Source organism: Marmota monax, unplaced genomic scaffold (genome assembly GCF_021218885.2).
Source record: "Marmota monax isolate L192 unplaced genomic scaffold, Marmota_monax_Labrador192_F-V1.1 WCK01_AAM20220418_F8-fsc00108, whole genome shotgun sequence".
Taxonomy (NCBI): Eukaryota; Metazoa; Chordata; class Mammalia; order Rodentia; family Sciuridae; genus Marmota; species Marmota monax.
The window spans coordinates 3,474,357-3,545,299 of NW_026694593.1; the positions used below are offsets into that span (position 1 = coordinate 3,474,357).

The following is a 70,943-nucleotide window of genomic DNA, read 5'->3' on the forward strand; positions in this document are numbered from 1 at the left end:
GAGAATGAGGGGACCCCTCTTAGGGCTTTATAACTCTGGGCCATATGACTCCCAATTAGTAAGACCCTGGAGAACAGGACGCTGACCAGTGCACATGCTGCAAAGAGGAGGGTCACTGGAGGAAAAAATGTCCCTGATGCGTTCAAGGAAAGCCACATGGTCAACAAGGTGCTCACCTATCCTGGCAGAAGAGAAAGTAAGAGGCTGTTCACAAGTTCCCAAAAGTGACCCACTCTTAACAATAGCTAGGAACAAGGTCAATCTGACCATCTTGATCTTAAATTCCTAACAAAACAAGTTACAACCAAAGCACAGCCACACCTGGGCATTTAAAAGAAAAGACAAGAGTTCTTTTATCATAACTTAGATGTACACTTGTGTCAGCCCCACCAAGAGTAAATAAAGCTGCAGGCTATAAGACAGGAGTACCTGCTAACTATCCAAAGAGACCACGAGAGTCAGAGCTTTTTTGATCAATTTAAGGGCTACAAATCTTCCTAACTTCCTACACAGGCAGACTTAATCTCTGTTTATTTGTATGATTATTTGTCCCTATTTCTTTGTGACTGAGATAAAGGGATCTCTACCAGACACAGAGTTTATGCAATAAAAAGATATTTTAAAAAATCAGAAGTCATTAGAGAACTACATCTTAAGGGGACATCTGTGACATTATAAAAACAAAGTGTTGTGTTTATATTCCTGATAACTCTGATAATATAACTGATAACCTTAAAGATTTACATTCCCAAAGAGAGGCCATGCCCTCGCTGGCCTTGTTATGGAGACATGATCTTAGCTCTTGCAGCTCTCGATGAAAAACTACTGGTTTCTATCATCATCATGATCTTCATCGACAGGTTCCAGATGCTACGACATTTATTTTGTATTAATCTCGTTCCAGTACTCACGTCTTTTCGTTTCTCTCATAGAAACTTCACTTCTCAGATGACTTTATAGCTCATTTTTCCAAACCAGACTATTACCGTGGGTCCCTCTACTGACCCAAACATCCCTAAGAGGTCAACCCAAACTGTTTGCCCCAACTCACTCCCTCTGGGCCTCGAGCCACCAGAGCAGTCATCATCTATTTTCCTTTACAACAATAAGGGTTCCCTTAATCCGAGGGGGAAATGAACCCAGGCAAAGGACAGATAGTGTAGAGAAAGAATGACTGGGTCAGGAAGACGGGGGCTAATTCAAAATGAAATAAAATGCGAATCCCTCCACAAACACTTCCTCCATCTTGAAACCTGTTGCCAAGGTTTCCTGCCTCGAGGAATTGTTCTTTCCAACAAAGAGTTGTTACTGAGTTCCCCCTGAGTGGCTCCTTTCCCAACTTTTGGTCATGTAGGCAGGACGGGAGGAGGGAGCATGAGATGAAAAGAAACCTGAAATCTATAAAGGGGTGAGACGCCCCCACTCCCTTGGGCACCAGCTCTGGACCCCCTCCTCTCCTGGGGAGTTTCTCACTCTTTGTTTTATCCTTAAAAAAAAAAAACTTGTTTTCTTGCCCAAAATAAAGACCATTGCTTACATACCAATGTAAATTTTAAAAATGGCCAGCTGAACTATCATAAGTTGGAGACTGTGTGTAAATCTGAAAGAACTTAAATCAAACAAGGTATGCTCCCTTACCACAATGGGATAAAATTAGAAATTAATAGGAGAAAAATTTTGGCAAATCCACAAATCGTGAAAATTAAATATATTCCTAAATAATGAATGAGTCAAGGAAGAGAACACAAAGGAAATTAGAAAATTCTTTGAAAGGAATAAAAATGAAAGCATATGTTAATATTTATGGGATATAATATGGTCCAGCTATATAACTTCTGGGTATTTTCTAAAAGAATTAAAGTCAGCATAGTGTAGTGAAACATGTACACCTGTGTGTATAGCAGCGTCATTCATAACAGCCAAGTTATGGAACCAGCCTCGGTGCCCATCAACAGATGAATGGATAAAGAAAATGTGGTATGCATACACAATGGAGTTTTATTCCTCCATGAAGAATGAGCTTATGTCATTTGGAGGGAAGTGAAGTGGAGAGCATCATGTTCAGCAAAATAAGCCAGACTCGGAAAGTTAAGGGTTGTACATTTTCTCCCATATGTGGAAGTTAGGAAAAAATATATAAAACGATTTAATAAAAATAGAAGGGAGATCCATAAAGTAGAGGAAGTGCTGCAGTCCGGCTGCAGCAAAATACGGGGGGGGGGGGGGGGGTGACGAGCAACTTGTGTACATTGATACAGCAGGAGGGGGAGCCATTTATTGTAGGACGGGAGGGGTATATATACATTCCACACAGCTTATCTTAATTAACATAAACTAGATACAGCAGTCAACCAATAAGGAATCTCCACACTTAATGGCTCGCTGGCGTTACTTCTCAAACCACTCCCTCTGGCAAAATGCCAGGCGCCATCCAGACTTGTTTACAGGCCCTAAAAAGGAAGGAAGTGGGGAGGGGGGGGAGAGGGGAGAGGAGGAGAGGGGCAAAAAAGGGGAGGTACTGGGGAATGAAATTGACCAATTATGTTATGTGTGTGTATGAATGTCTCAGTGAATCCCCCTATCATGTATGATTGTAATGCACCAGGTAAAAACTTATGGGTATAGATAAAGCAGGCCTGGGAGAAATCTTATTTATGATTGTAAATGTCTACATTTAAAAAGAACACATCAAATCAATAATGTCATAGAACTTTTAAGATGCAGAAGAACAAATTAAACTCAAAGCAAGGAGAATTTTATGGAAATAATAAAGACTAGAGTGGAAATGAATGAAGTAATGGATAAAATAAAAATGGGAAATCAAGGAAATGAAAAATAACTGAAAAGATCAACAAAAATTTCAGCCCTGTAGCTAGAGATCAAGAAAAAAGAGAGAAGACTCAGATTATCAAAACCAGCCCTGAGTCAGGATCTCTACTGACCTTACAGAAATAAAAAGGATACTGACAAAATTATTTGAATACCAACTATGAGCACCAAGAAATTAGATAGTATAGATGAAATGGATAAATTACCAGAGAGACACAAACTATTAATATTGACTTATAAAGAAACAGAAAGCCTGAATATCTATAGCAAGTAAAAAGATTACATTAATAATACAAAAACATTACCATGAAGAAAAGGCCAGTCTCAGTGACTTTACTGTGAAATTCTACCAAATGTTTTAAGAACAGTTAACATCAATATTCACAAATTTTCTTAACACGGTAAAAGAGGGCTAATTACCACTGATCTGTACGTGTGGATATAGTTAAAAAGATAAATTCCATGCTATATTTATCTTATTATAATTAAAAATAATTTGAAAAATAGAAGGCAAAGTTTTACTAACTCATTCCATGTGACCAATATTACCCTCATTCCAAGACCAGACAATGACATTGCAAGATAACTACACATCGGTGTCTCTTAAGAGTGTAGTTGAAAAATCTCCCAAACAAAATGCTAGTTAACCAAATTCATTTAACATAAAGAAGATTAAAAACACTCAACAACCTGGAATAGAAAAAACTTTCTCAAATTGATAAAGGCCATATATGAAACGCCCAAGCCAAATTTATCCTTGATAATGAGAGACTGGTTTGTTTCCCAATAGAATAAGTAATAAAACAAAGATGTGTATTTGTATCACTTTTTTTTGAATGTTAGACTAGAGGTGCTAGCTGGGACAATTCAGCAAGAAAAAAAAATAATAAGAGGCATCCAAATTGTAAAGAAAATATAATACTCTCATTGTTCACGGGTGGAATGATCTTGAATATAGAAAATCTCAAGGAACACACACAAACACACACATACACACTATTAGAACTAATAAATGCATTCACCAAGATCACAGAAAACAAGATGAATGTGTAAAATCAATTGTATTTCTATACACAAGTAATAAATAATTTGAAAATAAAAGTAATAGTGTAATATATAGTGATACTTTTATAATGATACCAAAATAATAACACACATATGAATAAAACTAACAGGAGAAGCTTAAGACTCGTACACTAAAAACTAAAATGTATATTGAAAGGAGTTAAAGAAGACATCAATAAATGAAAAGAGATCTTGCGTTCATGGATTGGAAGACTTAATATTGTTAAGATGGCAATAATCTCCAAATGGATCTATAGACTTAATGTAATTATCATCAACATCCCAGGTACCTTTTTTCTTTTATGGGCATTGACAAGCTGGTCCTAAATTTCAAGTGGAAATGCAAGGAACTCAGTAGCAAAACAGTCTTGAAAACACACCCCTGAGTAGAAGATTCATACCTTCCAATTTTGAAACCCTCTACCAACCTACAGTAGTCAAGGGAATGTGAATCTAGGAAAAAGAGAAGTCCAGAAACCAATCCCCAACGTCAGTGGCCAACTGATTTCCAACAAGAATGCCAGAACTACTAAGTGGGAAAAGTAGTCTTTTCAGCAGATGGTGCTAGAACAACTAGATCTTCACTGCAACAAAATGAAATTGGACCACTATGTCTACTGTATACAAAAGTTCATTCAAAATGGACCACAGACCTAAACATAGGTGTGAAAAATATAAAAACTCTTTAAACAATGTAGGTGTAAATCTTTATGACCTTGAGTTAGGAAATGATTTCTTAGTTATGACATTGAAAGCTCAAGAAACAAAAGTAGAAAAATAACAAACTATCAAAATTAAAAATGTCCGTGAACAATCAAGAATGTAAAGAAAATGGGATAAAGATGGGATATAATATACAAAGAACTAAAAAAAAGTAACACCAATACCCCCCAAATAACCCAATAAATAAATGGGCAAAGGAATTAAACAGAAACTTCACAGACGAAGAAATACAATTGGCCAACAAAAATATGAAAGAATGTTCAATATCTCTAGCAGTTAGAGAAATGAAAATTAAAGCTACACTGAAATTTCATCTCACTCCAGTCAGAATGGCAATTATCAACAATACAAACAACAATAAATGTTGATGGTGAGGATGTGAGGAAAAATGTTCACTCATACATTTCTGGTGGGACTGCAAATTGGTGCAACCACTCTGGAAAGCAGTATGGAGATTCCTCAGAAAACTTGGAATGGAATCACCACTTGACCCAGCTGCCCCACTCCTCAGTATATACCCAAAGGATTGAAAGTCAGCATACTACAGTGACACTGCCACATCAATGTTTATAGCAGCTCAATTCACAAAAGCTAAACTATGGAACCAGCCTAGGTGCCCTTCAACAGGTGAATGGATAAAGAAAATGTGGTATATATACACAATGGAAGATTACTCAGCCATAAAGAGAAATGAAATTATGGCATTTGCCTGCAAAATGGATGGAACTGGAGACTATCATGCTAAGTGAAATAAGCCAATCCCCCAAAAAACAAAGGCTGAATGTTCTTTCTGATATGGGGATGCTAACAAACAATAAGTGGGGTGGGTGGGGAAGAATAGAGTAGTTTGGATTAGACAAAGGGAAATGAAGGGGCGGGAATGGGAAAGACAGTAGAATGAATTGGACATTACTTTCCTATGTTTATATATGAATATATAACAAATGTAATCCCACATCATGTATAACCAGAAGAATGGGAAGTTGCACTCCATGTATGTATAATATGTTGTAATAATTCTACTGTCATATATAACTAAAAAGAATAAAAAACCCTTTTGTGCCTCAAAGGATACCATCAAGAGAGTGAAAGGTAACACAGAGAGATGGGAAAATATTTCTAGCTTCTACATTGGACTAATGACTGTTATCCAGAGTATATAAAAGACATCTAACTCCACAGTAAAAAGTGAAAACCCAATTACAATTACAAAAAGCAAAGAATTTCAATAGCTATTTCTCTGAAGAAGCCAGGCAAATGGACAATAAGCCCATGAAAAGATAGTTACCATCTTTAATCATCAAATAAATGGAAAGTAAAACCATAATAAGGTATTACTTCACATTCACCAGGTTAGCTATAATAAAAGACAATAACAGGTCTCGCTGGGTGTGGATCACACACCTGTGATCTCAGAGACCCAGGGTGCTGAGGCAGGAGGATCCCAAGTTCGAGGCTAGCCTCGGGAAATTAAGGCAAACTTGTTTCAAAATTAGAAAAAAAAAAGAAGGAAAGAAAAAGGGATGTAGCTCAGGGGTAAAATGCCTCTAAGTTCCAGTGCCTGCCCCCCAGCTGATAATTGGCCTCATCAAGATTGTGGGGAAATTGGCATCCTTAAACCCTGCAGTGTGGTTGAAAATGGTGCAGCCACTTTGAAAACCATTTTGGCAGTTCCTCAAAAGTGAAACATAGAATTACCATGTCATGCAGAAATTTTACACGTAGGAATATGCCCAAGGGAATTGACAGCATATATTTTTGAAAAAAACTTACACACAAAAGTTAATATCAGCATTATTTATATCACAATTCGTACCAGCCACACAAAAAAGAAAACAACCCAAATGCATATCAGCTGGTTAGTAGATAAAATGTGGCATAGGTGTGCACTGGAATATTATTTATCAATAGAGAGATGAAATCCTGATATGGCTACAACATGGATCAATCTTTATAATATTATTCTAAGTTAAAGAAGCCAGACACAAAAAGCCACGTATTGTATGATACCAGTTAGTTGAAATGTCTATAAAAATCAAATGTATAGGGGCAGAGGATAGAGAAGATATATAGTTTCATGGATATAGAGTTTCTTTTTGGATGAATGTATTCTGGAATTAGATATTAGTGATGATTGTCCAATATTGTGAATCAACTAGAAACTACTGAATGTTCAGTTTAAAAGGATGACTTTTATAATTGTGTGAATTATGGCTTTTTATTTTTAGTACTGGGGATTAAACCCAGGGGTCCTTAACCACTGGGCCACATCCCCAGTCCTGCTTTTTATTTTTATTTAGAGACAGGATCTTGCCAAGTTGCTTAGGACCCTGCTAAGTGGCTGAGGCTGGCTTTGAACTTGCAATCTTCTTGCCTCAGCCTCCGGAGCTGCTGGGATTACAGGCATGTACCCCCATCCACAGCAAAGCTATTTTTTAAAAAAGAAAGAAAAATCGACTCTTTGGAAGCAGAAATGAAAGGAAATGAGAAAAACCAGAAATCTGCAGTGTTAAGAAAGATGACTGCTCCTAGACCCCGATAGAAAGAGATAAAATCAGAATGATTTTGAGAAACAAAAAGCCATGGAAACTCAGGTTTAATGCCTTCCTATATGAATTTATTTTTTCCAAATAGTGTCAAAGAAGCTGTGATGGAGAAAGAAAGATGTGACGAAAAGAAAGCAAATAAACAAGAAATAACATAAGTAAGCCAAACAACATAAGAATTTTGTCTGGGAAAGAAATTTGGGTATATAATTACTGGCATGTAGAACCGACTGGAAGAAACCATCTCAGTTTATTGGTTTAGAAGAAGTTTATTAAGTTTTGGAGGAATGATATCCCCATAATAATCAGAGGCTGGATTCTCAAAAGAACAAACAAAACAGAACAATCCTCCAACACACACACACAAACAGAAACATGTTCTCAAGAGCCTTAAGACCACAGGTAAAGTGAGCACACAGGTGAACTGACCAAGGAGCGCCCAGTCGATAGTCCCAGGATGACAGGTAAAGGCAGAACAAGACCTTAACAAGGAACCACCACAGGAATGCTGGTGTTGGGGGACAAGGTGGCCTCCCTGTGCCTGCCCAGGTGGATTTCAGAACACAGAAGTCCGGTGACTGCCATTTGTCTCCTCTTACTTTCCTTTGCACGTGGTAGTTTCTGGTCAGATTGTCCATGCCCACACCACTGTTGGATGCTGGGTTGTTGAGAGCCACAACCAAGTCAAGATGGCGCCTGGCATTTTGCCAGAAGGAGTGGTTGAGAAGTAACGCCAGGGAGCCATTAAGATGATGATAATTAAGTTAAGCTGTGTATAATTATTAAGATAATGACTGATTCCTGTAACTGGATGATGCTAAATTGAAACAAGCTGTGTATTCAGTTGTGTATATAAACCTCTGCTGTCGGGCAATAAGGCGGCTCCTGCTACCTCGGGTGCCCGCTACTTTTGAGTTCTTGCGGAGTTCCCGTTGGTTCTTGTGGAGTTTTGGTTGAGTTCCGGTGGTGTTCCCATGGGGTTCTGGCAATAAAAGTAGTTCCTGTTTGAACCTAAAATAAATAAATCAATAAAGTCGTTCCTGTTTGAACCTACAAGTGGCTTGTGACCTCCCGGTTTGTTTTTGTGCCCAGCCAGACTGCGGCACTAGGCAACAGGAAGAATTGTTTCACCTGTTTGTTTTGTAGTTTGCTGAGCCTTCAGTTGTTCTAGGAAGGCATGATGAAGGGAATTCCACGTCACCCTGAGACCTTATGTTTTGGTCTAGCTGGAATCTGGCTCCCACCCCACCACCCCCTTGGGGAATTGTGTTCTGCTTCTGAGACAAGAGGAGTCAATAGACATTTCAGGACCAGAAGTGTGAACTATGGCAGAAGCTTATCGGGCTCACTGACATTTACGTTTTCCTCTTCTCTTTGGGAACACCAGTAACCTGTATTTCTGGACTTGATAAGGTAGATAGGGCCAGTGTGACCAGGTTCTACCCAAGCCATTGTGAACAGAAAGGACATATATCATTTTTGATTCCAAGTGGATAAATGCAGGGATGCATTCTCCATATTTAGTATATTTCCCTATTCTTGTGCCTGAATTCAGAGGAAAATAAGGCATTCAGAAGTTGCAAGAGCATATGAGGAAAGGAACCTGGGTCCCTTCATGATTGTTTGGAGCAAAGACCTTGCCAATCCACCCTGGACACCAGGAATAAACAACTTCTACTGAACTGAGCAACAGCAACAGGGACCGTTTGTTACTGCAGCTACCCTAGGCTAATACAAATAGCTTAATCAGAAGACATTGTTAAATGTTTTTATTAGTATGTATGGTTATACATAATAGTGGGGTTCGTTCTGACATAATCAGACGCACAAAGAGTATAATTTGCTCATTTCAGCCCCCAGTATTTCCTCTCTGTTCCTCTTCCTTTACTCTACTGGTCTTCCTTCAATTCATTGCTTTTTAAATTGGTGCTTTATAGATGAACTTTATAGATATGCTTTACAGATATAGAAAATGGTGGAGTTTGCTGTGATATATTCATACATGTGTGTAGTGTGACTTGGTCAATTTCATTTTGTAGAACAGACCCTCTACTATTTGCTTTTTTGGTTAGTTGGTTGTGGTACTAGAAGATGCTCACTTGGATGTGATGGTAAATCTCATTTATCACTTAAGCAAGAAGACATAGGGTAAAAAGACTTCTAAGTAAATGTTTTTCAAATAGTATAATTTTAAAGAATGTAATCAGGGAAAAAGAATCAAAGAATCTCCATGGCTTGAGTTTTACCAAATGCTGATAATATTTTCATTAGTTAATTTTCCAATCTAGGGAAAATATGTTTCTTTTTATAGCACCACGGGGCAATGTGCTTTGTCCCCAGTAACATAAGCTCCAATGTTCTATAACAGAGTAGGATGACTATAGTTTACATTAGAAATTATATATTTTAGGATAAACTGCAAGAGAGAGTTCAAAGTCCCCAAATATGAAAAAAAAACATAAGTTGAAATTCTAATCACCCTGACTTGATCATTATATATTGCACACATGCATTGAATCATCATACTGTATACCATAAATATGTACAATTATTATGCATCAATTAAAAATAAAAATTAAAAAAGTGTCAATCTTATGCCAGTATATACACACATATTGATGCCCTGTTAGTGTCTGTTTTGTTTCATTTCATGTCTCCTTATACTCTAGGAAGATGTGGGTGGGCTTAACAATCTCCATTTCCTGTGGTTTTCACTACAATATGTGTACAAAAGGTCTCTGCCTTGGGATTCCAGTGGACCAGCTTTTGCGTGTTGCTCTGTGAGGAGGCCAGGTCTGGTTGTGTGGGTGTTTGAATGAGGGGTGGCGGCGGGGAGTGAAGAATGTCCCTAGGAGATGGTAGTGTCCCTGGAAGGTACCATGGGTTCTCCTTATCCCCTTTCTGGCACAGAAGGGGCACTCAGAGAACAGAGAGGATGGACTGAGATAACAAGAGTGGAATTTTGGGTTCCCCAGAAGAAATAAACGAGGAGGAGCAGACTCATACGCAGCCACCAAGTTCCTTGAAATAAATAGGAGTTGTTTGAAGAAGTCAGATTTGGAGGTAGGGCACTCGGGGTGAGAGTGCCTGTCACCTGACGCACAGGCACCCCTGGCTCAGCTGGGACAAGTACTAACCGAACTCCAGTGTGACTCACTGAGCAGCAGGGGGAGAGCCCAAAGCAGCAGCCTTTGTGTGGCACGGGACGATGTTCCTCCCTCAGGCTCAGCGGTGAGGACCTCCCACGCGCCCAGCGCCCAGCGTCAGGAGTGATGCCTTCTGAACAAAGCCCCGCTCTCCCCTCCTGCTTCCACACACAACTCCCACTTCATGAGGAAAAGGAAAGAAGAGCAGTCAGACAATGACGCACACAGTCAGGAGAGGGATGAAGGGACTTTAATGGGGACAATGACAGAACTGGTTCACCTGTTTTCCCCTTAAGTCCCTCTTCAGACAAATTCTGAGCAGCTAAACCCAGCTCAGGTGCCAAGCTCCCCCATCCCTTGCCTAATTCAGAGGCTTAGATGCCCCAAAGTTTAGGAAGGAAAGCTTCCTAGCCCATGCTTTGGGTTGCGAATCAGAGAGGGACTGTGACTTAGGTGATACAGCACGGCGTATATACGATGGGCGGAACTTGAAAGCCAGAATGGGAAAGGGGTTCAGCATCTGGTGGTGGGCTCCTCAGAGGCGTGCCTGTGACCATGTTACTTCTGCTTTGTCTTCAGTTGAGCTGGCACTGGAGTGACCGTTGAGGGGCAGGGCTCTGGCACCTTGGGGTGGCATGGCTCAGGAGCCTTGGGGTGGCAGGGCTCAGGCACCTTGGGGTGGCAGGGCTCAGGCGCCTTGGGGTGGCAGGGCTCAGGCGCCTTGGGGTGGCAGGGCTCAGGCACCTTGGGGTGGCAGGGCTCCTTGGTTTTGGGAACACAGGGTTCCTGGGGTGGAGGCTGGCAAGGTTGCTTCACCTGCTGCTGGTGCAGCTGAGGGGGTGGGGCGCAGGGCTGCTTCTGCTGCTGGGAACTCATGCTTCAGTGAAGGCTGGGCCTGGAGACAGAACAGAAGATGAGAGCAGGAAATAACTCAGAAACCATCCCTTAAGAAGCACAGGTTCTTCTTTCTCTCTTTGCCCAACAAAGAATACTTGGATGGTTTCTGAGTCTTTGGAGGAGGGACTCAAAAGCACTGAGCTGGGCTTTCCTGCTGCACACCTTAAAGCTCATTAGCCGCACAGCCCAGCTCAGCAGAGGCTCCCGCCGGCAGAGTGAGACTCAGAAATGTGACGTTATCAGAGAGAGAGACAAAGCCAACCCACCTACTCATAATTAGAATGGCTCGCCACCTTTAGGGCCACTCTGACCTCTCCTGAACGCCACATGATCACACTTGTCTCTTGGCTCCCAGACACTTCTGCCTCAAGTGCTTTCAAATACTACACCACCACTGCACATCACCTCCGATGGACTTCTGGGGAATTTTCTAGAGCAAGCCCTCCAGAAATTTCTATTTCCTCCAACTGTTATAGCACTTTGCCCTCATCAACAGACACTGATAACTTCCTGCTTGGGCTTTAGTTCTTATTCTCCTGAATAAAATGTAGTTTATGAAGTGAATTCCCTGTTGCCTCAATTATTTTTTAGCAGCCTAAATGCCAAATATAATAAGTTTTTAAAAATATTTGTTGATATTTTAATTTTGGTTACTAACACCATATGATAACAAGACTGTGGAGGAATTAAATTTTCATACATTGCTGGTGAGAAGGTAAAATGATGCAATCACTTTGGGAAAGAGCTTGAATTATACATTTAAAATTGGTGAATTCATATTGTATGTAATTTATACACTGTTAAAGCTGAATTTTAAAAATCAACTGTTATAACAACATTTTTAAATGAGTAAAATGCAATTCTGATAATGAAAATATTTATTGAGAGAATAAAGATCCGAGGTATTAAAATGATGACTAAAGAAAGAATTATGCCAACCGAGGTGCTGTAGACCCGGTTCCAGTTTTTAATGTGCTACTCTACTCGGTCCTTGGACCTGTTAATCCCCTTCTTACTAACACATGGAGATCAGATGGGGCAGAACCAATGACACTAAAGTCCCTTCAAGTCCAAATCATGATCACTTTTAAAACAAAGCTCTGGCTGGAGTCTGTAATTCAGCTGGACAGACTGCATGACCATGATCAGCTTTCAGTAGAGGGCAGAGAGAAGACATCAGAAATGTCAACGCAGTTCAATCAAATCAAATGCCTAGAGAGAATGATCAAAAGTTCCAAGAGACTCACCTGGGGTGTGCAGAGAAGAACAGGCAGTATGGTCAGCGGGATCTGAGGCGGTGCCCTCCACCAACTGGCTTTTTATGCAGGGAACATGCCCTGCCTCAAGGAAATGGGATCTTTGGGGCTACCCTGTCTTCCTCTCTTACCTGTCAGGCATGATTCACCCAGTTGCTGCATCCACCTGTTGGCTCAGCTTTTGTGATGAAACTACCAATGTGACCTGTTTTTTTTTTTTTTTTTCCTGGGCATTTGCTGTCAGTCACCTGAACTTTAACCTTGACAGTAACCTTTGTACTCAGGTCTGGGGTTTATAGGGAGGGTGGGTGGCATCAGCTGAAAGAATGTGAAGAAAAGGGCTCTGGGGATGTTGGAGGAGGAAACAGTCCTGTCCTCTGGAAGATGCTAATTCTTAACAAGGGCGAGGCTAGTTGAGTGGCTTAATGTGGAAATAATCATATGTTGCTTGGAGGCCATCAGCACGGTGGCTTGGGCTGCCCCAAGTGGAAAGAGTGGTGACTGTTCATTCATCACTTAGATCACTCAAGCCTGGGAGGGAAAGGAAAAGTTAAAATGATCATTTTGGCTCTGTTGAGGTTTCTCTCCCCAAAGAGACTCAAAAGACAGTAGAAGAGCAGAGGGGCTCCCACCAGGGACGGGGAGAGCCGGCAGTGAAAAGACGGCAGGACAGACCGACTCTCAGCTCCAAAGCAGCCTGGTCTTTCCAATCCAGCCACCGGTTCTATCTCATGTGACAGCAGGCCCTGAAGACCCTGCCTCTCGTGGGGATCCCTTCTCCAGGTGCAATGCAGCAACAGGAGCTGGGATGCCCTGAGCCCTCAAACCAACGCTGATTTTGCTTGAGACAGGATAAAACTGAGGCCATTGATCTAGGTCCACCTGCAATACCCGCCCTGAAATCGGGCCCATCTTTGGAGAATCCAAAGCACCCTTCAGCCCTGGGTGTTGCATGGCCCCGCTCACCTAAATGTTTCTTGGACTTGCTGGATAACTGTCCTTGATACTTCTTGGACATCCTCAGATTCTCTGTGTCCTGTCTTTTATCCACACACTATGATGTGGTCCTTCCCATGTGGGCTTGGATGGGCTTTGTACAGGGACCTGCAGGACCATGCTGAGTGCCTCTCCCTTCCTGATCCAGGGCTTCTATGATACTGCAAGTGCAGGGCACCGTGAAACACAGCATGCTCTTGTGTGTCCAACCCAGAAGTGTGAGACAGTCACTGCACGTGGGCCCAGACTTGACAAATGATGGTAATGTGGGGGGGGGGGAGTGAGAGACATCTATGGATAAATACCTACCTTCATTCCAGGGCAAACAGTTTCAAGACCATTTCCTAATGATCCTTAAAAAGTCCCATGGACTCAGCCATCCATTGTTCTTGGTGATGAGCAAAAGAATGTCTCCTTGAACAGTCATTCCTTCCTGCTCATTTTCCCTTTGTAATGACTTCTCTTCCCTGCGGTTCACTGCCCATATGAACTCCCTGCTCAGGAAGTTAAATGTCAGGCACAAGTTATTAAAGAAGCCAGGTTAAGACAATTATGAAACAAGAAAATTACATATCAACAATATTATCTTGAGGACAAAAATCAATGCCCAGAGCATAGAAAGTCAAATGAATCACTGTAAATTTGGAAGTGATCAAAATTTCTTCTTCTGAGATGCTAAAAAAGGTTGGCATGGCTGATGGTTTGGTCTTCTCTCAGCTCACTCTTGGAATGTTGCATGGCAGTAAGTTCGAGAAGGAAGCCTTCTTTGTGAAATTTCATCTCAGGGAAATCAGGGTCTGAAGCCTGGAGAAGATAGGACATCCTCTCACTCTGGCAGGCTTTCAAGAGCATTTGATGGAGCGCCTCGAAATGGAAGGTCCGTTTGCCTCCATCTGTGGGGCTTTGGCCCTACCAGCTTCTAAGGCTCCTCTAGATGTGGAAAACACACTGCTGCTGCTGTTGATCAGACAGAAGCGTCTTCAGAGGAAAACACCTGGGCAGACGACGAGTCACTGTGGAGGGTGATGTGGGGGAGACAGCAACACAGTGGTGGTGGGAACCGTGAAGGGTGCTGAGCCCTGGGAGAGTGTGTGTCCAGCCAGTGGGAAGGACCTGCCACGGGATACACAGCAAGGTTCCAGGAGGTGGCAGGCAAGGCTACTGAGAGCAGAGCATCTCTCCTGGTACTCAGCAACGTCTGGGAGAAAGAGGTGGCTGTGTTAATAAGCTCTCTCCTTCAGGGAGAGACGGAAACGCTCATCTGATAAGCCAGGGCAACGCTTGTCCAACGCAGGAGGATGGTTTTCTCACACCTAAAACCACCATTGAGACTAGGGGGTTGTTTTCCCTCCCTTCCCATTTTCTTACCAGAATTTGTGTTTTCTTATGAAGACACTCCCTTCCTATACCCAAATAAAATGCATATTTTCTTATGTAGCAAAAAAACCTTAGAGCACGAAGGGAAAAATAAATTAAGGAAGGAAGTCCAGATTTGTGAAATTGTGATCACAAGAATTCTTTCTTTTCCTTTTCTACTGTGAAGTTGATTTTAACGAAGCAGCCTCTGCCAATGAGGGAAGAGCTTCTCCCCGACAATATCCACATTTAGTTCACTCTTCTTTGGAATCTATAAGGGGGATTTCTTTCTCAAACGGAGACTGTCTTGTTCTCATTCTTTTTCATTTTAATGCCATCTAACTTTTTATTCCATGAGGATTTCAAAATAATCTCCTGTAAAACACAGCAAAATCATAGCCTGTAATTTATTTCATTGTTTTTTACTGGTGCATTATGACTATACGTGGGTGTGGGATTCATTATGCCATATTCCTACATGCACACTGCAAAATTTGATCAGTTTCACTCTCAGTAACTTCCTTGTCCTGATTGGCTTGCTCTACTCATTATTATTTGACATTCTCTCTGTCATCGTTATTCTAATTAGTGCATTATAATCATATGTAAAATCATATATATCATATACATTATACCTATAAAATCAGATATGTGTATATTTGTTCATATTTTATACAATCTGATATATAGCTCTTCCAGCTTTGGGAAACACACTGGATTTGCATTATGCACAATTGATATGTGATGCATCGTGGTATGCTCTCACATAGACATAGTATACTTTGGTAGACTTCATTCCCAGCACTTTCCCATACACATATCATGTAATATCTATATCTCCTCCCTCCCACATGAGAAAAAACACAGAAACAGCAAACGTTCATCTGCTTTTACCTTCCAAACACTATTTGGTCACTCCAAAATAGACTGACTCTCAGAATTCAGGCTCAGCCCTGGGGGGACTGCGGCAGCCCCTGTGGTGAGAGGTGGACAGCTCAAGGTGGAGCAGGGTCAGTTACTTCTCAAGCTAAATGCAAGTCATCTAGGATGACAAGCCAAGGAGTGTCAGGTAATGACATGTCCCGGAACCTCCCTCCTGGAGTGTGCGCTCAGCAGGGAGGCCCTCCCTAGCCTTGTCTTTACCAGGGATTACAGGTGACAATGGAAAATTCTGAGCACCTTCTGGCTTGATAGAAAAGGAACTCTTTCTATTTGTCTAATTGACAACGGAAGGCCTGCAGTGTATCAGGGTATTCTAGACTCTTGAGGTGTGTCAGTGAACAACCACAAAGGTCTATGACCTTATGAAGCCCACATTCTAGAGGGGAGGATGGAAATAAGTAATCCGTAAACATGAAGATCATGTAGATTATGCATTAAACGTGATGGAAAAGGAATAGTATAGGCAATTAGGAGCACCACGAAGGTGAGGGTAGTGGTTGTAGGTCCTCTTTGAGATGAGGAAGACTGGAAGAAAGTGAAGGGTTAGCTACTAAGACATCGGAGGGAAGAGCATTCCAGGTAGGAGAATGTCTGATGCAAATGCTGGGGGCTGCCTGGAATGTTCTGGAAAGCATACGTGGGCAAGGGGCAAGGGCTGAAGGAGAGCAGGTTTGTCTTCTGCTTTTACCCTCTGCTGCCCGCCATCCTTAGGACATGCGGGCGTGTCCTTAGGACAAGTCCTTCCGCAGACCCTGTGGGCTCCACAGTGTGCAGAAGTAATTAGCTCAGAGGACAGGTCCCAAATGTTACTTGTATTCCTTGGACCTTCCTGTTTGCCAGAGTTTTACTTTACAAAGGAAGAGTTACTTATTTGAGAGTGAATTAGATTCACATATAAAAGAAGGGCCATGCATTCCTTCTTGGTCCAGCAAACTACAAAATAAAGAGGCCAGTCTTTTCTACCCTGCCACAACCTAATTTGCCACAGTGGGGCAGGGACTGGACAGCATCATTAGAAATGGAAGGAAGGAGGAGAGCTAGAATCTGGGCCGTAGGAATTCTGAAATCCTCTACACAGGCGAGCTGAATCTACCCTCCTGACAGGGATGACAGAGATTCTTTCATATAACACCGACTTGTTCTCTGACAGGTGGTCTCGGTGTCTGGGAGATATTCTTTCTCATTAACCTGTCCTGAAGTGGGTTGGATGCCCTCTTCGTGTGGTAACAAGACCCCGGAGTGATTCTGGTGAAAATCCTTTTAAAATAAATCTAATTAACATTGTACTATGAGTATGTGAAGTTACGGTGAAAATAAGGTCGCCAATACAAAAGTAACTGAATGTTGGGGAAAACGCACCCTCGACCACAAGCCGTGTGACACCTGTTGGATCTTGTTTATTGTTACACGAGCCCGTAAAGGTACTTAGAGATTTCCCACCTAAAATCCCGGCCCAGAGCCCACCACAGTCCTCTTCTTTGGCATTTCAGCCAAGGGGGTGACCCCATTCCCCTCGCCTCGTGTGCTGCGGATTAGAGACACATGTGTGAGGGCACTGGCTCTGTGTGGGTCTGGAACCGAGGACGCTCCCACTACTGGACACCAGCCTGCCTTCCGCTCCACTTTTTCCCTAGCACCTCTTTAGATGTTAGGCCAAGTTAGAACATTCAGCAAACATGTTTTTGTTATTTAAACAGCACTATTCGCCCAGGAAACTCGTAGTGATAAAAGAAGTCTCTGGAAAGGGGCAGAGAGTTGATGAGTATGGACTACTGGTGACTTCCTTTGACAAGTATGGACGGAGTCAAGAAGGAAGTGGACGATCTGCAACAGTAATGAAGAGGAACAGAATACAAGAATTGGTTAAAGATTGACCCATGAAGGCTAACCTTTACTACCTGCACCCACTAAGACTAACCTTTACTTCCTGCACCCACTAAGACTAACCTTTACTTCCTTCTTGGCAAGGAGTCAGTTCCTGAGCTGATATATCAGAGTGTAGGAGGCCCTACCTTTTATTCTGGTATGCACAGAGTTTCGAGTTAATACCCAGGTCTTTGATCCACTTTGAGTTGAGTTTTGTGCAGGGTGAGAGAAAGAGGTTAAATTTCATTCTGCTACATATGGATTTCCAGTTTTCCCAGCACCATTTGTTGAAGAAGGTATCTTTTCTCTAATGTATATTTTTGGCACCTTTGTCTAGTATGAGATCACTGTATTTATGTGGATCTGTCTCTGTGTCTTCTATTGTGTACCATTGGCCTGCATTCCTGTTTCAGTGCCAATACCAGGCTGTGTTTGTTACTACAGCTCTGTAATATGATTTTAGGTCTGGTATTATGATGCCTCTGACTATGCTTTTCATCAAAAATCAACATACTTTATATACAAACAGAGATATGAAAAATTGTGGTACATATGTGTAATAAGAATCGTAATGCATTCCACTGTCATGTATTTAAAAAAATAAAATCGATTAAAAAATAAGTGGGATGAAATCAAAATAAAAAGCTTCTTTACAGCAAAGAAAACAATCAAGAGTATGAAGAGAGAAAGCCTACAGAATGGGAGAAAAATCTTTCCCACCTGCACCTCAGTTAATGTTTTAACTTCCAGGATATTCAAAGTAATTAAAAAAACTTAATGCCAAATAAAAAACCCAACAAATAACCCAGTCAATAAATGGGCAAAGGAACTAAAGAGGCACATCTCCAAAGAAAAATACAAATCGTCAATAAATATATGAAACAATGTTCAACATCTCTAGCAATTAGAGAAAAGCAAGTTAGAGCTACATTGAGATTTCATTCCAGTCAGAATGGCAATTATCAAAAATACTAGCAACAATAAATGTTGGTAAGGATGTGAGGAAAAGAGTACACTCATGCATTGTTGGTGGGACTGCAAATTGGTACAACCACTCAGGAGAGCAGTATGGAGATTCCCCAGAAAACTAGGAATGGAACCCCCCATTCAACCCAGTTCTCCTACTCCTCTGTATATATACAAAGGATTTAAAATCAGCATACTATTGAGACATAGCCACATCAATTTTTACAGCATCACAATTAACAATAGCTAAGCTATGAAGCTGACCTAGAAACCTTTCAACAGATGAATGTATAAAGAAAATGTGGTATATATGCACAATGGAGTATTATTCAGCCATTAAGAAGGATGACTTCCTGATATTTGCCAGTAGATGAAAGGATCTGGAGACTATCACGATAAGTAAAATCAGCCAATCCCCCAAACCCCAAGGTCAAATGTTTCTTAGATATGTGGAAGCTGACCCACATAAGGGGACAGTAGGGAAAAAAGAGAAGTTCAGTGGTTTAGACAAAGGACAAAGGGGAATGAATGGAAGAGAGGGCGATAAGAAAAGGAAAGACAGTGGAGTGAATGTGACATAACTTTCCTAAGTGCATACATGACTACACCACGGGGACTCTCACCACCATGTACTTCCACAAGACTGGGATCTATTAGAATAAAATACATTCCGTACTTGTATAATCATATCAAAATGGAATCTACTGTCACGTATAATTAAAAAGAACCAATAAACAGAAAGTCTGACCTTTATGGAAAAGATGAGATTCAGGATGTCGTGTCTTCCTACCCATATTGTTGTGGAGAGCCCTGGGCAGAAGGTGTTTAAGCACAGGAGAGCTAGGGAATGGAAGGAGAGTAAAGCTGGCCTTGAGAATCAGGTCAAGGAAAGGAATCTGAAAACCGTTGCCAAGGGAATAATGATTAATAATTATCCAGTAATAATTACTACTGGAAACAAATCAGAAGCTTGCTAGATTATTGATGAAATTGCTTGTTTGTTTTATTTTCCCTAAGAAACCATGAGCCAAGTGTGAGTGTTTCAAAGTCTTGAAACGGCTGTGGGGGCAAGAAGAGCCGGCTCCGTTGTACTGTGCAACCCACTTCAGGCAGCTAATGAACAGTGAATGACCTCCCGACACCAAGACCACCTTCCAGAGAGAGGAGCCGAGGACATACGAAGTGGATGAGATGACTGTATTTATGTGGATCTGTCTCTGAGTCTTCTATTCCATTGGTCTGCATTCCTATGCAGTGCCATCCCCTGGTAGGAGGGTGGACCTCCACATGACACTCAGAGGCCGGTCAGAGTTCTTACGACTCTGGTTCTAGCTGTCGGTCTTTTATCTCTTTTCTCCTTTCTGTTGGGGTTATCCAATCCCTATCCCACTGCTGCCAACTGGCTCCTTATATTCCAGTTTTCTGGTCTAAGAAGAGCCACACTGAGAGGACATGATGGAGAGGACTCTATGTTACCCAAAGATCCTGGACTGGGATGTGGATCTGTGGCTTCCCTGGACTCTGAGTTGGGTTTCTGAGGGCACAGGTGAATATGTCTATGCAGAATTAGAATAAAACCAACATCCCAGATGGCTGGACTGTGGCTGAACTGTGAGTGATCACAACATCCCCGTCTCCATTTTGGGTACCTAGCCTTGTGTTGTGGTGTGGGACCCTGTGGTTGACATCTAGCTGATGCAACGTCACCCGAGTGCAGACAATCACCTCCACTTCTTTCAAGCGTTCTTTCTCTACTACTTCTTTTCCTATCTGCCATGTAGGGTACAATGGAAGGAGGGTGCTGAGGGTTATGAGTCACACAATGGAAGGATGCGAGTTCCGCCAGTCCACAAAGGACCACGGAATGGATGAGAAATAGGATTCTATTCCACGATGTCACAGACTTTGGGGGATTTTTGTTACAGAAGAGAACATACCCTGACCAATAAACCACACGAATAGTACATTTTGCTTGGCCATTGTTATAGTGGTAGGAACATTGATTACCAGAATGTGGTAAAAGATGTCAATTGAAGTAATAAAAGTGATTATAGGAATCATAATTCAAGTGTTTTCAAACTAAGTTTCCATTTTAAAGTAATGTATCCAGGTACAAATGGCATGATGAAAGTCTCATCAACCGATCTGTGAAAAAGTTCAGGTATTTTGTTGTTATAATGCATTAGGAAAAATTTAAAAAGCATCACCACTAACATAACCAAATAAATACAGAGTGCATTAGAAGAAAAAAATCAATGAAAAATATGTGAATGAATTAAAAAAGTAGTTCTAGGAAATAAAAATTCAATTTATGTCATAAATTATAGATTAATATACTATTGATAATTATACTTTATATCCCATAGTCCTAAACTTTTTATCATATTTCTTGTAATTTTTTTAAATAAGAAATTGATGTTGGGTCTTCCTAATCTTCTATCATCTTTATCATCATTTTAAAGAAAAGGGGACAGGTTCATATTTGGGAGCCTCTTGGTTAGGTTTGGTAAAGAAACCATCTCAGTTTTCTCCTAGTCTCCAGAAGATACAGGACACCTCTTTCCAAGGGTGTTGCAGATACAGCTAGGAAAGAGCAGGTGGCTTTTGCCCTCAGGACTACTGTGGCTTAAGATGTGTAGGGAGGTGAGCATGGATGGGGAGGATCAGGCTGAAGGCAGGAGGGGGCTGTGTTTGGGGAATAGAGTGCAGACATCCTCAAATCCCCTGCACCATTCAGTGAAGGCACAAACCTTTCCTCAGCATCTCTGCAGGGGTGGACTGACTCCTACCACCTGGCAGGCAGCAAGCTCAGCCCTGAGTCTTTGGAGAAGCCCTGAATGGGCAGAAGGTTCTTGCCCTTGTGGACGTGACAGTCTGGAGAACTCAGGTGTCCCTGCAGGAATCTCGATATGGCAAGTGTGGGAAGTGTAGGGCAGTTTGGCAAAAGCTGCAGCATATTGGGTCAGTCTCCCAGATTGGTTAACTTGTTCGTGGGAGGCCTGTGAGGTGGCAGGGATCAGGTAGGAGATCAGATGTAGGTAGAGCATAAAACACAAGAGAGGAGACAGAACTGGAAAAATTAAGTTGGGGGCTAACAAAAAATAGTTTGGGAAAGTGGTTGGCCTGGATCCATTGTGAGACTTATTTCAGTCAGAAATATGGAGGGCCATGACAGTACAGCAAACTGCCTTCATAACCAGTTTCTATCTGAGCCAGAAAGTAAATATTTGCCCCCAACAACTATTTTTTTTTGTACCACGGATTGCACTCAGGGGCACTCGACCACTGAGCCACATCCCCAGCCCTATTTTTTATTTTATTTAGAGACAGGGTCTCACTGAGTTGCTTAGCGCCTCACTGTTGCTGAGGCTGGCTTTGAACTCGTGATCCTCCTGCCTCAGCCTCCTGAGCCACTGTGATTGCATGTGTGCGCCACTGCACCCGGCCTCCCCCAACAACTATAAGGTCATGGCTGCAGTAGGAAGAAGAAACAAAGGTGTAGAAAACAAGAAAGAATCGTTAAGAGAAACAAAATGTGCATTTTTAAAAAATCTGCACAAGATCAGCAATCAGTCTATGGACATGAAATCTGCCAAAGTGTGCAATCTGTGTAGTCTGGACTTCAAGCTCTTCACCGGAAGCAGAACTCTGCTTTCTAAATGGCTCGCCCAATGGATGGCATGACAATTCTGCCCTGTCACAGAGGGGCTGAGGGAAAAGCACTGCTGAAGCCGGAAGGGCCCGACTGCCCACTTAACTGGCATCAGCTGTCCGTCAGATGGCAAGACGGGCAGCCCCTGGGCTCCAGAGTGGGTGGTGTTGGAGTGTCCCAGGATCCTTCACAGAAGAGGAGGAATCCTGATGAGGATATGCAGGGAAGAAAGACCCCATGGCTACTCAACCAGAAAGCAGCCCCCACCCTGGAACTCCGTATGGGATCTGGGCACAGCCCAGGAAAGCTTTTGTGGGCCAATATATTTTTCTTCTATCTCAGCAACATCTTGTCTGACTTCTCTTATTTTAAATATGATAATAAAATTTATAAAAATAAATATGAAATAATATATAATACATGTTCTTTTGGGAAACAGATATTAAAATACTTATTAAAATAGAGCTATTAAAATGAGCATTCGCAAAAAGCAGCTAAAAATGACCACAGTTTACATTTTGCTGAATTTAATATCAGGGTTTTTGTTTATCGTCTATAAACCTGCATACAAGCATGTATTTTTGCAAAGATGCATAACATGGAATCGAAATTCATACCACAAAATTGTGTACTTGAAGATGTTTAAAAGGGTAAATTTTGTTCTACATATATTTTCCACAATAAAAATGTATTTTAAAAAGCAACCCCAAATAATATGAGCCACGAAAGTGTATTATTTTTCATTCACAATAGCTTTGTATCATAAAGCCCGTTTCCCCGCCCAGAATTAGCCTATTTCATTGTGATCAGTCTTGGAATCGCCTCTAGCCTTTCCTACCACTGAGATCAGCAGGATTGTGAAGCCACCTCAACATGTGTCTAACACGTAAGGTACGTCATTCTCTCCTGCCAGTTTGACAACTACTCATCATCTTGTAATGATCTGTTAGACGATTTTTATCTTACGGTTTCCAAACATCTCTGAGCTCTTGCCAAACCTTCCCAAAGCACTTGTGCATCTTGCAGGTACGTACTCCCCGTCACCTGCCCCAGACCTCTTGGTGTTATGGACTAGTCAACGGATGAATCCTGGAGTCCTTCCGAACTTTTACATTGCTTTTTTTTTTCTTTTTTCTGCTTCTCCTCATAGATCCATGCCCCTGTGGCTCACCTCTGAAATCAAGAAGACCAGACTGTTTGGGATTCTAGAAAACCGGGCTCTTGAAAACTTGAAGGTGCTCTTAAAGCACTCCTTTCACTCCTAGAGTTCACAGCATGTGCCCTGTTCATTTGCAAATTTGTTAACTGGTTATTTGCCTCACCTGAATTTAAATTCCTGCCCTAGTCACTCGTTAAAACTCACCTCTTATTTGAAATCAATGCATAAAACTTTCTGTGGGTTATTCAGGGGGAAAGAGAAAAAGAGGGATGGGGAATAGAGAGAGGGAGAGGGTGTTATGTGCACATGTTTAGATGAGAAGGGCACAGGCACCAAACTCCTAGGGAAAACTGCAAATTCTCCCAGGGAAAGTGCAGTGCGTCTTCCTCCCTCATGCTGGTCCAGCCACAGGACTTTGTGCCCAGGGCCGGGGCCCAGCAAAGGCAGCACTGGCTGAGCAATGAGTGTGGAATTTGTGTAGGCGGTTATGTAAGTGTAGAAAGGCACACTGAGGGTGCCTCGGTGACAACGTGTGGAAGAATACGTGTCCTGGAAAGGAAAAAACGAGAGAAGAAAAACAACACGAGGTTCAAGTGCGAAGGAATAATGTATTCTTGGAAGGAGGAGGAGACTTAGAGGCAGAAAACTGAGGATCAGGAGTGGCTTGGGACCCACATCATGGAACTCAGATGTGACTCAGCCAGAGTAAGAAGAGAGTCTTGTTCTACCTATAGCTGCCCAAGGTGACAGGCTCTGGCTGTCATTGCACAATACCCTGCTGCTATCCCTGTAATGCCCTCTGAATGTGTCTCCATAACCTCACAGGAGTGCACAGTGCCAGGATTAACAAATGATGCATACACTAACCCCTCCCTGTCCATACGCTCTGACTCACAACGGGAGACCAAGAAAGGGTGGAAATTTAGCCACTGACACCCAGCCAGGAACAGAGGTAAAAGTAATTTAATGGGAAAGAGCAGAAATACACATTTTTTTCCATCCAGAATTCCTCTTCAAATGATCTCTGAGCAACTGGAGCAAACACAGGAACGAAGACCTTCTGTTTAGTTCAGAGACTCAGAGTACTTCTCAGAATGTGCACAGGGGAAGAATTTATAATAATAGATTTAGAATATGAATAAGACAGAGACCACGACTCAGGGTGACAACATGTTGATTGTGACATCTACTGGAAGTTGAGACAGAGGCAGATGGGAAGAGGGTGTTCATCAGGTGGTGCTCAGCTCCTGAAGAACCTGGCTCTGGACGGCTTCACTTCTGCTTGGTCTTCTGCTGAGCTGGGCCTGGAGCCACTTTTGTAGGGAAAGGCTCAGGGACCACGGTGCAGCCTGGCTCAGGGACCTTGGTGTAGATTGGCTGAGGTTCCATGGTGCATCCTGGCTCAGGGACCTTGGTGTAGATTGGCTGAGGTTCCATGGTGCAGCCTGGCTCAGGGACCTTGGTGTACCCTGGCTCAGGGACCTTAGTGTAGACTGGCTGAGGTTCCATGGTGCAGCCTGGCTCAGGGATCTTGGTGTACCCTGGTTGAGGGACCTTGGTGTAGCCTGTCTCAGGGACCTTGGTGTAGCCTGTCTCAGGGAACTTGGTGTAGCCTGGTTGAGGGACCTTGGTGTAGCCTGGCTCAGGGACCTTGGTGTAGCCTGGCTGAGGAGCCATGGTGCAGCCTGGCTCTGGAGTCTTGGTGTTCCCAGGCTGAGGGACATTTGGGTGGCACGGCTCTGGGATTGTGGGAACCAGCGGTCCTTGGGGGGGAGGCTGGCAGGGCTGCTTCACTTGCTGCTCCTGCAGTTGAGGGGGTGGGACAAAGGGCTGCTTCTGCTGGTAGGAACTCATGCTTCAGGGGAGGCTGGACCTGGAGGCAGAAGAGTGACTTAGTTTGGAGAAGCAAGGAAGAAGCTCAGTTTGATGGCAATGGCTCTCACTGGGCACCTCTTCATAAGGGAGAGTCTCCCTTTTCTCTCTCTCTCTGTTTCTGTGAATTTGAGATCAGAGGAGGCTTTATGGTCCCTGCACGCTTTCAAGGTCAAAGGTCAAAGTGACTGGCTGAGTCCCACGCGACTGGACCCTCCTCTGCTTCCTCTCTGCCTGGAGCATCCAGAAACCTCCACGTGACCCAGAAACTGAACTCAGACCACTCCACACAGAGCAGCTTCCTAGGATTGATGGAAGGCCCCAGGTTTTCAAAAGTCTGGAAAGATGTGGCGTGTCCCCACCCATGTCCACCCTGCAGAGTGCCCTAGCTCTCCCAGGGAAGCTCTGTGGGGACCTCCCCTGGGCCTCCATGGGAGCCTCTGTCCACACTGTCCCCCGTGTGGTGGTTTCTGGAAGGCTTCCCACTGCCTGGCTGCTTGTCCCCGTGTCCTCCCCAGGCCTCTCCCCGAGTCCAACTGGCCTTCCTCCTGTCCCCCAGCAGAGCTCCTGTCTCCCTTTTTCTACTGAACACTTTAATAATTGAATGTTAGTGAATTATTCCCACGTATTCTATTCTCTGAAGGATTATAGAATTGAGGAGCAATGAAGGACTTAACTTTTAAGCATCAAAATTGCATAATGCCCTGCCTTTGACACCGAAGAGTCTCGATACATCAGAGGGACAATTAAAATGTCACTGAAAGCGGTACTAACAACGTTTCCAGACATCACTGCCATTTTCTGACCCTCGGTCCCACAGCTATAATCTGAGGGAAAAGTAAAAAGCACCTACATTTGCACCCTTAGGTACAAACTGCCTTTGCATTTAGAATGGCAGAAAGTCCCCAGTCCCAATGGAAGACCAGGGGGTAACTTCAGACTTCCAAGCGGGGAGCCTTACCTCAGATGCTGAGCCGTGTGGCTTCTCTGGTCTGGGGTGACGTCTCCAGCCAGCTGGAGTTTTATACAGAAAATGAGCCCTGCCTTCAGGAAATGTGATTTTGGAAAGCCGCTCTGCCTTCATTCCAGCATCTGTGACGAAAACCTTTGGCTTAACATTTCTTCACACTTACTGTCTGACAAGGATGTCACCAGGGCCTGTCCCATTGTCCACCCTTTGTGGTGTGTTTGCTGTGGGCAGCAGGTTGCTCGGGGGCAGTGGGTTAAATCAGGAGGAAGCGCTGGACGAAGCTTCTTTGTCAAGACCCTCATCTTTACTCGAATTGACCCTGTTGGGCATTTCCGTAGTTGAAGTGGACGTGAGCTGAAGGAGACCTTTCTGGTTCTTCTGGGAGGCCATAGGGAAGGTGGTAACAGATGGACTCACTCGTCGTGGGTGGGCTCAGGCCTGGGAGGGGAGACAAGGCTGGAATGCCTGATTTGGAAGTGAGTGGGCCTCTGGTGGAGGCCCTGAGATGACACATGGACTTTTTTTGTTGTTTGTTTGTTTTTGGTTTTGGGTACTGGAGATTCGAACCAGAGCTTTACCACTGAGCTACATCCCCAGTCCTTTTTAATTTTTATTTTGAGATAGAGTCTCTCTAAGTGGCTGAAAGCCTCGTCCAGGGCTGAGGTTGACCTCAAACTTGGAATCTTCCTGCATCAGCTTCCCAAGCTGCTGGGATAGAGGCGTGTGTCACTGTGCCGGGCTGTTCCTGTTGACTTTTTTGAATGTTAGAATTTAAAAATATTTTGATTGACGTGAAACAGTGATGCACAACTGTGAGGCACACTGTGATGTTCTAATTCATGTATACATTAGGTGAAACTCCGTCAGGGTAATTAGCATATCCATCATCTTAAACTTTTATCATTAATGCAAAAAATATTAAGAATTCGCTCTTCTAGTTGTTTTCTTTTTAAATACTATGCATTATGCTAACTATATTCACCTCATGGTGCCATGGAACACCAGAGACTGACCTAGCTCATATGACTATATATCATACCCATTGACCAACTCTCTCCAGCATCTAGTAGATACTGTTCTCTCAAACCCATGAAACCATCTTTTTTTGTTTTTATCCCACGTAGGAGTGAGATCCTGTGATGTTTGTCTCTCTTTCCCTGACTCGTTTCACTTTCCATAATCATCTGTAGTTCCGTCTGGGTCGTCACAAATAACAAGGTTCCATGTATTTTATGGCCATACAGTATCCGGTTGGGAATGCTTCCTCGTTTTCCTCATCCGTTCATCTTTTGGCGGATATTTGGGTTGATTCCATATCCTGGCTCCTGTAAAGAGTGCTGCAATGAACCCTGGAGTGCAGGTATCTCTTCAACATGCTGGTTTATTTTCCTTTGGGTGTGCACCCCGTAGTGGGATTGAAGGATAAGGGTAATTCTGTGCTTAGCAGGGAGACATCTGACCCTATTTCCATAATGGCTGTACTAACTTACATTCCCACCAAGCGGGTATAGGAGTTCCCCTTTCACCACATTCTAATTAATTAAACATTAATTCTTCTAATCCATGAGCATGAGGTGTCTTTTCATTTATTTGTATTCTCTTCAATTTTTTTTCATCAGTGTTTTATAGTTTTCTTCGTAAAGGTATTTCACCTCCTTGGTTAGATTTATTGTTAGGTACTTTCTTTTAGTGGGTATTGTAAATGGGATAATTATCAATTTCTTTTTCAGATAGTGTCCCATTAGCGTGTAGAATTGCTATATTGATTTTTGTGTATTGATGTTTGTTTGTCCTACAACATTATTAAATTCACTTAAAAAGTTCCAGCATGTGTGTGTGTGTGTGTGTGTGTGTGTGTGTGTAAGTCCACAGGGTTTTCTATGTACAAAATCATGCCATCCGCAAACAAGGACTGTTTAACTTTCTCTTTTCCAACTTGGATGCCCTTTATTTACTTCTTGACTAAACCCTGGCTCGTACTCTTAATGTAGGGTTGCGTTGTGTAAAATTGGTGAAGGTGGGTATCCTCACCCTGTCTTTAATCTTAGAGGAAGAACTTTCGGTCCTTCCTTATTCTGTATGCTGTTAGCTGTTGGCTTGTCTTTTAGAGCCGTTATTGTGTAGAGAGACATTCCTACTCTACCTAATTTGTTGAGAGTATTTATTATTAGGTGATACTGAATCTTATCAAATGCTTTATCTGCATTTGTTGAAATGATCCTATGATTTTTGTCCTTGATCCTGTTAATGTAATGTATCGGAGTCATTGATTTGCAGACGTTGGATGATCCTTATAGCCTTATATCCTACTTATCATTATTTTTTCAATGTGCTATTAAATTCAGTTTGTTAGGATTTTTAGAATTTTTGCATCTAGGTCCGTCAGGCATATTGACCAATGGTTTTTGATATTGCTGTGTTCTGATCTGGTTTGGGTATCAGGGTAATGCTTGCTTTGTAGAATGAGTTTGGAAGGGTTTTTTCAATAGTTTGAGAATAACAGGTTTTAGTCCTTCTTTAAATGCTTAGTAGAATTTAGCAGTGAAGTCATCAGGTCCTGGATTTTTATTTGATGAAAATTTTTTTTACTATTGACTTGATCTTACTGCTCATTATTGTTCTATTCAGGTTTTCTCTTTCTTCATGAATCAATTTTGGTGGGTTGTAGGTGTCCAGGAATTTATTCTTTTCTTCTATTTTTTTTCACTTTGAGGTGTATAGTTGTTTATAGCTGTAATGTTTTTATTTTCATCTCCAATTTTATTTGAGTTCCCCACCTTTTTCTTAGTTTGTCTAGCCAAATGTTTGTTGATTTTGACTTGTCAAAAAAAAGAAGAAAAAAACCCAATTCTTGGTTTCATTCATCTTTGTATTGCTTTTAAATTTCTATTTAATTTACTTCTGCTCTGTTCCTTATTATTTCCTTCATTCTATTGTTTTGGGTTTAGATTTTCTTATTTTTCTAGTTCCTCAGTGTCTAACGTTAAGCCGTTCATTTGAGACCTTCCTTCTTAAAATTGCTTTTGCTGTATTTTGTTAGTTTGGGTAATTTGTATTTCCATTTTCGTTTAACTCAGGAAATTTTTTACATTTCTTCATTGACCCATTGGTTGCTTAAGAACGTGTTATTTAATTTTCATTTATTTATACAATTTCCAGAGTACCCCTGTGATTACATGGATCCGGATGGATGAATCCACTTCTCAATAAAAAAGCAAGTTGAGATTTCCCTCCCTCTGAGGCTAAGGCCAACACTGACTGAGCTTCTGAATGTGGCAGAACCAGTGGGTGCCTTTTGCCTGGTTTTCAGCTTTGGTTGGTCTCAGCCTGGGTGGGGCCTGGAGGGGGTCTTTGAGGCTGCAGGAAGTGCGTTTAGACTCCCAGCTGTGGCCTGCTCGTTGTTGAAATCCTCTGTGAGAGTCTTCCCTTTCTCAGGCTAGGCCCAGAGGCTGGGTAACTAAGAACTCAGGTCAAGAAAAGAAATACTTCTTACCTCTTCTGGGAGTGACCCTATTGGCTTTGTGGTGACTATGATATTGGAATCTCTGGTCCAGTGTAGCCCTGTGCATGCTGGTCTCTGTGAGCTCTGCCCGCTTGCTTACCTGGGCTCACATGGGCTAGCCATTCAGTTCCCTCCTGTATTCTGCTTGAGCTGAGAACAGAAGGGGCTTTCTAGAAAGCATCTCAGAGGGCTGGGGAAGTGGAGTGTGGTGCTTCCCCTGTGCTTTCTACCCTCTGTGAGAAGTGTGGCCCTGGGTGGTGGTGTTCTGACTTGGGAGAAGGGAAGGGATGATGTTGTCCTAGAGAGACCAGATCTCTTATGCTTTTAAAGCAGATTTTTATTCAGTTCTGTAAAGCGTAAAGGTGACACACTCTTATTCCCCAATTTTGGGGTTTTCACCAAATTGTCTGTGTATAATTGCTAGTTTATCTTTGTAAAGGGAGAGCAAAGGCTGGATTCTCTTATTCTGTCTTGGTGATATCGTTCTCAAAATGACATGTTGACACATAAGTCCTGCAGATGGACAGTCAGGCTTGAGCAGATTTGCCCAACATGATGGAATAGTCCTGAAGACCCTGTCTCTTACGGTATCTACCTATCTTCTCTGGGGCAACACAGAGGCAAAAGAGCTCTGGTTCTCTGGGTTCATATACCATCCACTTCCTCTCAGTACAAAAAGGCGAACCTGAGGTCACCTACCTAGAGTTGCCCTGAACACACCACCTCTTAGTGGCTCTGTGTGGCCCTTAGGAAATCCAGACATCCTTGAGAGTCACGGATGTGAATGGCTCCTCTTGCCCACTGCTCAGTGCTGTGTCGCTTCTCATGATCACCCAGCCACCGCCGTCAGCTCCCTCCCCGTTTCCTAGATCCAGTTGTGCTTCAGCCCCATGCACTGCCTCAGTCAGCAGGTTCTCAGTCAGTAGGTGACCATTTTTCTCAACAGATCTATAGGTTCATGGGAGAGAAGGACAGGAAAAGGGAGAAGAGGGAGGGAGGAGGCAATGAAGGAACAAAGGAGAGAGATAACCAAGTATAAGACGGCTTCTTGAAAGTGAGTCACTGTCTTATGACAAACTTTATGTATGAGTCCAGAAGGAGCCTTCCCCTCCCATCTCCTCCTTCTCTGCTGGTGTCGGAGAAGCCACCTCCCTCTGGGGTGGTGACAGGGTCACGGCCACACCTAAGCTCTAGTCTCTAGTCTCTGGTGTCCCATTACCTCTTCTTCAGGATTGGGTCCTTGTCCCCTTCCTCCTCAATACACCTCTCAGTAGCCGGGGACAGAGGGAGCTCTGGTGAGACATGCCACTCTACCCGGGAGCCTGCCCCCTGCCCTGGGTCCTTCCGTCTCACTGATCTGTCCCCACAGCCTGGCTGACTGACACTCAACTTGCAGTAAGGGTCTGCCCTGGGTTCACCCTTGATCTTGGTTTTGGTTGTAGAAGAAACTCCCTTCCTGTGTCCCTTCCCTGGGCGAACACCCCCTGCCTTCCCTCTGGTGCCATCAGGGTCTGGAGCTCCTGACCTGGACCCACCCCGTCATTCCTGTTTGGTCAGGCACACTCAGTTGCTGGGTGTCAGGCCCTTTCTGTCCTCCCAAGAAGCTCTGTTTCTTCACGAGCAGTCTTGGGTGTGCCTAGGAATCTGGTCTCAGTTTCAGAGAGGGTAAGCCCAGTGGTTTCTAAGGTGAGTCCCACATCCGCAGGGACATTAGTTTTTTTCTTCTCTGGTGGCAGGTGACTCTGCTTTGTTCTGATTTCCTCAAGAGGAGGTATTTTATAAGAATTTCAGAAATATATATTTTATGATCAAAAATCGTGGACTGTGGCAAGCTTTGAAGGATCAGCCCTGTTTACGTTCTCTTCCTTTTTCTGGACACAGCGTATTTTCCAAACTTGAGCACATTTAGATGGAATCATGGAATATTAACTCAAATGTGAGCAGAAGTGATGAAGAGCACATCTGGGCTCACCTGAGCAGGAGCAAGTTTCCTTCTCCTTACCCAAACCTCCAGGTTCACACTGCAGTGTGAGGCAGAGAGAGAAGACCCTGGAGGATGATGGGAATCACTAGGGTCAGGCTCTGAGTGAAATACCACCTCCTGATAGCCGAAGTTCAATTATGATATTTGCACAAACTAAACTTCTGTTGCTCTAAGCCACTGAAATCTTGGGATTTTTAGATTGAATCATTTCATTTATCTTACTGTAACTAATGCATGAAGCACCATAATTTATTATTTTTTTTAAAGAGAGAGTGAGAGAGGGGGAGAGAGAGAGAGAGAGAATTTTAATATTTATTTTTCAGTTATCGGCGGACACAACATCTTTGTTTGTATGTGGTGCTGAGGATCGAACCCGGGCCGCACACATGCCAGGCGAGCACACTACCGCTTGAGCCACATCCCCAGCCCTATTATTTTTAATATATAATCATTTTCCTATGACAATGATAACTTATAATCATTATAAAATCTTAAATAAACCAGAACGATTAATTTGAAAGTGAACATTTTTCATTTCATTTTTAATATGTCTTACATAATATTAGCTGAAATTTTGCACTAAGATAATACAAAGAAAATACCAATATATTCAGTAATTTATAGAGAAAAAATACAGTATTTATGAAATCTTACTTATGGACCTACATGATTCTACAATATTTGTTTACATTTCTCTCTCAGAAGATTCAAGGCTGATTATTCACCCAAATTGGATCAAATATTCTCTTCCTTTTAATTCCTGCTTAAAATTCATCCTATTTTATTAACACATTTTAATCGTACATATTAATGGGGTCTATTGTAGTGTTCCCACACATGCATATGGTGTGCACTGAGCATATACAACCACCTTTCTTCTACCCTAGCCCTGACCCTGCCTCCCCTCCCAGCTCCCTTCCCTTTCAGCCGATCTCTTTTCAGGACCCACATGTAAGAGAAAACATGAGGAACTTGTCTTTCTGGGTCTGACTTATTTTAACGTGATTTCCTCCAGTTCCATTCATTTTGCTGCAAATGACAGGATTTCATTTTTCTTTATGGCTGAATAATATTTCATTGTGTGTATTTACTATATGTACATTTCCTTTTTTGTATCTTTCTTCTTCTCCTCCTCCTCCTCCTTCATTTTTTGGAAGTACTGGGGATTGAACCAAGGGCCACTCTATCACTGAGCTATATTTCCAGTGCATTTAGTTCTTTTTTTTTTTTTTAATTTTGAGATAGGGTCTCACTAAGTTGCTGGAGCTGGTCTTGAACTTGTAATACCCCACATCAGCCTCCTGAGTAGCTGGGATTATAGGTGTGTGCTATTAAGCTCCTTTAGTTTCTTTTTAATCTTTAACAATTACTAATAATGCTACAGGGAATAACTTAACATACCAGTCATTTCTGTGTTTGAATATAAATTAATAGAAAAAGAACTCTTTAGTCAAAGGCTGTGTGAATCTTCTTTTTTAAATTTTCGATACTGGGGATTTAACCCAGGGGCACTGAGCTGCATCCCCACATCTTTTTCTTTTTTTATTTTGAGACAGTCTTGCTAAGTTGTTGAGACTTGTCTGGAACTAGCAGTCCTCCTGCCCTGGTGGCCCTCCTGAGTTGCTAGGATTACAGGTGTGTGCCACCATGCCCGTCATATTTACCACATATATTTTTTTATCCATTCATCTGTGAATGTGAACCTCAGCTTATTCCATATCACTTATTCACTCTTGTGAATAGTGCCATAATAAACACGGGCGTGAAGTTACCTCTTTTGGACTCGAGTTCATTTCCTTTGAATATAGACTCAGGACAGAGAGAGCTGGATCTTATGCTGGCTCTATTTCCAGGCTTTTGAGGAACCTCCACACGGTTCTGCAGAGTGCTGAATTAATTTCATTCTCACAGGGTATAAAAGTCCCTATTTCTCCACATCCTTGCTGGCATTTGCTTTGTTTTGTTTGCTTTTTGTAAATAAAAGTTATAAGTAAACTGAATTTATTATCGGTTCACTTCAGTTATACATGACAGTTGGATCCATTTTGGTATAATTATACAAGCATGGAATATAGCTTATTTTAGTTAGGACCCAAATTTTGTGGATGTACACAATGGTGGGATTCAGTGTGGTGAATTCAAACGTGTACGTAGGAAAACCATGTCAGATTCATTCCACTGTTTGTCTTTTCCTCTCCTCTCCCTTCCTTCATTCCTCTTTGTCTAATCTATTGAATTTTTCTTCTCTACCCCGAACCCCCATTGTGGGTAAGCTTCCACATACATATTATGGGATTGTGTACATCCATTAACATAGATATCATTCATATATAATTACATGATCTAGGTAAATCTGCATCTGTACAATCAGACGAATGATAAATCATACTTCATTTATGTAAAAATGTGTCAAATGCATTCTACTGGCATGTCTAGCTAATTAGAACAAATAAAGATATTTCTAAAAGATAGACATTATTAATGTTTTTTATTAAATATGAATTACTAAATGTTTCCATCTTATATGTTGTACATTAATATAAATTTCTTCATTTGACTACAACTAAAATTATTTAAGAAATAGAAAAACCCTTTAAACCATGCTAAACCTCAGTTATTCATAATCCTAGTTTACTTAACTCACTTTTTTTGTTTTTTAATCAACTACAGATAATCACTATCTGTCGGAGACCAGCTCCAACAGGGGGTCTCAGGAGATGAACGGATGGTGAGGAGTCGGCGAAAGGGGGGTGGAGAAACAACACAAACACCAAAGTGAAGGTGTTGATCCCAATCTTTACTTGTGAAGCTGATCATATATACTTTTCATTTTGGCAGGCTCACAGTACTTTGTGGTTACAAAACAGGAATCATTATTCAAAGAAACAAAATATTACGTAGCTACAATTAGAATAGAAGGATGTATCTTGGCTTATGCATAAGCCAGCATTTGTACTTTCAGTTCGCGTTTTGCTTTGAGCTGTTTCTGCTTAGTTAACTTTTAATAATAGTTAGAAATGTCCCAAACTATTGGCCTATACCTTGACTATTCTTTCTTGACTTACTGACTGGAATCGGTGCCATGGTTACGGCAAGTGGTTAACTTGTTATTAATTTTAATCAAACAAGAGTAAGAGCACAAACCACTGTGCACAGGAACAAGTAGCCCAGTACCAAGCACCAATCTGTCTTCTTAACATTAATTCTTCTTCTCTAGATTTTAATTTAATTTCTCAAAAACTTCCTTGACAGGAATACAGGGAGTTTTTCATTAAACATTAACAATTTACCCTCCACAGCTGAATCATTGCATTTAGAGCAAACAGATCTATTCTTTAGAAGTAGTTGCATTAGTTGGGAAAGTCATGTTTTTTCCTTCATACTTAATGGTCATATGAGAAGTCACAACTGTACTTATTAAAGGAATACAAAAACAAAACAGCCCATTCCCAGAAACATACTGCGCTCCTCCAGAGGATGGACGCCTTGCGCCATCCACCTCAGTAGGGCCTTGCCATTGCCTGAGTCAGGGGAGGGGCGCAGCAACTATCTCTAGCAAATGGATAAGAATTAAAGTTAAAAATGATTAATGTTTAGAGTATGGTAAATGATCTAATTTTAAAAGCCTATGATTACAGTGACTTGGAAAAACATTTTTTTGGGGTCACAGGTCACTGAATATAGATTGGTAGGAATGTCCTTTTCCTCCCTGTCATCAGGGATTCGATGTCCTGGTTCCATACAGTTCCATCACCTTCCAGGGTCTCCCTCTACTTCACACAGCTGTGGGAACCTAGAAAAAGTCTGTCTTGGGGGGAGAAAAACTTGCTCCTGGGCTCAGAGAGGATTTTCATGACTCCTGGGCACGCTCCTGGGGGCAGAGCGCGTTTCTGTGACACCCGCTACCTGTATTGACTCTGGACATGGAAACCCTGCCAGGGCCCAGGAGAGGTCAGAAACACGGATGCCCACGACCCTCCAAAGCATGCCACAGTCCACTCTTTTCTTCATTAAGAATATTTTCTCCCTTCTTTTCGTGAAGAAGTCTGCACATGGGATGAAATAGTTTTCATCCACCTTCTCACGTCTGGGACCTCTGAGTGACGTGTGGTCGTCTCCAGATCCTCACAGACCAGGCCTTTTTGGGCCAAAAATACTTTGATATTAAAAAAAGGCAAACTTCCAGGTGTAGTGGCACACGCCTGTAACCCCAGTGGCTTGGGAGGCTGAGGCAGGAGGACCATGAGTGGCCAGTCTCAGCTGCCTTAGCAAGGCCCTAAGCATCGCAGCAAGACACTGCCTCTAAATAAAATATTTTAAAAGGAGGCAAGGGAGGTGGCTTAGTGGTTGAGCAGCCCTGGATTCAATCTCCAGTACCCGCCCTCCAAAAAACAAAACAACCAACTATCCCTGTCTCATTGCGAATGCCACATGTCACAGGGGAACAAGGCAAGAAACTTCAGGAAGGACTTCCGTGAGGACAGAGGAGGAACAGGAGTCAGTCTGAACCCCGACCTGCTGTGTGTTAGGAAGCCCACTCTCCCTTGACTCTGCTCCCCATCAGGCACTCTCTGGTTCCCTTTCTCTTGGCCCTGAGTCCAGAGCTTTCTCTCTGCTCATTAACCTCCATGGCCACTGGCGTACATGCTCAAGGATCATAAGGCAACCCTTGGCCAGGACGTACTTCTTAAATGCTTAGAAGTCTTTACTGAAGCTTCCCTGTCCTATAATCCACACTGGCATGTTGGGTAAAGACTGGGAGTTAGGATACATGGTCTTTTTATAGCATCATTTTCCAGACAGGGGAGAGTTCCACCAGGACCTGGTGAGAGGACGGTGTATCTGGGAGAGGTAAGAATGCAGCTCTGTAGGGACATCATAGTGATGTTAGGAGAGTTGTGTTTCCCAGACGTCAGCGTCTCTATTTTTAACTTGTTCTAACACCCATTTATCTTGTATTTCTTTTGCAATATTTTTCTTCATTGTGACTGATAACAACTGACTAAAAATATTAGATTGGCTTTAGGTAAAAATTACCATAAGATAATAGCATTGATAGTCAAGTTATAAATTATTTTAATATTGATTAACACATTTATCAAAATGATAAGTAAGTAGGTTATTACTGTCAACTGAAAATACTCTTGCTGCATAAGAGCTGACATCTTCTAGTGCAGAAATTTCTGTATACATACTTTTTCTATCCTCAAAAAATATTTATACATGACTCTAAACCACTCCTGTAACTCTTCCTCTATAGGGCAGAAGCTCTCAAAAACAGAAATATCTGGGCAAGGGGCTGAGACTGATCAAATTATGTTAAATGCATATACAAATATGGCATAATAATTCCAATATTATGTATAATGTAATACATTATACATAATATTGGAATTATTAAAATAAAATTAAAATATGATAGCTTCAAAAATTAGAAATATCTGAAAACTATAATACATTTTGTTATGGTTTGGATGCGAGGCATTCCTCAAAATCTCCTGTTAATGCAGGAGTGTTCAGAGGTGGAATGGGTGAATTCTGAGAGCTGTAACCTCATCAGTCCATTCTAGTTTGAACGCACTGACTGGTTGGTAACTGTAGGCAGGTGGGGCATGGCTGGAGGACACAGGTCACTGGGGGAAAGCCCTGGAAGGGTTCATTTCCCCATTGCCCTATCCCCTACCCTCTTTCTCCCTGCTTCCTGACCCCACCAGGAGCCGAGCAGCTCTCCTCTAACATGCCCCTCAACCACGTTACTTGGTCTCAAATGGGTCCCAGAGCAATGGACTCAGCCCATTATGGACTGAAGCTCTAAACCTGTGAGCCCAAGTAAACGTCCCCTCCTCAAGCTGTTCTTGCCATTTTTGTTCAGTCACGGCGACTCGAAGCTGACTGAAACAGGAATGGATTCCATTTGGTAGAACATTGTGGGTACTTAGTAAATTTTATGAAAGAAAGTCTAGAGTTGGAAAATCTTCTAATTCTTCAATTGTCATAGGCATCCAAACTTCCAGGAGAAGCCGATGCTCCAGTCCTGAGCCTTTGCCCCAGCGTAGCAGCATGACCGCCTGAACCCTTCAGTCATTTCAGACAGCAGGTGCGTTAATTGAGAAATAATAGTCCAGCCTTGCGTTGGTAGATCCGCTTCTCTATGATAATCCTACAAATGATTACTCTCCATGGCTGCCACTCTTCAAATTTGATTTTCAATCACATCAGAAAGTCAAGTGAAAAAAATTTTTGGTATTCTCTACCACACGGCAAATGTCAGGGTATGAGATCAAGCAGTTCTCTTGGAAGAGCATCTGCTTTGTTTTCTAGAACACTTGCTTTTAAGAGACATAATCATGATGATTTCTTCTGCTGACAACTTAAATGCCAGGGTCATTTATTACCAATACATGCTGTTTTATAAAAGGGCAATTTTCTTGGAATGATTGCATAAGAATGGAGAGGATGTTTACAGTTCCTAGAACAATTTACTAAAAGAGGAAAAACTGTCAAAATTAAGGAAGGGGAGCCACTCATTATCACAATCATCAATTTGAGCTATCAAAGCATACCCTTGTTGATTAGAAAACTTCTCAACTCTTTATATGTCCACTGACTTCTCTTACTTTACCAACACCTTCCTTTAGACTTTCTTGAGCTTGTAAAGGCAGGTACGGTGCAGACTTTTCTGCTACAACCTGTAATTCTATCCAGAAAACTCAAGCAGAAAGCTCGGAGGGGGTGAGTGATCCGCACTGAGCATATGTGGGGTTGGTGGTTTCTTTCACCCCTGGTGCTCTGTGGTTCTTACATCTATCACTTGTATGAGCCCCTCTGTAAATATCAGATTTCTGCATTTAAAAAAAAATGACAAATTCTTGATACCTGTGAGGAATAGAATATGCAAATGGCTAAAAAAAAAATGAGCTCTTTTTTTGTAATTTGATCTTATCTGTCAAATCTTCAGTAGCTATATAGTGTTCTTTCCACTTGCCCCTTCTCCAAAGTATAGCGACCTTGGCAAGACTATTTTTATTGATAGTAACTTGTGAAGTTGTAGTTTGTGATGTGGGTCCTTCCCATCTCAAGGCTTCATATGTTGTCTTGCCCCAAGGCCAATGTCACTGGGCCCAAAGAAGAGACTGCCATACTTTTGTAAATCTAGGCGCATGGAAGTTGTTATTCTAGATGGGCAGTTCCCAAAGTAGGATGTGCAGATTTTCAGGGGTCTTTAAGATGCCTATCAGGGAGTCTCTGATGTCAAAATTGATAACAAAATAATAAGAAGGCAGTTTGTCTTTTCATTTTATTAATACTGCACAGATTGTTCAATATAAATGAAGGAAGGGTAAATCCCTGGGACTTTAGCAAGAACCAAGACAGTGGCACCAAACTGTATTGGCAAACACTGCAACAAGTTATTTCATCTCTATGTGATTTATAAATCACAGCAAGCCTTACAGGAAGAATTCAAGTGATCGATATGATTCACTTTGTCATCACATGCTCAACAATACCTTCAACTTTGGGAACATGGAACTCTAGTGCACACATCACCTTTTGAAGACTATTCATTGTTGCAAGTCAGCTGTCTGCTGGTGAGCAGAATCCTGCTGGACAGTGATGGCTGGTTTAGCTAGCAACTGCAACAAGATGCTGACGGTGACAGGGTTGGTGACCTTAAAGCCCCAGGGCATGTACCTGGAGCCCCAGAGCCAGGGACTGACCAACTGAGACATCCTCATGGCTAGGGTGTCTCCTGCACAACGCAGACCCTGAGACCGCCAGTACACTGTGTCTCCCTCAATCATGGGGTTAAGATGCACTATGTTTACCTGGTCAAATCCAGGACTACAAACTCCCCCGAATAAATGAGAAACAGAGTGTGTAGAGGAGAGTACATAAATACACAACCACGGGGTCCGTTTGAGATTTCCAATTGCTCAACCACGGGCAGGACTCTGTCCTCCACAATCCAGATACATGGGTTTGTATTGACCTTGGCCTCAGCACTCCTTCCCATCACCAGGCAGTTTTCTTTCTTCCTTCCTTCCTTTCTTTCTTTCTTATCTCAATAGAGCATGTGTTTCAGAACACACCAGACTGGATTCCTCCAAATCAGAGCATAAGAAAAAGATTTATGTGCAGATTATGTTTTGGGAACATAATCTTAGGGAGGAGGAATGTGGGATTAAGGAAGGTAGAAACCAAGCAAAAGAAAAAATTGGTAAAGAATAGGTGACTAAGTAGGTAGCCACCAAGGAGGGCAACTGGAAATTTTTCTTGTTGTTTGTTATGGTACCAGGGATTGAACTCAGGGGCACTTAGTCTCTGAGCCACATCCCCAGCCCTTTTTATTGTTATATTTTGAGACCGAGTCTAAGTTGCTTAGGGCTTCACCAAGTTGCTGAGGCTGGCTTTGAACTTGCAATCCTCCAGGCTGCTGAAATTTGATGCTCAGAACCAACTAAGATAACAGGAAAATTATGTCATTCAAGGGTTATCCTGGGAATGAAAGAGGGGAACATCATCTATTAGTTAATATCTTCCACAGGCAAAATATGGCCACTGGTGTTAACCGATTTGGACTTCAAGCTTGCATATCCACAGTGCATTGAAGATTCCCACAGACTGTGGCATCAGAAAGACTTTGGGTCTGCAAAGAAAGAGAAGAGCCGTACACAGCACTTGAGAACAGATCATTTAGCTACTACAGGTACAAGAACAAGGTCCAAAAGATTTTTGGACAGTGCCCAGGAGGTATCCAGTACCATTCACAAATAAGTCCTAAGAAAGTCCCAGGAAAATGAAATTGGGAAAAAAAAAAAAACAAACATCAGCCTCCTCCACCAGAGAAGAGAGACAGTGGGGAAGACCCAAGTTCCAGGGGATGTGGGACTTCATTTCAGAAGCTGCCGGGTTACCCTCTCTGAAGCTAAGCCCAGATTCGTGGGCACACCTAACACTGCTCAGGAAAAACAGAGCTTCTTGGGAGGACAGAAAGAGTCTGACACCCAGCCACTGAGTGTGCCTGACCAAACGGACAGGAATGACAGGGTGGGTCCAGGTTAGGAGCTCCAGACCCTGATGGCACCAGGCTGTGCTGGGGTGAATGAGGCACCAGAGGGAAGGGCAGGAGGGTGTTCACCCAGGGAAGGGACACAGGAAACAAGAAAAGTTTCTTCTAGAACCAAGGCTCGGAATCAAGGGTGAACATGGGGGCAAGCTGAGGTCAGCTAGAGAGGTACATGGTGCCCTCCACCAACGGTCCCAGGAAGGTCTCAGATCAATGAAGGAGGACGGAGGAGCAGGAGCAGTGGATAAGAGACCTGGTGGAACAGCAGGGAATGACCAGGGTTCCCTGCATCCGGGGCTATAAGAAGGTGGTTTGGGAGAGAAAAAAAGAACCTGAATCTCACTCCAAAGAAAAGCCAGGGTGATCTCAGAGACGGGGCTTAGTGTGACATTGGCCCTGGCATCACCTCCAGGGGGTGGCTTCTCAGACACGAACAGAGAAGGGAGGGGATGGGAAGGCAGTGGGGCATCTGCTCCTTGATGAACTCTTCTCAGCTCGCACTGTGAGGCCCGTCCAACATGGCGACTCGTTTTCAAAGGCAGCCCTAGGTTCTCAACAGTTCCCTAGTATGTCTGCATCTCACGCTTTCCTCCTTTCTCCTTCTCCTTTTTCTTATTCTCTTTCTAGTCACCTCTCCTTCCTTCCGTCCTTTCTGTCTGCTTCCACTATTCTTCATGGACCTACAAGTCTATTTTGCAAAAATAAGAACTGTCCGTAGGCTGAGTACATACCATGACCAGGCAGGCTGAGGGCAAAGAATGACTTCTGGCTTTGGGAACAGGTGGAAGGAGCGGACGGTGGTGGCCAGACCTAGGGTATCCGGTTGATGGGAGGTCACACTGCGGTCCGGTGGTGGGAGGGAGAAACTATCCACAGACCCGAGCTCGGGGGATGTTTGGACTTCCTGCGGACCATACCCAGTAAGAGACTGGGTATCAGGGCAACTGGGAGTGAGTGACCTCAAATTCCTCCTTTTGTGAGGAGAGGAAATGGCTTCTGTTCAAACTCAGAGAACCAGAACTCTTTTTTATTCCTTTGTCATCCCAGGAAAGAAAGACACCATAAGAGGCAGGGTCTTCAGGTCTGTGCCATCACGTCAGGAAGAGCCTGTCAATCCTGATCACCCATTGCCAATGGCACCTCTCCTCTCCCTGGTCAACATGGCATCTTAAGGTCTCCAAAATGAAAATCACTCATTTCCAAAAGAGACATTTGGCCCTTTAATTTCTTATTGATGACTTAGAACCACGGAGAGATTGAAAACCAGATGATTCACTTATTCTGCACCACCCCATGCCCTACCTGAAGAACCAGAAATGCCTATTAATATCCACACATCCACTTCAAGCATGGAGAAGCCCAATAGGATTAATCTGGGCTAAAGACGAGGGCTGTGGTCAAGAAGCATGACTTTTCCTGGTCCTGGCAGACCGAGAACTCCCTTCCGTTGTAATACGTTACCCCGCAAGAAGCCTGTTGCCCACAGCAACCATACCACAAAAGATGGACAATGGGGACATGCCCAGGTGACATCATTGTCAGAGGGTAAGCGCTGGAAAAAAAGAAAAAAAAGTTGATCCAGAGATCTCCATCACTAAACTGGAATGAAGACAGAGCAGTTTTTAAAAAAAAACCCTACTTCCTTAGGATAGGGCTTGTTTTCCGTATAAAAAGCGAGTCAAACAGAGACTCCACACGCCAGACCTGAGAGTCCAGAGAGCTTGAACTTCCCTGCGCACCAGGTGAGTCTTCCCGTTGGACCTTCTTAGTATTCTCCTATCAGTACTTTAAGTTTATTGGGATCTACTTGTCATGTTAGGATTCGTCTATTTTAAAAGTGATGGCAACTTTGTTTGGGGCGACTTTACAATTTTTTTTGAACTTCCCACTCAAATTCCAGCTGTGGAGCTAAAGATCAGACAAGGGGACTGATTTGTGTAAAGATTTGTTAGCAGGAGGCTATGCCTATGTCAAGGGCACTTTGGGTGAATTTTAATTCTTCCTCTCATATTTTTGAGGATTTTTAATATGGAAAGTGTTATATGGGCAATGTGGCTATCCATAAGGAAAGCATTCCTTTACCCCATGAGTGTATGATCCCTCAGAAAACAGACACAGGCACAATCTGTAACCACTAAGAGGGAGGACAGGGCTCTGCTGGGGGACAGGAGGAAGGCCAGTTGGACTCGGGGAGAGGCCTGGGGAGGACACGGGGACAAGCAGCCAGGCAGTGGGAAGCCTTCCAGAAACCACCGCACAGGGGACGGTGTGGACAGAGGCTCCCAGGGGGGTCATGGAGGCCCAGGGGAGGTCCCCACAGAGCTTCCCTGGGAGAGCTAGGGCACTCTGCAGGGTGGACATGGGTGGGGACACGCCACATCTTTCCAGACTTTTGAAAACCTGGGGCCTTCCATCAATCCTAGGAAGCTGCTCTGTGTGGAGTGGTCTGAGTTCAGTTTCTGGGTCACGTGGAGGTTTCTGGATGCTCCAGGCAGAGAGGAAGCAGAGGAGGGTCCAGTCGCGTGGGACTCAGCCAGTCACTTTGACCTTTGATCTTGAAAGCGTGCAGGGACCATAAAGCCTCCTCTGATCTCAAATTCACAGAAAGAGAGAGAGAGAGAAAAGGGAGACTCTCCCTTATGAAGAGGTGCCCAGTGAGAGCCATTGCCATCAAACTGAGCTTCTTCCTTGCTTCTCCAAACTAAGTCACTCTTCTGCCTCCAGGTCCAGCCTCCCCTGAAGCATGAGTTCCTACCAGCAGAAGCAGCCCTTTGTCCCACCCCCTCAACTGCAGGAGCAGCAAGTGAAGCAGCCCTGCCAGCCTCCCCCCCAAGGACCGCTGGTTCCCACAATCCCAGAGCCGTGCCACCCAAATGTCCCTCAGCCTGGGAACACCAAGACTCCAGAGCCAGGCTGCACCGTGACCCCTCAGCCAGGCTACACCAAGGTCCCTGAGCCAGGCTGCACCGTGGCCCCTCAACCAGGGTACACCAAGGTCCCTGAGCCAGGCTGCACCGTGGCCCCTCAACCAGGCTACACCAAGGTCCCTGAGCTAGGCTGCACCGTGACCCCTCAACCAGGCTACACCAAGGTCCCTGAGCCAGGCTGCACCGTGGCCCCTCAACCAGGGTACACCAAGGTCCCTGAGCCAGGCTGCACCGTGGCCCCTCAACCAGGCTACACCAAGGTCCCTGAGCCAGGCTGCACCGTGGCCCCTCAACCAGGCTACACCAAGGTCCCTGAGCCAGGCTGCACCGTGGCCCCTCAACCAGGGTACACCAAGGTCCCTGAGCCAGGCTACACTGTGGCCCCTCAGCCAGGCTGCACCATCGCTCCTCAGCCAGGCTGCACTGTGGCTCCACAGCCAGGCTATACTGTGGTTCCTGAGCCTTTCCCCTCAAAAGTGGCTCCAGGCCCAGCTCAGCAGAAGACCAAGCAGAAGTGAAGCCGTCCAGAGCCAGGTTCTTCAGGAGCTGAGCACCACCTGATGAACACCCACTTCCCATCTTCCTGTCTCAACTTTCAATAGATCTCATAATCAACATGTTGTCACCCTGACTCCTTATTTGTATCCTAAAATTATGCACCCAAACCTTCCCTTGCATAAACTCTCAGGAAGTTTGCGTAAGCCTTTAAGAAACTCTCAGTGCCTTTGCTGGTCTTCAGTTGCTGAGAGTTCATCTGAATAGTTTTTCCTGATGGAAGGAACTGCGTGTTTCCTGCTCTATCCCCTTGAATCACTTGTCTCTCCACCTCGGCTATGTGTCGGGGCTCAGCCTTCCCCTGCCGTGGTCTCCCATATGAGTCAGGACATATCACGGGGAAGGACTGGTGTACGTGCCACCTATTTAATCTTGGCACCGGATTATTTCATGAGGCCTTGGGGGATACACTTCAAGGGCATTTCTCGGAGATCAATGAGGCATTGTATAATGGCAACCGGAAACTCTCACTTTGAGGAGCCACAGCTAGAACAAAGATGGCTTCTTACTTGGGACTGAGTCACATTTGAGTTCCATGGTGCCTCCTCCAAGCTCCTCAGTATTCTGCCAACACATCTCCTGTCTCTTCCCAGGAAAATTTGCTTCCACATATTGGAACTTAGTAACCTATTTTCCTTCACTCATTTTACATTCCAGCTACCCTGAGCCATATAGATACTCACGAGGAGACATAGTCTTTGTAAATAATCACACATCACATAATCACCCACTCACGCTCCATCTTCATCAGAACAGACAATATGATCTTTTGCTCGATAGCTACCATGTGCATAGAGACCTAGCCCTGCTCAGGAAGATGGAGAAGAGCACGCGGAGTGCCTCCCGTGGGGAATTTGCAGTCCTCTGCAGGAGATGTGATCCTCACATTCTTTTCATACGCACAAATATACAACTACATGTCCTTACAAACACACTTCCCATAGTTTCTCTCCCAAAATGACCCTCGGAAATCTTTCTAATGAAGTAATTATTTTTAAAGGGATGACCAGTAGAAATGGATATTATCAAAAACCAAACCAGCACAAGAAGTAAAATCAATAGTCAATAAACGGAAAGGCATCAACTAAAAAGCTTCTTCATAACAAATGAAACAAGAGCGTGAAGAGAGCCTACAGAATGGGGGGGGGGGGGGAGTCTCTGCCACCTGCACCTCAGCTAGGGCATTAAGTTCCAGGACATATAGAGAATTAAAAAAAAAAAAAAACACTTAACACCAAATAAACAAATAACCCAATCAATAAACGGGCAAAGAAACTGAAGAGACATTTTTCAAAATAAGAAATATGATGGTCAACACATATATGTAAAATGTTCACCAACTCTAGCAGTTAGAGAAAGGCAAATTAAAGCTTCACTGAGATTTCATATGACTTCACTCAGAATGGCAATTAATCAGAATACAAGTAAGCCAGGCACAGTGGCCCATGCCTGTCATCACAGTGGCTCAGGGGGCTGAGGTAGGATCCCGAGTTCAAAGCCAGCCTCAGCAACTTAGAGAGGCCCTGGGCAACTCAGCAAAGCCCTGTCTCTAAATAAAATATAAAGAAAGAGCTGGGGATGTGGCTCAGAGGTTAAGTGCCCCTGTACCAAAAAAAAAAAAAAGTAGAAATAAATGTTGACAAATATATGGGGAAAAGGCACACTCATACATTTCTGGTGGGACTGCAAATGGGAGCAACCACTCTGAAAAGTGGAATGGAGATTCCTGAAAAAACTAGGAATAAAACCACCATTTGACCCAGCTATCCCTCTCCTTGGTCTATACCCAAAGGACTTAAAATCAGCATACTACAGGGACACAGTCACATCAATGTTCATAGCAGCTCAATTCACAATAGTTAAACTGTGGAACTAACCTAGATGCCCTTCAACAGATAAATGGATAAAGAAAATGTGGTGCGTATACACAATGGAATGTTACTCAGCCTCAAAGAAGAACGCAATTATGGCATTTGCCAGTAAATGGATGGAACTAGAGAATATTATGGTAAGCAAAATAAGCCAATCCCAAAGAGCTAAAGACTGAATGCCTTCTCTGATATGTGGATGCTAATTCAAATGAGGGGGTGGGTAAGGAAGAATAGAAGTACTCTAGATCATATAGAGGGGAGTCAAGGAGGAGGAGATATGGGGGTAGAAAGGAAGTAGAGTGAATCTGACATCACTACCCTATGTGCATATGATTACATGACCCATGTAACTCTACATCATGTACAACCAGAAGAATGAGAAGTTATACTCCATTATGTCTGATTATCAAAAATGCATTCTACTGTCATGCATAACTAATTAGAACAAATGAAAAATAAAAGAAGAATGACTTTATGACATTCGCCTTAAATGGCTGGATCTGGAGACCGTCATGCTAAGTGAAGTAAGCCAGTCCTTCTGTCCTTGTGGCCACTACTTTAGTCACTGGAAAAACAGACATCCTTCCGCTGGGGAGTCTCTCAGTTGGATTGGAGAGACAGCCCTGTCCTGTGGAGCTCAGTCTTCTAAAGGCTACAGGACACCTCTTTCCATAGGGTGTTGCAGGTACAGCTAGGGAAGAGCAGGTGGTTTTCACTGTCGTGAGCATTGCTGCCTTTGATATGTAGGGAGGATGAGGTTGGGGAAGGGTCAGGCTCAAGTGGTCCCCAAGCTAGGAGGGGTCTGTGTTCAAAGAATGTGGTGCAGACATCCTGCGTCTTTCCGTGAAGGTGAAACCTCTCAGCAGAGATGAAATGACCCTCGCCATGTTGCATGGACCCAGAGTCCATAGGGAAGCCCTAAGCAGGACAGGGAAGATGGGATCCAGGATGGGTGCCTGGTGTGGGATGCGCAGGGCCGTTGGATGCAGCCCGTTGAAAGCTGTGTCTGTTAATGCATCAAGGGCCAGTGGAGGCCTCATGAGAGCCAGGCCAGCCATTTGGTTCTGGGGAGGTGTGTGGGGGGGCAGGTTGGGGGAGTGGTGAACATGGTGAACTGGAATAGGAGAACAGGAAGAGAAGCAGGCAAATTAAGTAGGGAAATGGAGAGAGCCAGTTGGGACAAGATTTCCCAGCGATGTCCACCAGAGAGCTCTCCTGAGTCAGAAGTAAGGAGGCAACACCAGCAGCCCAGTGGGACACCCACGGGAAACTCCCCGTTCTCCCTGGGAACTGCCATATGGAACTGCTCTCCTCTAGACCCCCTGGGGACTCCCGGTCCTGCTCGCTTACAGGAATGAGCAGGCGAGGAAGCCAACCTATAGTCACAAGAAGAAACTAAATATGAACTTCTTTACCTGCACAAGCTGAGGTCAGCAGGCAGTTTGTGGACCGCAATGCATGCGTGGTGGTCTGCGCCTGGGATTCCTCATGTGAAAAACAGTCCCTGCCCTCGACTGCAGACTCTGTAAATGGCATTCTCTTGTCATTGCAAAGAAAGTGGCCCGGGGAAGAGAAAGAGCTGTGTCAGGGAGCGTCCGTCCCTGGCCAGGTACAGGGTAACTTGGGTGGCAATGTTGAAGTCAGAGGGGACACTGGCGTCTCTGTGAGTGAGGTGGAGGGAGTGTTATTGGGGTTTAGAGTTGAACTGTGGTGTTATGTGCATACCACCAAAATGTCTTAAGACTCTTGCTCCCACCTTTGGGTTGCTGGCCTGGAAATTGCTCTGGAGCCTCTAGAAGGTTCTGGACAAACACTTTCCCTCTATAAAGAAGTATTCTAAATAAATGCATCAGTTTATGGGATAGACAATGGCTGAAATCTAGAGCTATTCAAAGAATAAAATAATACATTTTACTCAACGGTCAAACTCACTGTTTATGCTTTGCTATATTTACTGCTATTTTTATTGTGCAAGGATGTGATTATGTCTTATATGCCATAATATTTTATATGATCTTAATATCATCCAAACATTTTTGCATATAACTTATCATCAGACTTTTGTGTATATTGTAGTACTTAGATACATGATAACTATTGCAATACTTAGATACATAATAACTTTGTCAATTTTCTCTGTTGGGAATGCATGCTGTTTCCCTCCCATTTTTTAAATGACATAAAATGCTAAAATGATCACCCTAACAAATAAATAATTTGTACGGGAATGACTATTACCCTGTGGAATTCAGGTGCATGCAGATATTGAAGGATTTTGATTCATTTTGCATTTGACGTCACACCACCAACATCTATGTATCACTTGCCAGAGTCCCCACCCGGCCTGCCCCTTTAAGTTAAGGTGACTCCTCCTGGAGATGTTAGTGACATTTTCCATCATGCTAATGAGCGGTAATTTGAAGTCATCTCAATGTGAGCATACCTTACAGACCCAAGTGATGTCATTCTCTCCTACTGATCTGACAACTACTCAACTTGCAAAAACTTTTTAGACTGTGTTTGTCTGTGGTTTGAGCTCTTTCCAAGCTGACCTGTCATACAGGTTTCCTGTCTCCTGCCTCACACCTCTTTGGCATTTTAGACCAACCATGTTGTCATGGAATGGGGTCACACCCGGTGACCTCTGCAGCCCCTCTGAAAACCCCGATTGGCCGCTCATCCTCTGCAGACGATTTGCCAATAACCCAGACCTGGTCAAAGAGCCTCTGAAACCCGCTGGTCACCACGGGGGGCAGCAGGAACACAGGGCTCCAGAGGAGAAGCCGGAAGCTGAGAGTCAGAAGAGCTGGGCTCCAGGGTGATTCAGAAACAGGACTTCTGGGGGCCTTGAGATAATTCTCTTCCCCTTTCTAGATACTTGTCTATTCTGAAAAATGAGTGGACTGGACTAATTCCTCTAATTTCCCTAAAATTTATATTGTCATGACCTGTCCACCCTATTTCATGATGGATTTTGATCTATCTTGTTAGTCTTTCTTCTTCTGAAAGCTGCTTGAACTTTTTGATCTTTTATTTGATGCATTTGTTTTTATGTTTTATTTAGAGAAGTACCGTGTGTGTGTGTGTGTGTGAGTGTGTGTGTGTGTGTAGGGGGAGAGGGAGAGTGAGGGGGACGGAGAGAGAAGGCTGTGGGTACTTTTTGTAAGGGATGGGATAGGGTAACAGCAGCTCTCTCCTAGGGCAGGCACTACGGATTCCACTCTCCTTCTTCCTGCTATAGTAAGTGTCTTCATGGTGGGAACTCTATAAAAGAAGACTGACTAAGGTGACCAAGGCAGAGTGTGTCTGTGTGTTCTGTGTGACTTGGGACATCTGAGTGTGGAGGTGTCTGTGTGTGTCCATCTCTGTGTATGGGAGTCTGTTGTAAGCATGGGGCAGTGTGGCTGTGAGGATGTGGTTCCTTGCAGAGGGGACGGCACCTGATACTGGTGTGACCTGCCAAGATGTCAATCAACCTGCTGACTGCAAGTCATCACAAAGCAAGACTCCGCCCTTGAAACCTTACCCCTGGCTTTGATGTACCCCCTTAAATAAACCACCAGAGCCATTTTGTCTTTGTCTTGTTCAAGAACCCATGTGGACTAGATCTACCAGGGGCTTCGCTTTTGTAGATATATTTCTGAGTGTTTGTGTTTTATTATTTGTTAACCATTTGAGATATTAAGATTTAGGGTGGATTAATTATTTGAGACGTTAAGATTTAGGGTGGTCATTTAGGGTGGCTTGGATTTCTCTGGGCAGACGGATCCTCCAATCAGTCTCTGGCCATCTTCCCCCTGAAATCTGACCACAGCCTTTACTGTACTAGGTCCTGCTTCGTGCAAAGAGAGCATGGAAGGTTGGATCATCCACAGACACACACACAGCCAGTTGTGGAGTTAAAAGTGATTTAATGAGGGCAGAACAGGGAAGAGTCCCTTGACCCCTCCCAACATTCCTCTTCAGATTAACCCTGAGCCCCTGGAAGACCTACTCATCCAGTGAGACTTGCAGTCACCTTCAGAGGCTCGGGAACCTTCCATAGAAGAGTGTGAGGGATGTCTTTTTGGGGGGTTCAAAGAGGGAGGGATGATGACTTATGTTAATCATAAGGTCAACAGAAAAATGGGACACCTGAGCAAAACGGAAAAGGGACATCCAGTGGTTGCCTCTTCAAGGTGTGGCTGTGACCATGTTACTTCTGCTTTGTCTTCTGCTGAGCTGGTGCTGGAGTGACTGTCGAGGGGCAGGGCTCTGGCACCTTGGGTTGGCAGGGCTCAGGCACCTTGGGTTGGCAGGGCTCAGGCACTTTGGGTTGGCAGGGCTCAGGAACCTTGGATTGACAAGGCTCAGGCACCTTGGGTTGGCAGGGCTCAGGCACCTTGGGCTGGCAGGGCTCAGGCACCTTGGGTTGGCAGGGCTCAGGCACCTTGGGCTGGCAGGGCTCAGGCACTTTGGTGTGACAGGGCTCCTTGGTTTGGGGGACACATGGTTCCTGGGGTGGAGGCTGGCAAGGTTGCTTCACCTGGTGCTGCTGCAGCTGAGGGGGTAGGGCGCAGGGCTGCTTCTGCTGCTCGGAACTCATGCTTCAGTGACGGCTGGGCCTGGAGACAGAAGAGCTGACTCAGTTTCTCAATGCAACAGAGACGAAGCCAAGTTCAGTGCCCAGTAGATTTCATTCAGGGACCCTTTCAAGGAGAGAGCCTCTCCTCTCCCCTCCCTGATCCCTACATTTGAAAATGTACTCTGATGGTTTCTGGGACCTCTCAAGAGGGGGAGCGTAAAGGCAGTCTGCTCTGCCCCATTTCAGTGGGGCTCATTCCTCAGCTTCTTCCCCAGACAGGTTACAGCCCTCCTTGAAAAGTGCCTGAAGAAAGCTGGCTTCGGGGAGACACAGGGCGGATGGTCTGGGGAGTGGCAGCACTGAAGTGGCTGTGGTCTATTCATTCCAGATTCTACTTGGAAAGCTATGAGACTCTGTAGTGGGGCTCTATGTTAACCCAAGTCCCTGGGTTTTGGTTCTGGTATTTTCTTGCAGTTTCCTATAAGAATGCACAGTCTCCATCCCATGTCTGCCTGTCAAATACTCCTCCATCATGGCTCACGTCACAGGCCACCACCAAGAGCTCTTTTTAACCAATGGTCTCCCAACCCCTGTAGTCCTTCCCTTCCCTGCTTTCCTTAAACTAAATACCATCTACCTTGCATTGCAGCTCTTTATCTGCCTGCATTACCTTCCGTGATAGGTTGTCAATTTGGTAAGTTCCATATTGGTCTGTTTATCTAACGTGCCTAGCTGCTGTCTTAAATGCAATAGGCGCTCAATAGAGATCCACGAGATGAGTTAAAATTTCCTCAGTAAGTATCACATCAGAGAAAGCTGTGATGTAGACCTGAGCCTGAGCCCTTGTCCTGCTATGAACTTCCTGTGGGCGCCCTTTCCTTCTCTGACCCCCAGTTCCACGGCTGTCCGCTGAGGTGACAGACTCAGCCACCTCTAAGTTCCCTTCAGACTCAAACTGTGCTCTAATTTAAAATAAAGATATTCTCTAACTCTAGTCAATACCCTGCACCAACCTTCTTCGGTACGTTCGTCTTGTCCAGTCTCCAGTAAATGCAAAAATAAACAGTAAGTTCAAATAGGTTGCCATCGGAGACTCACCTGGTGCTCAGAGAAGAGCAGTCTGTCTCGCCACTCGGGTCGCTGTGAAGGCGAGAGCCAGCTGGCTTTTATAAGATGGACAGCTCTCCTCCAGGAAGCAGAATTGCCTGTCACACATGACTCACTCCCCGCCCCTCCGTCACCCTTTGACTCAGCTTTCATGATGAAAACGCCCACCTGGTTTAATGGCCCTGGAGGTCTGACGATGATGTCATCCGGGTCCCACTGCCACTCCCCCCCCCCCCAGACACAGGTGGCCTCTGGAAGGTTGAATGAGTCGGATCTGGAGGAGGTCGGAGTCCTCCAGGGGCCCTGCCACCTGCTATCTTTCTCACTGAGACCGTTGCTCTCCCCGCCTTATGGGATGGAATACAAGTGGGAAGGGGAAGGGGAGAGGAGGAGTCCAGGTGGGCATCACTGGCTGGCCCAGGTGGGTGCTAGAGTAAGGAGCCCATTGATCATAGACTCCTCGCAGCCTCTGGGGAGGTCCAAGGTCTTCTTGTCCATTTCTGGCATCTTTCTCCTCACTCACTGAGCCATCCACGTTCAGAATTACTGACCTGCCCCCCTCCCCAGCCCTACCCCTCCCTGGTTGGTTGCTAGTCTGGGAAAACCTGCTTGGCTTTCACCACCCACACCTTCACCCTTCTCCCATTTCATTAATTTTCAACGACTGATCCCTCTTCTGGGATAACATTTTATTCTCTACTCCACCCGGTCAGGGGGACATGGCCCTTCCCTCCTTCTGTCCCCTACTGGAACACCTGGAAGCCTTTGCTAACTGCCTCCACCCAAGCTCATTCATGGGGTGCTTAGTGTTAAGTCCTCTCCCACCGCCTGCCCACTTCTGCCTGAGCCCCAGCACTGGAGACCTCCTGGCTGCAATGTTTGCCTCTCCTGTCTCACGGTTCCCCTGGGGGCTCTTGAGGGTCAGGGATGTGCCTGCTCAAACCAAAGGTTCCTGTGATCGTATTGCTTTTCTTCATTCAAAAAATACATGGCGGTTCCCATGATCATATTAATACATGGAGGATCTAATCAATTCCCATCCTGTCTGTCTTTGGAGGAGCTGAGGGTGAAGCCTACTTTCACCGATAGGCAGGGAACTCCTCAGGGTGAGAGTATAAGCCATGGGGTTTAATGGATCTCCGAGAGCCTTTGTCCACACCTCTCGGGGATGCCTAGGGATTTGAGGCTGTGAGAGGTGAACCAACTCACCAAAGGGGAACAAAGAATCCTACACAGAAAGCCCACCTTCCCTTTGTTTTAAAGCCTTCTATTTCCCCCGGGGGAAATTAAGCCCAGCTAGGAAAATGATGAAAAGCAGGACAGGAAGCTCAGACTTCCCTGCTTGGCACTGGGTCCCCTCACGGTTCTGGGGCAGCTTCGCATGAGGAGAGATGGGAGATAAGGAAAAAGCCCTGCCTTGTGGGTGAGTCCTAATCGTAGCTCAGATGCAGCCTCTTAAGTAAGAATGAAGCTGCTTCATGTTTGAAAGGGCTCTGGGGATTAACCGTAGGTATTTCTAAGCACTGGTAAGAGACAGGAAGAGGCCGATGAGCATCGGTAGAAATAAGGGACTTATTTAGTTCAGCGTCACTCCGTGGGCCAGGGTCTAAGAGAGGCAGATCAAAGCTAAAAATGCCGACCTGTCTTTTGAACTCAGCTGCTTTCACTCCGAGGAGGTCTCAGGGCGGCTTAGTGACTTGGCCTGGTACCCTGATGGGTGAGGCCGTGAGGATGCCTCTGGGCACTGCTCAGGAATGCCTGCCTCCCTGGTCAGATTCTGAAGATGCTCCCTGCCATGGGGCTTCTCTTTTCTGAGAACATAAAACAAGGGTTCCCTGGGGGCTCTTGTACCAACAATTTTCTCCAATCAACATAACATGAAACTGAGGTCACTGATTTAGAGCTGTATTCCAAACACAATCTGTTAACAGCTGTGGCCCTTGGAAAATTCAAATTACCTTAATACTCCGGTATGTGGATGGCTCCTCTTCATCCCGCCCCTCCTCTCCCCAAACACACACCTACTGTTGGTGGAGCATCTGCTGGCCGGGTCACCTCCCGTGGACTTACTTGAGTCCCGTGTCAGTCTACCACTGTGTCCCAATAGCCATTGGTCCACAAGCTTCTTCACCTGGTGCCCGACGTGGACCTGGCCATTGTGGACGACTGACTGAATGATGATGGAATGGGCGGTGCGTGGCATTATTTGTAGAGGGGCTTGGAGATGGCTTCAAGAACTGTTGAGAAGTTCCTTGTCAGAGAAACATCCCCCTGTCATGGGTCTTTAGGGACAATCTGGAGAAGAGAGCGAGGCCTGAGCCAAGGACAGACCAGGCTTCCACTGGCTTCCCCATCCACGGCTTGGCTTTCAGTCAGTTTAAAAACTTCCCTTTCTCAGGCTGGTGAAGCGCCACCCCTGAGCCCCAAGCCTCTGGCCTCAATTCAGCCTGCTCTAGGTGGTCCCTCTCTCCACCAGATCTTCTCTTCAGGGTCTGTGACGGCAGGAGCTCTAGGCAGAACCCACGCTGGTGGCTGGGAGGCTTCCGAGCCCCGGAGGAACCTGTCTCCTGCTCCTCTGTCCTCCACTGCTACTCAGGCCCCAGGCAGACCTGGACCCAGCTCTGAGCCAGGGTACTCCCACGCCCCCTGGATCTGAAGGAATCTCTCTCCTCGGGGATCTGCCCTTGCTGGACTTGCCCACCTGCCTCACCTGCACTACCTTCCCTTCGAGGATGTGCTGGCCTCGGGAATGTCCCCTTGATCCCCCACCTTGTTTTCTCCTTTCATTTGTCTGAAGCCATTTGTTGGTGGCTTGACCTCTCTCTCCTTTTAGAAGAGTTTCTTCACCACCAGGGCTAGATGAGTTTTTGAATCAGGCCTTACAAATTCTCCCATGAAACTGGACCTTTTCTGATGATAAGTACATCCCCTGAGATTCCTCGGCCTTGGCCAGGAACCCCTGCTTATAGCACAGGAAGCTGCTGCTCTTCCCATGTTACAAACTCGCACCCCTCTATCCCCAGGTCAGGACCCCCCCACCGATGCTGAGCAGTGCCTCCGTCCATTTGCACAGCAGGGCAGATTGATGGCCCTAAATGTAGTCAGTGATCAGGCTTTTCTTGGCTTAGATTATTCCCAAGACCCAGACCTGGCAAAGAAGGTCTTGCAGGATTGAGGTCTAGTTTTGCTCATGTGCGCACTTAAAGCGTATTAACATCTGGAAACTTGTAGTCTTGGCAGAGTTTGACCCACCTTCCGATCATGTCGAGGACCCACGGAGACCACCGTGTCAGCCGCTTGATTCAAGTCATGGAAAACATTTTTTTTTAAAAGAGTCCTTAATAACAGATCCCATGGTGTATTAAGGAAAGAACAGGGAATGAAGGAAGAAACATTCTATCCCAGGTGTTAGAAGCCTCCCACGCACTTTGGCCCAAAAGGCAGCAAGAACCAAGTTGGCTAAGATGGGTGCAGAGGAGGAGGGAAGAAAGAAATAGGTGGGGGGCAGGGACGGTTGTAAGCTCTGCAGCAGCACAAGCAGACCCAACCTGGACGCCGGATCTCTACTCCACTGTCTCCCTAAGAATATATTGTGTTCCTTTTCCTTCCCCTTTTTCTTAACAGTCCTGAGAGGGTAGGAAAAATAATTAAATCTGGCTTCTCTTGCTTGACAAGAAAAGGACCCAGGATTAGAATTTAGCTCAGCTGGTTCAAAACCTTGTTCTGCTCTTATTTGTTGGATGACCTTCAATAAGTGGCCTAACTTTTCTGCACTTCAATGTCCTCATCTTTAAAAGAAAAACTATTTCAAATACTATTTGAAAATTCTGCTTCTCAACACTAGTGGGGCATTTTATGACCCAGAGGAATACTTTTAGAAAAGTCACTCACTGGTGGACATGCGCACACATCCGCACTGATCAACTGCCTGTCATTTATTTGGGAGAGATTCTCTGGGTGTGGATGATTGACACAGAGACTCCACAGGGTACTGGAGCCTGGGGTGGTTCAGACTGATGTGCTCTTCTACTGATCACTCATTGTCCCTTGGAATATCGAGGGGGGCAAAAGGGGACAAGCATGCAGCTTAAAATTTTCTGTGGAGAATCCAAAAATCCATTGGTGGTCTCCACTGTTTGCAGATCCCTCCTCTTGTATGTGCACCTGAGCCTGCTTTATCCGTGGCCTTCCTTTGAAAGCAAGTTCCTCCAGAGCGCAGAGTCGCCTTTGTAGACAACACAGGTTTGAAAACAGAAAGTCCTGACTTCAAATCTATACTCAGCTCCTTACTGCATGTATGATATTACAAAAGTTTATAAATAATCAGCACTAGCTTGACACTGACCTTCACACTAGCAGTGTCAGGAACAGGTCACAAATACATCCATAGATGGGGAAGTTGGAACAGAGACTCAGTAACTTGCCCAAGTTTATGGGCAAATAGGACGTAGAGCCAAGGTGCAAATCCGGCACTGTGACCCTGTGGCCTTTATGAATCTCAGTTTACCTTACCTGTAACTTAGGAATGATAATATTTGCTCTCGGAGGTGTTATTAAATGAAAATATCATTTCATATGTGAAACAACTATATAGTGATTAGAACTCAGTGGATAGATAATGGGTATCAAGTGCCTCTCATCAGAGCCTGAAGTACATCTATTATTAGAAGCTTATCTCCAGTGACTCATAGAATTCCATCATTTTCTTCATTTTTGAAGTAGTCAGTCAGTCAGTTGACATGTTTGCCGAATGACAGACAAATGTCAAGTGTGAAGCCGCAGCTTTGTCCAATCTGGAGGTGTTCTAGGCAGGTGTTCTGAGCTTCTGGGGTCCTTTCTTCATCAGTGAGGGCTGTTTCCCCAACTGACCCAAGGAGAAGACTCTCTCGGGAACTTGCCACAGTCTCTCCATCACAGCGAAGGAGAAGAGCTGTGGATCTGTGTTTCCAAAGTGTGCCCTAGATGGTTTTATGATCAAACAAACTGGGAAACACAGGATTTTAAACACAACGGCGTTTCTGCCTTGATTATAATCGACACCATCTGGTCTATGTCCGAGTTCCAGTTTTATTTAATCAATTAATTTTTTAAGACCCCGGATGAAGTGAGGGATGAAAATCACTGCCTTAACAGAGATATCGACTTGTGGGACCTGAATCCATCTGGACAGTCCCAGGCCTAGGTACTACTCCAGGTGGAAGGAGGGTCAGGTGGGTGCCAAGGTGCCCAGGCAGACGTTGGTGTTGGTGCAACTGATTCTGATGCACGTGGGTGTTTGGCCTGCGGGTACTGGGAGATTTCAGCAATTAAGTACCATCCTAGGAAGGCTAAGTACTTCTACACACCCTCATACCTCACTCTCGCCCCAGGGAATCAAGGACAAGCTCAGGTTGGTTTGGTAGGGCTGGTTCTAGAGCCAGTAGCCGGGAGGAGGAGATGATCCTGTGTCACCTTCCTGGACTTCATCATGGGCTTGGTACGGAGACTTTCTGGTGGGTTACAGGCCCATGTTTCCTAACTCCAAGGAGCTTCTGACAGGGCTAAGTTCTGACCTTTGGAGTTCCAACTTACTACGTATTGTTTTCTGCTATTGAAAAGGAAAATCTTACCCTTTTAGATTCAATGATGGGGGCCTGTGAACTTAAGTGACAGAAGACCAATTAACAGGAGAAAGGCATGTGGTTCACACCGATGTGAGTGTTTATCACCTGCAAAGGAGACTCCCAGAAAAAGAAGTGGATACTCAGGGACGTGGTTGACTTGAAAAGAAGTAGAAAAGAGAATCCTAAAATTCATATGGAATTACAAAAGACCCTAAAGAGCCAAAGCAATCTTAAGCAAGAAGAACAAACCTGAGTGAGTCACACTACCTGACCTCAGAACACACCGGAAAGTACAGGAGCCCAAATGGCATGGAAGTGGTAGAAACAGAGACACCAAGACCCAGAGCAGACACACGGAACAAACTAGGGAGCCCAGAAATAGGTCCACACATTGTAGCCAACTGATATTTACTAAGATTCCCAGGGTACACATTGGGGAAAGGAGAGCCTTTTTAATAAACGGTGTTGGGAAAACTGGATGTCCACCTGTCGGGGAGCATCATTAAAACGTCATCTCTCACCACACAGAACACCACCTCCAAAGAGATGGAAGATTTAAATATAAGACCTGAAACTGTGACACTATCTGAAGAAAACACAGTGAATGTTCCATGACATCCAAATGGAATAACATGGAACTAAAAAGCTTCTGCCCAGAAAAGGAAAAGACAATCAAAACAGGAAGAGAGACAACCTACAGATGGGGAGAAAATATTATTTTAATTTTTATTGGTGGCTTTTAGATATACATGACAACAGGACTCATTTTTGTGTAATTATAAAAGCATGGAATATACTTTCTTCTAATTCAGCCCCAGTATTCCTCCTCCTCCTCCTGTTCTCCACCCCAGTTCCCTTCCCTCTATTCTACTGATCTTTCTGCTATTTACTTTTAGTTTTTTTTAAATCAGTGTCTTGTGGATGCACATGATGGCGACACTTACTGTGACGTATTCATATATGTGCACAGGAGTGTTAGGTCACATCCATCCCACTGTCTTTCCTCATTCTATCCCTCCTCCCTTCCCTTGATTCTCCTTTTTCTACTCTGCTGATTTTTCTTCTATTCATTTTTTTAATCCCCCTCCCTTTTTGTGGGTTACCATACACATATCAGAGAGAATATCTAACCTTTGAGTTCTGGGATTGGCTTATTTCACCTACCATGATCGTCTCCAGGTTCATCCATTTACCGGCAAATGCAATAATTTCACTATTTGTTACGACTGAGTAATACTCCATTTGGTATATGTACCCCATTTTCTTTAACCATTCACCTGTTGAAGGGCACCCAGGTTGGCTCCACAGCTTGGCTCTTGTGAATCACTGCTGTAAACACTGGTGTGACTGTGTGTTTGTAGTACGCTAACTTTAAATCCTTTGGATATATCCCATGTAGTGGGATATCTGGGTCAAATGGTGGTTCCATTCCAAGTTTTCTGAGGAATCTCCATACTGCTTTCCAGAGTGGTTGCACCAATTTGCAGTCCCATTGTGATGTATGAGTGGACCTTTTCCCCCACATTCTCACCAACATTTATTGTTATTTGTATTCTTGATAATCACCATTCTGACTGGAGTGAGATGTAATTTCAATGTAGTTTTAATTTGTATTTTTCTGAGTGCTAGAGATGTTGAACATTTTTTCATATATCTGTTGACACTTTGTATTCCTTCATTTGAGAAGTGTCTGTTCAGTTTCTTTGCCCATTTATTGATTAGGTTATTCTTTTGTGGGGGGTACCTAGTTTTTTGAGTTCTTTGTGTATCCTGGAGATTAATGCCCTGTCTGAAGTGCAGGTGGCAAAGATTTTCTCCCATTCTGAAGGCTCTCTCTTCACACTCTCGATTGCTTCTTTGGCTGTAAATAAGCTTCTTAGTTTGATGCCATCCCATTGATTGATGTTCTATTTACTTCTTTCTACTTTAGGAGTTTTAAGGAAGCCAGTTATGAGCTGACATACTGGAGTGTGGGCCTTGGTTTTCTTCTAGCAGACACAGGGGAGCTGGTCTTATTCCTCGGTCTTCGATCCACTTTGAGTCGAGTTTCATGCAAGCTGAGAGATAGGGGTTAAATTTCCTTCTGCTAAATAAGGATTCCCAGTTTTCTCAGCACCATTTGCTGAAGGCACCTTTGCGTAGCATGAGAGGACCGTATTGATGTGGTCTGTCTCTGAGTCTTCTATTCTGTTCCGTGGGTCTCCATGCCTGTTCCGGAGCCAGTGCCAGGCTGTTTGCGTCACTGTCATTCTGTGGTATGATTTCAGGTCTGATATTGTGATGTCTCCTGCTTCACTTTTCTTGTTAATGTTTGCTTTGGCTCTTCTGGGTCTCCTATTTTGCCGAATGAATCTCACGACTGCCTTTTCTATTTCTATGAAGAATGTCACTGGAAATTTGATGGGAACTGCATTGAATCTGTATAGTGATTTTGGTAGTATAACCATTTTGAAAATTTTAATTCTGCTGATCCAAGAAGATAGGAGATCTCTCCATTAGGAGAAGATATTTTTGAACTGTACATCTGACAGAAGATTGATATTAAAAATTTATAATAAACTAAATTCCATAGTAGGAAAACATACAACCTGATTAAAAATCAGGTCAGGATAAGAGATCTGAGTGACTTCTACTTTCAAAAGAAGACATATAACTGGCCACAGGCATATTCAAAATGCTCAATATCACTAATATAAAAAAAACGTAAACCAAAACCGCAATATCAACTCCTACAGGTCAGAATGGCTATTATTTAAAAAAAAAAGATGGATGTAGTGAAAAGAGAACTCTAACACACTGTTGTTGGAGACATAAACTAGTAGAGCCTTTATGGAAAAGTGGTATGGATTTTCCTGGAAAAAAAAACTAAACTAAAAATATAGAACCACCATCTGATTCAGGTAAGCCACTAATGGATATGTATCTAAAGGAAATAAAATATGTATTTTGAAGAGATATTTGTACTCTCATATTTATTGCAGAATATTCTCAATAGCTAAGATAGGGATTCAACCTGAATATTCATCAATGGATGAATGGATAAAGCACATGTGGTATTTATAATCCAAAGGGGTACTATTTAGTCATAAAAAGGAATGAAATTCTGACATTTGCAGCAACATGGATGAAACTAGAGGACATTATGTTAAGTGCAGTAAGCCAGACACAGAAGGGCAAGGCGACTCTAGAAACATTGACCTCACAGAGGCAGAGAGCACAATGATAGATACAAAGACTTGGGTGGTTGGAGGGACACAGGAGAAGAGTGTGTAATTACAAATAAATAGGAGATTTTTTTTTTTAAAAATGTGGCCATGAATAAGGAAACTCAGAGAGACAGAAAATAATTGTGGGAGACGGGAAGATAGTTGGGGTGGGGGAGAGAAACAGGGAATGACTGACAATGGCTTCAAAGTCTCTTTTCTATGTGATGAACCCTAAAACCAATTGCAGTGTGATTACCCTACTCCATGAATGCACTGGGAACCACTAGATGGCACACTCTAAATTGGATGATATGATACATGGACTGTATCTCAATAAATCTGCTTAAGGAGAAATGCAAACCAAAGAAAAAGAAGGTGAAGGTCTGGGGTTTGAAAGGACAGTGAATTACAGAGAGAAACTGAAGGACATGTGGGAGTTGGCGGAAGAGGGGCATATGTTAGCAGGCATTGTTTGTCGACTCATCTTCCGGCTGGTTCTCTGCCCCCAGCAACAAGGCTTGCCCTGCTCTCTCTGACCCAGAGGGGGAGGAATTTGTGCCACCTCACCAAGGGAAATGCATGCACCCCTTTTAGGCAAATAGAGGGGGTCAGAGAATTCTTCCTGGATCTACTGATGCGTGATGGTCTTCAGCTCCTCAGCCCTGCACAGCCTTCCCCACTCCCGGCCTATCTATGCAATTCAAAACGAATCTTTATCTTTCCAAGTCACCTGAACGCCCAGTTGCTGCTTCTTTTAAGACTTTCTGGTCACCACCGTTTGAAATTATTCATGGACTGGGACTTTCACTCATTTATTTGTTTTCTCACACTTTTTATCTGTGCATTACAGTTGTACACAATGGTGGGACTTGTTGTTAGTATGCATAGGAGCACTCCATGTAACAATGTAACTTAGCCCTCTCACCCCCCAGCACCCCCCACCCCACCTCCCACCTCCCACTCTGAGGGCCCTCTCCTCTGCTGATCTCCCTTTGACTTTCACCATCTTCCCCTCCCCCACCTTTCTTTGGTCTTTTCCTTTCCATCCTCTGCATATGAGAGAAAACGCAAGACCTCTGACCTCCTGGGTTTAACAGAATGGCCTCTAGTTCCATTCATCTTCCTGTGAATGACAGGATTTCATTCTTCTTTATGACTGAAAAAAAACTCCATTCATATATACATACACCACATTTTGTTTATGCGCCTTCTGTTGATGGGCACCTAGGCTGGTTCCATAGTTTGGTTGTTGTGAATTGTTCTGCTATAAAATGGTATGTCTGTATCGCTGTGTTAAGAGTCCTTTAGTTCTTTAGGATAAACACTGAGGAACGGTATAGCTCAGTCACCCAGTGGTTCCATGCCTACTCGTTTTTAATTTTTTTTTCATTCTAATTTGTCCTATATGACAGCAGAATGCATTACAATTCATATTACACATATAGAGCACAGTTTTCCATATCTCTAGTTACATACAAAGTCTATTCACACCAATTGGTGTCTTCATACATGTACTTAGGGTAACGATGCCCATCTCATCCCACGTCTTTCCTACCCACATGCCCCCGCCCTTCCCCTCTCATCCCTCTGCCCTATCTAGAGTTCCTCTGTTCCTCCCCTGCTCCCCCTCCCACCCCAACTATGAGTCAGCCTCCTTATATCAGAGAAGACATTTGGCATTTGGTGTTTGGGGATTGGCTACCTTCACTGGAGACTCCACACTGATTTCCATAGCAGTTGTACTAACTTACAGTCCCACCAACAGTGTAAAAGTGTTCCTTCTCCTCCACATCCTCGCCGGCATTTATTATTACCTGTATTCTTGATGACTGCCCTGCTGACTGTGTGAGATGAAGTCTTAGTGTAGTTTTGATTTTCATTTTCCTACTTGCTAGTGATGTTGAACATCTTTTCATATATTTGTTGACCTTTTTCTATTTCTTCTTTTGAAATGCGTCTGTTTAATTCATTTGCCCATTTATTTATTGAGTTTTTTTAGTGGGTTTTTTTTTTTTGAGTTCTTTATATATTCTAGATATTCATCCTCTGTCAGAAAAGTAGTTAGCGAAGATTTTCTCCCATTCTGTAGATTCTTTCCTTTTTATTTTTCCTTATTTATCTCCTCACGTTCTGGACGTTATAGTGCCCCACACTCCTACACTTGGCTGATGAGGAAGTCAACAAGGTCACCCCCCCTCCCCCCCTCCCCGTGGGGTGAAGAGGGTGGAGCAGGGAGCAGGATCCACAAAAAGGAAAAAGAGTTCAAGAAACCACCTGATTTTCAGTCAGGAAGAAGGCATCTAACTTAACCTTTCATTTTCTAGATAAAAGGCTGAGAGATTCAGGAACCTGCCCAAGGCCACAGATCTTTCATTAGCAGAGTCAGAACCAGGATCCAAGCCTTCTCTTTCCCAGCCCAGAGCCCTCCCCAGCTGGGAAACAGAACCATCACACATTATCATGGACTCCTGGGCCAGGGTAAAAGGACTTTCTTCTATCCAGAGGAGTAGCTCTTTTTATTACAATACGTGGTTTTTATTAAAAATTTAGGATTACATAGTATGGAATTAGAGTTGCCCTGAAAATCAGGACCCGAAAACTTTTTGTTTGCTGAAATATATTTTTATTTGTTATTTCTAGTTATACACAACAGTACAATTTATTTTGACAAATCATACACACATGGAGCATAACCTCTCATTCTTGTGGTTGAACACGATGTGGAGTTACACTGGTCGTATATTCACATGTGAACATAGGAAAGTGATGTCCAGTTCATCCTACTGTCTTTCTCATTCCCGTCCCCCCACCCTTCCTTCCATTCCTCCCTGTCCAATCCATTGAACCTCCACTCTCTGGCCCCCACTATTGTGAGTCAGCATCTGCACATCAGAGAGAACATTTGGCCTTTGGTCTTTTGGAACTGGCTTATTTCACTTAGCCCGATAGCCTCCAGTTCCAGCCATTTACAGGCAAGTGCCATAATCTCCTTCCTCTTCATGGCTGGTTAATATTCCCTTGTGTATATATACCACATTTTCTTTATCTATCATCTATTGAATGGCACTTAGGTTGGCTCCATAGCTCATCTATTGTGAATTGTGCTGCTAACAACATTGATGTGGCTGCATCACTGAAGTATGCTGACCCTAAGTCCTCTGGGTATAAACCGAGGAGTGGGATAACTGGGTCAAATGGTGGTTCCATTTCAAGTTTTCTGAGGAATCTGCATACTGCTTTCCAGAGTGGTCGCACCAATTTACAGTCCAGCAACTCATGAGTGAACCTTTTTCCCCCACATCCTCACCAACACTTATTACTACTTGTGTTCTTGATAATTGTCATTCTGACTGGAGTGAGATGAAATTTCAGTGTAGTTTTAATTTGTATTTCTATAATTGCTGGTGATGTTGAACATTGTTTCATATATTTGTTGACCATTTTTCTTCTTCTATGAAGTGTCTGTTCAGTTCCTTTGTTCATTTATTGATTGTGTTATTTGGGTTTTTTTTTTTGTGTGTGTGTGCATGTGTGTGTTAAGTGTTTTAGTTTTTTATATATCCTGGAGATTAATGCTCTGAGGTGCAGGTGGTGAATATTTTCTCCCATTCTGTAGACTTGCACAGAAGTATCTTGACTGACACTTTGGCAGTTACCTTCCCCAGCAGTGAATGACAACAACATCAACCACTTGGTAAGCATATACTGTATCTAGCACTTTCGGGATTTCATCACCAGTCCTCACAAAAAATGCAGCAAATGGTTGTTACTAAACCGTGATAGCTTTTCATGTAGGAGAAAACTTAGGCTTGGGGTCTAAGTGACTGGGGAAAATCACACAGCTAGGAAATGAGAAGCTGGGGTTCAGTTCCACATTATCCGACTGCAGAGTCCTTACTTCTTTCACAAAATGAATGAGTGAACAGCTCCCTTGCACGTGCCCAGGCCTGGTCAGTTTGCCTCTGCAGGTTCCTGGCCCAAAGAGAAGGTGGCAGGGGATTTGAGACAGTCGGGTTTGGAAGGGATGATCAGATGGCGCACTGTTGTGTTTCAGGGGTGGAGAGGATTTTCTGTGCAAATGAAATGGTGAGGATTGATGGTGGAAGGAAAGTGTCATGAAATGTCCCTCCCCGGTGGAGTGCTTAGACACACTGTCATTAGAAAAACAGTGATTTTAATTTTATTGATACATGGTGGGATAGGATTTGAAGATAAAATGGGGGTAGGAAATTAGTGAAGAGATGGTGAGAAAAATCACTTAAGTTCATTAGAATGGAAATGCTGCCTAGGTACTTTTTAACTTTATATAATCATTTTCTAAAAATAGAAATATATTATTGTACAGGAAAATGTGCATGAATACAGCTTATTAATTTTCAAAAAGTGGCCACATCCATTTAACTAGATCCCAGATAAAGATCAAACTTAAACCAGCTCCCTGTAAAGAGAATCTTCTAGTCATTCTGATTTTGTACAATGGAGTCATACAATATGTGCCTTTAATTCCTGCTTCCTTTCTTTTAGGATTAGTTTGAAAGATTCATCCCTTTATATGTTGTAGTTTGTCTAACCTCATTGTCCTTGGGTATCTTATGAATATATCACAATTAATTTGTGTATCCTTCTGTTAATGAATATTTGGGATATTGTCAACCAGAGGTGCTACAAATACTGCTATAATAAACATTTTCATACAGGAAATTTTAGCAATCACGTATATACATTTCTATAGTGTATATATGATAGAAATATAGTAGTGAAATTGCTGGAATGTGGACACGTGTGCTCAGCTTTAGGAAACACTGTGTTTTGAAATTATGTCCAATTTACACAGCCATCAGCAGTTCCCGAAAGTTCCAAACTACCCATGTCCTCACCAATACATGGTTTTGTCTTTTGGGTTTTAGCTAATATATTGACCTGTAGAGTAGATCAGAGTTCCATGCTAAATTGCATATCTTACATCAATTTAAGCATGATTGGACATCTCCATAACATAATGTCTTCCAAGACATGGAAATGGTGCATCTCTTTTTTAGTTACCTTATAGTTTTTCTATTTAATATTTTACATTTTATTAAATTTACTTAAGGTTTGATACTTTTAAAATGGTCTCTACTTTTACATAGGGGTTTAACTAACAAGACAGTTCACAACTCTTACATACAGCTCCTAGGTAGTGTGTGTACCATTCACAAGATTGAGAACTTTTCCAAAATCCCAGGAAACCCCATCACATCCATTTCCAGTCAGTTCTCTCCCAACAATGGCGGCTATTGGGGTTTGGATCTGAAATGCTCCCCAAAGGCCATGTGCTAGAAGCTGGGTCTCTAGCTGATGGTACTGTTTTGAGGTGGCAGAAACATGAGGAGGTGGGGCCTGGGAGGATGAAGTAGGTCACAGGCAGGAGGGGCGTGCCTCTGACGGGTTCATTCTTTTCCTGAAACCTCCATCTCTCTTTCCTGGCAACCATGAGGGTGAGCATCTCCACTCCACTTTGTGCTCCCCATTTTGGCCTTTCCAAAGGCTCAATATGACGGTGCCAAATGACCCTGGACTGAAACATCTGAAACCATGAGGCCAAATAAATATTTCTTGCTCTAAGTTGATTATCTCAAGTATTTTGTTACAGTAACAGAAACTGACTAACAGAAAATTGCTGCCAGGAATGGGGTCATACTATGGGGTCATGCTGTGACGACATCTGATCCTATGTTTCAGAAGCTCTTGGAATTGGTTTGTGGGGAGAGTTTGGAAAGGTTTGGAGACACAGGCTGGAGAAGCCGTAGAATTGTACACAGAGCTTAAAGAACAATTCTGATGGATGCTCAGAAGACCAGTATGCTGATAGTATTGCAGACAGTAAAAACTGTGTTCAGGAAGTCTGGATGGGAAAGAGGCCCCTGCTGGGGATTAGACCAGCGGTTGTTTGTGCAGCGTTCTGACAGAGAACTTGTGTAAGTTTTGACTGTGACCTGAGACTTTGTGTGAAGTTGAATTTGAAGGTGCTGAACTAACTTATCTGGCAAAGGAATTTTTTTTAAAGAGAGAGGAGAGAGGCGGGGGGGGGGAGAGAGAATTTTAATATTTATTTTTTAGTTCTCGGCGGACACAACATCTTTGTTTGTATGTGGTGCTGAGGATCGAACCCGGGCCACACGCATGCCAGGTGAGTGCGCTACCACTTGAGCCACATCCCCAGCCCATGGCAAAGGAAATTTCAAGGCAGCACAACATTCAGGCTTGGCCTGGGTATTTCTGTCAACTTTTAGGCAGACTCACAGTGAGTAAGAAAGAGAATGGAAGCATTTAAGAATTTGAAGTTTGGCCAGAAAAGAAGTTTGTGTAAAGTTGGGATTGCTAAAGAGATTAATGCTATTTAGAAGCAAAGGACTTTTCTTATTTTATGTAAATTTTAAAAATTTATATATGACAGCAGAATGCATTATAATTCTTATTACATATAGAGAGCACAATTTTTCATATCTCTGGTTGTATACATAGTATACTCACACCAATTCATGTCTTCATACCTGTACTTTAGATAATAGGGATCATCACATTCCACCATCATTAATTACCCCATGTCCCCTCCCTTCCCCTCCAACCCTTCTGCCCTATCTAGAGTTCGTCTGTTCCTCCCATGCTCCTGCTCCCTGTCCCACTATGAATCAGCCTCCTCATATCAGAGAAGACATTTGGCATTTGTTTTGGGGGATTGGCTAACTTCACTTAGCATTGTCTCCTCCAACTCCATCCATTTACCTGCAAATGCCATGATTTCATTCTCTTTTGTTGCCGAGTAATATTCCATTGTGTATATATGCCACCGTTTTCTTTATCCATTCATCTGCTGAAGGGCATCCAGGTTGGCTCCACAGTCTAGCTATTGTGAGTTGTGCTGCTATAAACATTGATGAGCCAAGGACTTTTCAATGGGACCCTGGAAAGATGCCTTGAGGGCGCCTCAGGAACTGGCCAGAGGCCACCCATCACAGGCTCAGGGGTGAAGAAAGTGCAAACCCCTTTGAGAGACTTTGCTTTAAGGAGAGAGCTCTGGGCTGTCCTGTTTGCCCAGGGCCACGAGGGAGCTCGTTTCCCACTGGAACCACTCAGGAACTTAGAAGCTGCTGCGGCTGTCATCCGAGTGGACCCACCTCCCGCTCCTGCTGTTGGGGAACCTTGCTATCCCGCCTGCATGGTCCTGGTTTCGCAGGGGTACAGAATCCAAGAATTATAGGGTCCCGGAGGCTCCCACTGAGATGTCAAAGGAAGTCCCTGGGGATAAGGCAGCAGGTGGCAGGATGGGAGTCCCCCGAGAGGCAGAGAGGCAAAGGATGAAGGTGTGAGCTGGGGACCCCAGCAAGTTGGAGACACTAGGAACTAGAACATCTGCTGAGGATAGCCGGAGGCAATGAGCAAAGCCAGCCCAAAGGAGTGGCCCTGTGACCTGGCCAGCAAGGCCACTGGGGCTTCAGGGCTCCCATTAGACCACAGACGCTGGATGTGGAGCTATAGGATTTAATGTTTGCTGGATTTGGGTCTTGCTTTGGTTTGACCCTTTCTTCATACTTCCCTAGTTTTTCTAGTATTTTGAACCTAAAGGGTGCTGTATTTTTCCATTCTCCCCTTTTCTAATGGGGAGGTTTACCCTGTGCCATTATATTCTGGAAGTATGTCATTTTTATTTATTTATTTTTTTCTTTTTACAGGGGATCATAGCTGAGAGCTAGCTGTAACTCTCAGAGGAGAACTCGGACTTGGCCTTTCCAGCGATGCTTGAGCAGTACGACTTTGGTTGTCATGGGGAGCCGCCTCAGAAAACGCTCTGAGTCCTAATTCAAACAACAGAGAGCTCTGTTTACCTGGCCGGGGACTGTCACCCACCCGTAGAGACTGCTGCTCTGTGGGAGAGCAGCAGCTTCCTGACTTGCGTCTTGGGAATTTAAGGATGAAAACCACAACTTGTTTAGGGTCATGCAAGCAAGCCAGTCACAGAAGTTAAGACAGTGACTAGTGGGACCTAAGCAGGACCGGAATTTTCCAGTTAGCAAGTTACAGAAGCTAAAAAAGAAGCAGTTGGCTTAATGGTGTCTCAGGTCCAAGCAAGTGTTGGACAACTGTATCCTGAGTTTCAGCTGAGTGGGGGGCGATCATCTCTTTTAAAGTCATGTAGACCCACAAAGGTACCCAAACCCAGGATGTAGCTCACCACGACCGCCACCATATCCAAGAGCTGGTCACATTCTGTGGGGCACAGTTTTTAAAAGAAGACAGCTCTCACTTCCGTTTCTCAGAAATGGTCCTGCAAGTCCCTCGTCCCAGGAGCAGTGACAGTAAGCTGGAGTCCAGAACAGCTAAGACGGAGTCCCCACGGCCACACTTTGTGTTCGCATAGCCACACTGACTCCATCCCACATCCCAGTACTAGTAACTTCTTTGATGCTTGCAGTTCTGTCCTTTACTCATCATTTTACTCCCGACATCTGTAAGCCTTGTGTCCGCATGATCAAGCTAACACTTTTACTGTTCCCGACTACACTGACTTAACCTTGTCTACCTCTATATTAACCCATCAGCCTGTATTGATCTAGAACTGTACTGGCATGCTGACGTATCACCTTTCACTGCTCCATAGCTTTTTCCGGTGGCTTAAATCCTGTGTCTTACATGATTTCATTACTTACTTAGGCTTACTCCTGATGAACGTATCTATGAACTTAGGTCTACTGTTGCTTATCTAGGTTATCTTACCTTATTCCTATAATCTATAACCTATGTCTATGATTTATGGATTATATTGATCAGTTCACCCCACAGCATAGTGACCTTGGAGATGGACTTAATGCATTTTAAGTGTGAGACAGACATAACTTTTGGGAGCTGGGAGGCAGAATGTTATGGTTTGGATCTTAAATGTCCCCCAAAAGAACATGAGCTAAAGGTTTGGTCTCCAGTTCAAGTCGCGGTTGGGAGGTAGTAGAAACAGGAGTGGGGTCTAGTTAGAGGGAGTGGGAGACGGGGGGGGGGGGCATTCCTTTGCAGGTTTATTTTGTTCCTGGCTCCTGTCTGTTTCTTTCTTTGCTCTCTGGCCACCATGAGGGGAGCACCTCTGCTCTACCCTGAGATCCCTGTTGGAATGTTATGCCTTAACAGAGGCCCAAAGCTCTGTGGTCAAGGAATCATGGGCTGAAGCCACGGGAATGTGGAGCCAAAATGAATCTTGCAGTAAGGGTCCTCCACAGTGCAAACCCAGAGTTTCACTCTTGTGCTCTGTCTGTAGTCCACAGCTTATCTCTGGATCCTCAGGACCCCAGGTAAGAGCAGAGAATTCCCAGCTTTGGCCCAGAGGTACACTAGAATGCTATCTTATTCTACTCAGAAACACTTCTTTCTTCTGTACTTTTAAAAAGCATTTTTGTGCCTTTGGGGACAGTAAGATCCATAAATTCCTTATGCTTCGAAGGGTTATAATGTAACAGGAGAATTAAACATATAAAATGAATCATAGTGAAAAATAATCATATGCTTAATTACATTAACAAAATTTCTATGAAGTGTCATGAAAGCTTATGGGAGTTATTAGTTCTTTCTAAAATGTTAAGTGAGTTTCTATGGAAATATTTGAACCAAAATCTTATAGCTAAAATGATACCTTAAACAAAAAAGTGGAGAACTGGTATTCTACACCGAAGAAATGGCATGAATGAAAAATATAGGCATCAAAAAGGAATGATACACTTGGAGAACAGTGGATTCCTTGGTGTGGCTAGAGGTGGTGTGGTTGGGTCTTACAGGGGAATTTTGGTGTAATACAAGAGTTTTTATGCTTTAAAGTACACAGAAATTGGGGGAGAATTTGTTTTGAGGTGGGGTCTCAAACTCCTTGGCTCAAGTGATCCTCTCTCCTCAGGTTTCTGAGTAGCTGGGACCACAGACACTTGTTACCATGTGCACCTAGGAGAGTCCTTAAGTTTTCTTTTTGGTCAATGAAGGAGTTGAAACAAACATTCCTTTGTGTTCTGACCATATTTACTTTATGTGCAAGGGAACCAGGTGCCACCTCTCTCACCACAGGCTCGGGTGGGATTTCGATATAAGTCAGCGTGGTCTTGTGGACCCTAGAATGATGGAATCGCATGAGCAGATTTCTTGAATGGGTAATCACAGGTTCCCAAAGAGATGGGACTTTGTCCCTGGCCATTGGTGGGGAAGCCTTGGTATCTTTCTCTCCCTACGGAGTGAATAACCCGGGCCACGGGCAATGCAGAAGCTTTTTTAATTTTCATTTTTTCCCATTCAAGTCTGTCCAAGTA

The 70,943-nt window shown here is 43.8% G+C and overlaps 4 protein-coding genes across 5 annotated transcripts; 1 reads left to right on the forward strand and 3 right to left on the reverse strand.

The window, feature by feature from the left end:
* Positions 1 to 10,554: 10,554 nt before the first annotated feature.
* Positions 10,555 to 12,570, reverse strand: LOC124077529 (cornifin). The gene is made up of 2 exons (XM_058571857.1): positions 12,454 to 12,570; positions 10,555 to 11,204 (listed from the first exon to the last, which is right to left on the reverse strand). Exon 2 carries the CDS (start codon positions 11,183 to 11,185, stop codon positions 10,868 to 10,870), a length of 318 nt encoding a protein of 105 aa, XP_058427840.1. The 5' UTR covers positions 11,186 to 11,204; positions 12,454 to 12,570; the 3' UTR covers positions 10,555 to 10,867.
* An 11,967-nt stretch (positions 12,571 to 24,537) lies between these two features.
* On the reverse strand, positions 24,538 to 25,253 carry LOC124077539 (small proline-rich protein 3-like). The gene is made up of 2 exons (XM_046421985.2): positions 25,026 to 25,253; positions 24,538 to 24,953 (listed from the first exon to the last, which is right to left on the reverse strand). Exons 1-2 carry the CDS (start codon positions 25,251 to 25,253, stop codon positions 24,672 to 24,674), a joined length of 510 nt encoding a protein of 169 aa, XP_046277941.1. The 3' UTR covers positions 24,538 to 24,671.
* An 18,284-nt stretch (positions 25,254 to 43,537) lies between these two features.
* LOC124077541 (small proline-rich protein 3-like) lies at positions 43,538 to 44,239 on the forward strand. The gene is made up of 3 exons (XM_046421990.1): positions 43,538 to 43,813; positions 43,886 to 44,042; positions 44,163 to 44,239. Exons 1-3 carry the CDS (start codon positions 43,538 to 43,540, stop codon positions 44,237 to 44,239), a joined length of 510 nt encoding a protein of 169 aa, XP_046277946.1.
* Positions 44,240 to 50,038: 5,799 nt separating this feature from the next.
* On the reverse strand, positions 50,039 to 51,937 carry LOC124077494 (cornifin alpha). Of its 2 annotated transcripts, none has more exons than XM_046421937.2 (2): positions 51,810 to 51,937; positions 50,039 to 50,751 (listed from the first exon to the last, which is right to left on the reverse strand). In XM_046421937.2, exon 2 carries the CDS (start codon positions 50,730 to 50,732, stop codon positions 50,343 to 50,345), a length of 390 nt encoding a protein of 129 aa, XP_046277893.1. In that variant the 5' UTR covers positions 50,733 to 50,751; positions 51,810 to 51,937; the 3' UTR covers positions 50,039 to 50,342. The 2 variants fall into 2 exon arrangements, with proteins under 2 accessions (XP_046277893.1, XP_058427841.1); XM_058571858.1 differs by having other exon boundaries at positions 51,725 to 51,838.
* Between the last annotated feature and the right edge of the window lie 19,006 nt (positions 51,938 to 70,943).

Bases quoted from the DNA above. Each gene is read 5' to 3' on its own strand.
- LOC124077529 (XM_058571857.1), bottom strand. From the start codon at position 11,185: ATGAGTTCCCAGCAGCAGAAGCAGCCCTGCGCCCCACCCCCTCAGCTG.
- LOC124077539 (XM_046421985.2), bottom strand. From the start codon at position 25,253: ATGAGTTCCTACCAGCAGAAGCAGCCCTTTGTCCCACCCCCTCAACTG. The intron at 24,954-25,025 runs GTCCCTCAACCA...GGCTACACCAAG, and splicing joins CTGAGCCAGGCTACACCAAG to GTCCCTCAACCAGGGTACAC.
- LOC124077541 (XM_046421990.1), top strand. From the start codon at position 43,538: ATGAGTTCCTACCAGCAGAAGCAGCCCTTTGTCCCACCCCCTCAACTG. The intron at 43,814-43,885 runs GCCCCTCAACCA...GGCTACACCAAG, and splicing joins CTGAGCCAGGCTGCACCGTG to GTCCCTGAGCCAGGCTGCAC. The intron at 44,043-44,162 runs GCTGCACCGTGG...CTCCACAGCCAG, and splicing joins CACCAAGGTCCCTGAGCCAG to GCTATACTGTGGTTCCTGAG.
- LOC124077494 (XM_046421937.2), bottom strand. From the start codon at position 50,732: ATGAGTTCCGAGCAGCAGAAGCAGCCCTGCGCCCTACCCCCTCAGCTG.